At 38.4% G+C, this 58,591-nt stretch overlaps 4 protein-coding genes across 12 annotated transcripts; 2 read left to right on the top strand and 2 right to left on the bottom strand.

Annotated features, from left to right (window-relative positions):
* The first annotated feature begins 7,887 nt into the window (after positions 1 to 7,887).
* PRMT3 (protein arginine methyltransferase 3) lies at positions 7,888 to 13,892 on the top strand. Its single transcript, XM_008233415.3, has 7 exons — positions 7,888 to 8,361; positions 9,307 to 9,864; positions 9,972 to 10,069; positions 11,413 to 11,491; positions 11,573 to 11,833; positions 11,963 to 12,130; positions 12,998 to 13,892. The coding sequence occupies exons 1-7, from the start codon at positions 8,083 to 8,085 to the stop codon at positions 13,454 to 13,456; spliced, it is 1,902 nt and encodes a 633-aa protein (XP_008231637.2). The 5' UTR covers positions 7,888 to 8,082; the 3' UTR covers positions 13,457 to 13,892.
* Positions 13,893 to 30,209: 16,317 nt separating this feature from the next.
* Positions 30,210 to 38,835, top strand: LOC103330804 (uncharacterized). Its single transcript, XM_008233416.3, has 5 exons — positions 30,210 to 30,332; positions 30,468 to 30,550; positions 33,773 to 34,368; positions 37,065 to 37,240; positions 37,806 to 38,835. Exons 3-5 carry the CDS (start codon positions 34,054 to 34,056, stop codon positions 38,257 to 38,259), a joined length of 945 nt encoding a protein of 314 aa, XP_008231638.2. The 5' UTR covers positions 30,210 to 30,332; positions 30,468 to 30,550; positions 33,773 to 34,053; the 3' UTR covers positions 38,260 to 38,835.
* Positions 38,836 to 39,448: 613 nt separating this feature from the next.
* RBR1 (retinoblastoma-related 1) lies at positions 39,449 to 47,424 on the bottom strand. Of its 9 annotated transcripts, none has more exons than XM_016794793.2 (19): positions 47,210 to 47,424; positions 46,606 to 46,739; positions 46,311 to 46,415; positions 46,021 to 46,163; positions 45,824 to 45,920; positions 45,666 to 45,712; positions 44,076 to 44,274; positions 43,735 to 43,801; positions 43,375 to 43,554; positions 43,081 to 43,274; positions 42,078 to 42,948; positions 41,732 to 41,894; positions 41,416 to 41,488; positions 41,028 to 41,204; positions 40,827 to 40,946; positions 40,603 to 40,750; positions 40,372 to 40,484; positions 39,924 to 40,039; positions 39,449 to 39,805 (listed from the first exon to the last, which is right to left on the bottom strand). In XM_016794793.2, exons 2-19 carry the CDS (start codon positions 46,726 to 46,728, stop codon positions 39,661 to 39,663), a joined length of 3,081 nt encoding a protein of 1,026 aa, XP_016650279.2. In that variant the 5' UTR covers positions 46,729 to 46,739; positions 47,210 to 47,424; the 3' UTR covers positions 39,449 to 39,660. The 9 variants fall into 9 exon arrangements, with proteins under 9 accessions (XP_016650279.2, XP_016650281.2, XP_016650280.2 ...); XM_016794795.2 differs by having other exon boundaries at positions 46,606 to 46,735; positions 47,210 to 47,346; XM_016794794.2 differs by having other exon boundaries at positions 47,158 to 47,342.
* Positions 47,425 to 49,598: 2,174 nt separating this feature from the next.
* Positions 49,599 to 53,672, bottom strand: LOC103330807 (RING/U-box superfamily protein). The gene is made up of 7 exons (XM_008233418.2): positions 53,179 to 53,672; positions 52,586 to 52,888; positions 52,234 to 52,442; positions 52,089 to 52,137; positions 51,918 to 52,007; positions 51,766 to 51,828; positions 49,599 to 51,616 (listed from the first exon to the last, which is right to left on the bottom strand). Exons 1-7 carry the CDS (start codon positions 53,344 to 53,346, stop codon positions 49,883 to 49,885), a joined length of 2,616 nt encoding a protein of 871 aa, XP_008231640.2. The 5' UTR covers positions 53,347 to 53,672; the 3' UTR covers positions 49,599 to 49,882.
* Positions 53,673 to 58,591: the final 4,919 nt, after the last annotated feature.

Below are 58,591 nucleotides of genomic sequence, written 5' to 3' on the forward strand. Positions count from 1 at the left end.
TGAAGCCTTTAGAGTAGACAGGTCATGGTAAATTACAAATTTCACAAAACAAGGCAAGATATTCATTTGATGAAGGCCAAGGTATCGAATGGTGTAAGAATAACAGGGCTGAACAGGGAGTACCAGCTCGATGTTGAACGAAAGATGTTAATGTAGTCCTGATGGAGCGAATTGGAAGTCGAATAGTGCCAAACTGATGAGAAACTCCAAATTTATTTTATCATGTGACTGAACTCAAAGTGGTCTTATGAGCTGCCTAAGTACCCTTCAAGGAAAATAAGAGATCAAGTCATGACGTAGTTCAATTTTTTTTTTTTTTTTTGTTTTTGTTTTTTGTTTGCAATTTTAGCTCATGCAAACGAGGGAGCGTTTGGTGCCTTGTGCATTTTTGGCTCTTGCAGGCGAAGGAGCATTTTGGTGCCTTGTGCAATTTAGGCTCGTGCATGCGAATGAGCGTTTGGTGCCTTGTGCAGTTTAGGCTCGTGCAGGCGAACGAATGAGCATTTGGTGCATTGTGCAGTTTCAGCTCGTGCAAGTGAATGAGCATTTGGTGCCTTGTGCAGTTTAGGCTAGTGCAGGCGAATGAGCATTTGGTGCCTTGTGCAGTTTTGGCTCGTGCAGGCGAACGAAGAAGCATTTAGTGCCTTGTGCAGTTTCGACTAGTGTAAGCAAAGGAGCATTTGGTGCCTGTGCAATTTAGGCTGGTGCAAGCGAACGAAGAAGCATTTGGTGCCTTTTTCAGTTTCGGCTCGTGTAGGCAAATGAGCATTTGGTGCCTCGTTTAGGCTCGTGCAAGCGAACGAAGGAACGTTTGGTTGAATTTGTGTCAAGCGAGGTGAGAAGTGTCCTCCTTATTTTTTTTTTCACCACTGGAGGTGCTCGACGCAATACTCTTGAAGAATCCTTTAGGGAAGAAGTCATGTAGCATGATGGGGCTAGGTACTTTTGTTTCAAGAGTTCATCTTTTTGAACCACTTTTTCATATTTGACAATTTATTTCCTTTATGCTTTTTAGGTGGTTGAGGAGATAATCACGAACCAATCAATCAATTTATTTCCCCGCCAAGGGTGCCCAGGACATAACCACAAAACAATCAATTCCATCATTTCCGATGTGCGTAACCAAGTAACCAAGTGCACGGGGAGGTACATCTGATGATTCAATTCACAAACCCATATAATATAAAATAATATACCCTCCTTAATTCAATTTCCCAAACTCTCAATAATCAAAATAATACAAATTATATAAATATGTAAGACAATCCATAAAACAGTTTCATAATCAAACCCTATATCACCCAATCCATATATTTTAATAATAATCATAATAACAATAAAAATCCCTAGAAAACCCATATCACATTCCAATAAAATCATAGTCAAAACATATATAAAACATCAATAAACCAAATAATCCAAGTTATAAATCAAATCTCATTTATGCATGCAATTCCATAATGGAAAAGTAACGCTCAATTAAAACAAGGTCCACTCACTTCCTAATAATCACAGTCAAGTCCCAAGACTCGCTTTCACAACAAAACAATTAAGTGTCCCATAATCATATATTACATAACTTCAATTATTGCATAAACTTCAAATATCAAAATAATATCCAATAATTCCTTAAAGTAATATAAAATAGCCTCAAATAACAATCAAGACTCATTTAAAAGGTCATTCTAGTACATCTCGAAAGGCGAAACTACTTTGGAAGACTCACGAACAACTGAGGGGTCAAACTTCCCACATTGGTCAACGGGGCATGCGGGGCCAAGAGCTCCGATTTCCTATCCAAAAGTTCTTACGGGTTCAACAAAGTCTACTAAGCACATTCTCCAAGCTTGGTCTCGATCGAGCGGTCGGATCGCTTTCGATCACATGATCGAACAATCACTAGTTTACCTAACACTAGAATCATTGTTTCGGAGTATCCGAGACTCAGATTCTCAATCCATGAGATCCTACACGATCTTAGAGATACAGAGAACAACATACTTGGAATTGGAGCTGATCCAATGGTTCGAACATATCGAACCTGGATATCACCTAATAGGCGTAATTCCGTTCGACTATCGTACTATAACCAAATTCGAATCCGAGTATACCACTGCACTCGGGACACCATGTGCCGCCACACATGCCGGCAGAACATGGGTGCCTTGAGAAAATTCCGGCGATGGAAAATTCTTGAAACACCCTGCAATACCTATGCCAATACGTTTAGACTAACAAGAGGAACACTTTTTGTTCTTAGACCATGGCCAAAATGTGACCAGAGTTAGATGAAATCACAACCATACTTCCGGCCTAATATGGGTATATTGAACAATATGTAAAACCTCAAAATCAATCTACAATACCTACATAAAATGGATAGATCACAAAGAGTAGATGAAGTTTCATACCTCACTTGACGAAAATGGCGGCCGGAGTCACTGGAAACGGCGTCAGAAACTTTCGAAAATCACCCAAACTTCCAGTCATTCTAGTTTGATTTCCTTGGGTTTTTGAGCTGAGAAAATGGGTGGGTTATATAGAGGATGTCGATAGTAACTTTTCCAACCAATTTCTCCTGAAACAAGCGTCGAGCGACGAAATCGCCACCAGAAGTTGAGTATCGCACGGAGGAGAGAGAGAGAGAGAGAGAGAGAGAGAGAGAGAGAGAGAGAGAGAGCTGATCTGTTTTTAAAATCTAACTTCAAAAAATTTACAATTGTGCCACTGTACTTCTGTTGACCACAACTTCTTCGTTAAAACTCTTATTTGGGCACATTATGTGTCTACAAACTCGGGAGAACGAGCTCTACGCAACGGTGCCACTCATTTCCCCAAAATCATTTTGGATTAAAAAGTAACCAAAGTACCCCTACTCCCAAAAGCAAAATTGTAATTTCACAAAAGAGTTAAATTTGATTAAATCGATTAAATTGGGTCAAGGATGTTACAGGCAAAACCTTGCACTAGAAATGCTTAACACTCGGAGAGCATAGGGAAGTTGGGGAATCTTAATAAGTTAATGCAACTAGTTATGTTTTCTTTATTTTTAATGTGCATGTAATATGATAAAGACATAGACATTATTTGTATGTCTCAATGTTCTTGTAATAAAGTTTGTAATGCTTCTTTTAATTGAAGCATTGTTTCTCTTTTTTAATCTTTGTATGATGATTTACATTTCATTAGTTTAACATGGTACTAGGGAATGTTTAGCTACTTTGATTCTGATTTGATTGACAACTTTATAAAAGGAAGGAAATGGATAATGTTGGCTGCATTTCATACTTATGTTTGTTTCTAGTAGCATGGAGTGTAGGTCCAATTCGAAATGAGGAAGGCCCAACAAAAATATTTTTTGATAGCTAGTGAGGATGTAGCATTGGTGGAGTCATTGAAGGAATTATATCATGACAGAACGTGGCGAGCTGACACTGATTTCAAGAATAGTTCCTTGGGCAAGTTAGAATATATGTCAAAAGCCAAAATTCCTAGTTGTGGATTAAAGGCATCTCCTTATATTGAATCACGAGCCAAGACATTAAAGTTGAAATATTTTGCCCTAATTGGGATGTTATCTCTAAGCGAATTTGGATGGAATGAAGAGAAAATGATGTTGGTGTGTGAGAAAAGTGTATATGAAGAGTAGGTGTATGCTTCTTATATATTTTTATTTGTTCAAATTTGTTATCATGTACAATTGTATTACATGCCATTGGAATGCTTACTTATATGTTTTTATTGTATGTGTAGTATAAAAAAGAGGCAAGTGGTTTGTATGATATTTTTGGGTAGATTATTACTCTTGTTGAGATTTTATGACCCTTTTGTTGACAACATGATGTTGTATTGATCAAAAGGTTCCCACATGATGTATTTTGATATATTTCTAATGTGATGTAAAAGATTTGCATATTATGCTTGTAGAATTTGCTACTGAGAAGATGATAATTATTTGTAAGCAGTTCAAATTTATTAGTTCTTATTGGAATTTTTTGTATATAGATTATTAGGCGATCTTTTTCCTATCCACTGGAGGACTTGTACGCCTAAGGCAAAACTTCACATATGGGATATGGATAAGGATAATCGACTATACGAGGAAAAAAGAAAATATGAAAAGACTTTTGATATGAGCCATTGCTACTTCAAATTAATGAGAAAAATATTAATTGGGTTTCGACTTAAAATGAAAAAACAATCATAATACCAAAGGCTTAACTATATAATTCAAATTTGCCATCTATTTTAACCTAACAACAATGATGAAATTTTAGTAATTAGCACAACTCTTATCCTAATTCCATATGGTTTAGTAAACAACTTCAATAGGAATCCGAAATCTAATTCTCCTCAATTCAATTCCTCCTGAATTCAATTCCTTTTAACCCGATTACGGATTAGTAAACATGTCATTAACAATATTGAAACTCAATCACATTAACTCCATTATAAACCTACACACTAGCATCTAACTTATACCACATGCATCACCTTTGTTTATAAATTATATGTACCCAATAAAATAGAAGAGAAGAAGAAAAGAAAGCATCTTTACATATCAACCACAAAAGTATAGTTCAACTAATAACAAGTGAAAACATGAAGAAAAAGTGACGGCTATTAGGTAATAGATAGTTATATATAGCTTGAGGCAGTATATATCCAAAGATTTGATTTCTTTTTCTTGAGAGATAGAGGGATACCTTCTTGAAAATGCAGTGGAGGATGGAGGAATGATCTACGTTTAGAGAAGAGGACGATATGGCTTTATTGAGGTTCTCATGACTAAGGAAAATTTGTTTATAAAATGGAAAATTTGACTTGTTCTTTGTTAAACTATAATACAATGTAAGAATGTCCTTAGAAAAACTTCCAATATGTGCAGGTAGCACAAGTACGTACTCCCCGTTGGTGTCGAAGTTAAATATTCCATTAACATAAAAAATCTAGTTAGTGATAGTTTTCTTCTCAATATTGGAAGATTTTATAACTTGAATCTCTCTTCTCCATTGATTAAAAATATAAACTTTTTATTTAAGTTCCCTTATATTGAGGGATCCCTCAAATAAAATTATTTGAGGGACACCCTTTGAAGCCCATTACAAATTTTATTTCAACGACATGAACAATCTGTTCTTCTAGTCTTCATTCATAGATTGTCCTTGCAAAAATTAAACAAATCGAACATCATTAAGACATCTAATTGTGACCAACCAAATAAACGAACATAGTGTTTTAAGCAAGCACTCCAATGAAAATCATTAATTGTTTGGACATATGAATTCAAATTTAAGTGATTTTTTGCATAAATGATCTTTGAACGAATATCTACAAGATAGATGGTTTGGATTATTGAAATACAATGTGAGTGGGCCCTACAAAGTTGTATCTCAAATAAGGCATGTCGTTGGGGTATATACTTAGTTGGTTGAGCTCTCACCTCCACCCATATGGGCAGAGGTTTGAAACCCCCAAGCACCCAATAAATATTTATCTAAACTCCACCCCCAATCACTTGAAAAAAAAAAGGCCTTGAAGTACATAAACAACCTCCAAGTTCTCTCTAACCGAGCATGATTTCAATTATATTAGTACCCAAAAAAAAAAAGTGATAAAAGTCTTTGAGTTGATTTATTAGCACAAAGAATGCAAAAATAAATTTTAAATTTTTTTTAAAAAAAAAACTTTAGACCAGACTTTAGGAAAAACCCCATGTAGAGAACTACTAATATATATTTGTCTTGTAACAAAATTCATTTCATATTCTAATGTATTTATTTATCTTATTTTTTGTTTTTATATATTTTTTAGGAGGTGATAGAGGGCTAGGCGAATGTTTTGAATTTAAATTTAAAAAAGAAAAGAATATAAGAATAGAATGAGAACTTTGAAATATGGTACATGCTCTCTTAAAAAAATTTCAAGAGATGCATATTGTAAACACGAAAGTTCATGCGACAAATGACACGAGAATACGTGTATAAAATAAATATTTGTATTGATTGAATTTTAAGGGTATAATTTATGTGGATTTTTTTATTATTTTATTTTACAGAGAAAATTATTTGATTTGATTTCCAAGAGTGTATGATTCAAGGGTGGCAAGCCAATTGATCTTTAATCAGAATTTGAGATTTGGTCGAGGGCGATGCGGCTTGATCTCAAGTATGTCAGGGCCACGATTAGTGTCACATGGTGGATAGCCTTCGACTTTGGCGGTGAATGAACCATCACATGTTTGTTGTGCTCGTTTATTCTCCTTGAGCTTGATAAATTCACTGGTCATAAGGTTGGATTTGTTGGTCATTAGGTCATGCCTAAGGATCATCAGGTCAAGTTTGAGTTGGGTATAGTGATTGCTAGGTTAGATTAAGGGTCACTAGGTTGGCCCAAAATGTCACTCTTTTTGGCCCTGTGTTATGGCGGAGTTTGAGACCTGGGAGCACGAATGCATGTCTTAGTGTTAGGGCGAGAAAGTCTAGTAGTTATTGATGGGTGAAGGAGTAATAGCATCCATAGTGAGGGGTGTATATGGGAGTATATGTTAAATATACACCTCGAGTCACCGAAATCATCTCCAATGGGGAGATGTAAATGGATGTAAATATACATCACCACCATAAGGATGCAAAATAAAAATATATTTACATCTCTTGCAAGCGGGACCCACCCGAGAAAATATAAGAAAAATGAAGAAAAGTCAACATAAAAGGCTAGGACCCACGGCTACACCCCCAAATTTACACCCCCCACAGGAGCAAAAACATATTTACACACCAGAAGGTGAAAAGGGATGTAAAGTGGTTTTACACTCTCAATTTACACCCCTGTGGATGCTCTAACAAGTGGGTTCTGTTACTCAAGTGGCGAATTCGAGATCATAATTTCAATTTTGACTTAGTTAAATTATAATAGAAATTTGAAGTAACACCTATTTATGAGAAGTTCAGAAGTAGAATTTTTCTCAGAGTCAAATTGTGAATATACTAATAAATCCTGAAAAATAAATGCCAATAACTTTATTTGAAGAGATTTAAATATAATTGAAACTTTTAAAAAAATTATTATTTTATTTATAAAGTGAACATTGATATTTAATATATATATATATATATATATATAAAGCAAAAGGCAGAGAATGGTGAAATATTCAAAATACCAGAAAATATCCTTAGTTAATTCAAACATTAAGTATTGAAATTATTAATTAAATGAGGATAATATGGTAAATTCATAATTTTTATATTAAAAAAATTAAAATTAAAAACAAAATAAGATAATGTGTCCTACTTGTATGGAACATAACTACTCATGTTATCTTTTCTTAATTCTAAAAATAAAATAAAAAAGAAAATGCATATGCCAAGGGGCTAGTAAATATAAAGCAAAAGGTAGAGAATTTTGAAACATTCAACACACCAGAAAATGCGCTTAGTTAATTCAAACTTAAGAATTGAAATTATTAATTAAATGAGGATAATATGATAAATTTACATTTTTTATATTAAATTTTTTTTAAAAACAAAATCAGATAATAAGTCCTATTTTTATAGAACATAACTACCCATATTATTTTTTCTTAATTCTATAAAAAAAATGAAAAATAAAAACTAATTGGCACATGAGTATACATTATTAGAGATAAAAATAGACTTGAATTTAAGATATAAATATAAAAATATTATGTATTATTTTTCTTTAAAACAAATATAATTTAATAAATGAGCTTAAAACGGGCCAACATGTTAGGCTTTGGGCAGGCATGGCTCACATTGATTCTCGTGCAATCTTAGCCTATTGGACTGAATTATCTCATTTCCCCCGGTCCAAATATGCGGGTCGCACCTGAGCCTTACTTTCTTAGCCCGGTCCGTTTCACTCCCCAAGTGTGTTGCAGTGTGGTAACGCAAGATTGGTAAATCATAAAGGACAGATGAAATTTGATTGTTAGGGTTATTATTTTATTTAAAAACATTCAAAACATTCAAAACATTTTATACTTCTTAGGGTTTAAAGGGTTTAAGGCTGCTTCAAAGTGACGAAACGCATTTCAGTCCCTCCTTTCTCTCAAGTTACTCCATGGCAAAGAACGGTACCGAATACGAACCCACATTCACAGATGACGATGATGAAGAATCCGAAGCGCTCCAAGACTGGAACGATTGGGATGCAAAAGAAGAAGAAGAAGAAGAGGGCCTAGACTTCCTGTGTTTCTTCTGTGACTCCAGGTACAGTTCGTGCGACGACCTCTTCGACCACTGCAGTTCGACCCACCATTTCGATTTTCGCGCCATTCGGAAAGCGCTGGGTCTGAATTTCTACGGCTCCTTCAAGCTCATTAACTTCGTTCGCTCTCAGGTCAGTGACTGAGCTGAGATATAAAGAAAGGAAATGAAAAAGAGATAAAATTTCAGTAGAAAAATGGAGTGTTTTTTGTACTGTAATTTCATATGGAAGTGGTGATGGGATTAGAGTTGTTTGAGTAACTCTTTTCTCTTACGTTTTCTTTTTTCGTCAGAAAGTTTTTTAGAATTCAATTTCATCTTATAGTTTCTTCGGCTGAAAATGCTAAGAAATGTCCAAAATGGAAAATTTGGTTCTTTATCTGCAATAAAATAATTTAAATGATTTCAGTTGTTAGGATATGAATTAAAAACGGTTGAGAAAGAACAATCTTTGAATCCTTATTCTCTACAGTGATGGCTTAAGAGGATCGGCAACACGAAATACTTAAATCAAATAGTAGTAGTTTCTGAGTTTGTATTGATTGTTGTGTTTAATATATTATCTTAAAAGAATTTTTATTCTTTTGTTAAGTTTATTATTTTTCTTTCATTTGTTGCTATGTGGTGTCTACTTTTTGTTTTCCGGTTGCATGATGGCCTAGTGTTCTGTCTTAGGAATTTGAATGTTAATTTGCAGAGCAAAATGATTTCCTTCATGTTATAGTTTTGGAGTTATTATTTTCTTATTTTCTGTTGATAATTTCGGAAACACAAACGACAAGAGATAGAGAGCTTTTGTTGAACTGAAGTAAATTCTCATTGACTGAAACACAGCTTAAATAGCACGTACTAAATAACTGACTCAGATAAAGAAGAAACAACTAAACATCCCACTACTACCAATACTAACAGACGTCTCCCACTACTACCAATACTAACAGACTTATCCCACAACTAGAACACCCTTATTGAATAGGTAGAACCCAACTGATTCCTAAAACATAGGAACCAACGTTTATTGAATTATAAATAACATAAATAATTTCTAACATTTTCCGCTTGTTTAATTTCTTTCCAGGTTGAGGAAAATAGATGTTGGAGTTGTGGGCTAACTTGTCAGTCCAACCAAGATCTACAGAATCATTTGCATGAAACAGTCAATTTCAAAGACATTACACCTCTGTGGGATAGTGATGAATATCTTAAACCTTTCTTGCAAGATGATTCGGTATTGTATAGTTTTGGTGAAGATGAAGAAGGTGAAGATGACTACACTGCAGTAGTTGACAAGGAGGAACTTATGAGTGATTTGAGGCATTTTGAAGAGATATGCATTGATCATGATATTCACGTGGAAAAGATTGCGATTGATTTTGATACCTCTTATGAAAGTGGGAAAAGCAATGTTGCTTCATCATCCAATGGCTACTCAAACAATGAGGGTTCTCCCGGGAAGGTGACTATCAATGGTATGGATTCAGGAGAACATGTTTTGTCAGCTGGCAGAAAGACAAAAGAAAATAAATTAAGAGCATATATTCCAAATCATGGTTCAAAGGATGTCAAGAATATCAATGATGATTACTTTGGCGCTTACAGTTCATTTGGCATTCACAGAGAGATGATCAGTGATAAGGTATTCAATTAATCTTGAGGTTATTGGCAGAAGAAAGTTTGAACTGAAAACGTCTAACTATTTTGGTATTTTGGTGTTATTTAGACTCGTGTATTGTCATTGTGCAGGTAAGAATGGATGCTTATAGACAAGCTATTTTAAAGAATCCCTCTCTCCTAAAGAGTGCTGTCGTGATGGATGTAGGTTGTGGCACAGGTATACTAAGGTGAGACCACATGCTAGTTGCTTTCTTATGAAAGTAACAATTACTTGGTTCTTTGTGATTCTTTACTTATTATGGATCTGATCCCAGTGCCAATTGACAATATTGTGAAAACCACTCTGCTCTTCACTTCCTGTATCCATGTTGTAACATTTCTAGTAGTTTTACTTTTTGAAATTGTTGTTATTGTTGAGCTTGGAATGTTCACTTTGTGAGTGTGTTCTTGTGTGCACGGATCATGTGAAAACCTTTTGATAATTTCATCATGATATTAATTGGAGTACCGTGGGAATGTTAGCAAGAAAGAGGAATGACTTTGGTTGGAAGGTACTTATTAATTCATGGAAAATGAGGACCCTGTCCCTTGTAAGGGGAAAACATGTCTTTGTATTTGTTAAATACTTCTGTAATTTGGTAGAACATTATAATTTTATATTGGATTCATTTAAAAGCAAAAAGAAAATTTACATGAGATTCGTCCTTAAAGCTTGTTTTGTCACTAAGGGAGGTTATGGATTTATATTAATGCTCTGTTCTTTGTTTGTTCTATTGAGGTGATAATGTTTCTTGATTTACTGTATTGCTCATGAATCTTGTTAATGGCATGATTTTTTGTTGCATTTGAACACTAGTAATGACTGGAAACTTCGCTAACTTCTTTGATTTGGTCAGTTGAACATGTACTCTAGGAAAAACTTTAACATGGAATAATAATTGCTAGGATCATCTCCTTAGGCAATATTTAAAAAGTGAAGGAAAGAAGAAAAGGGGCAGAAACCTTGGAAAAGGAAAAAGTTTTATGGCCCTGTCAATAACAAATGTAAGTTTGACTTTGTAGGATACTTTTTTTTTATCGTATGTGTTTATCTAACGAAAATGGGTTGCAGAGCCCTGTATTGACTTGGCTCTTGCAGCTGATGTAGAGATTGTTTTAAATGTTCCCAGGATCCAATCTAAAGTATCTCTGGAGACAGATTATATTAGAAGGTTTTTGCATTTTAATGTATATGAATACTATGGTTTCAGTTTAAACACTTCAGATTATTGAGTAGTTGAAAGATGCTAGTGACTGTATGGCTTGTTAACTAGCTACTGTTACTATGTATTATCTATCAATTCAACATTGATGTGGTTGAGCCATTTACTTGTTGTCTTGCATACTTGCATATAATTGCCAACTTGCCCTAAAGAAAAATATGACTGTCAGTCAATAGCCAGCCTACAGATTTAATTTCAGCCTTCAAATATTAATCTGTAAACGCTGTAATTATGGTGTTTATTATCAATGTTGCATTACTGGACAACATATAATGCTTCTCTAATTTTTTTTCTTCTTCTCCTGATAGTCTCTTTGCAGCCCAAGCAGGGGCTTCAAAAGTAATTGCTGTTGAAGCAAGCGAGAAGATGGCTGCTGTGGCAACTCAGGTAAATTTGCCCTCTTAAATCTGCTTCTTCATGCCCTATCAGAGTTTGTTGCAAGTACATCATTGGTATATTTAATTGCAGATAGCGAAAGATAATGGTCTTTTGTGGAGTAAGAGCCCTGGTGATAGTACTAACCATGGCACTGGGGTAATAGAAGTGGTTCAAGGTATGGTTGAGGAGCTTGATAAATCCAGACTAATTCAACCTCATAGCGTTGATGTGTTAGTGAGTGAATGGATGGGGTATTGCCTACTTTATGAGACAATGCTTAGTTCAGTGCTTTTTGCACGGGATCAGTGGTTGAAACCTGGTGGTGCCATTCTCCCTGACACAGCAACTATTGTGAGTTCTCTCTAGCCTCCTGTCTCTGAAGTCCTTCTCATGCTTCTTCAAATGTGGTTCTTAGGGTTGCTTTTTCCTTTTGTTTTCCTTTACATTGCTTTTAATATTTTCCTTTTTTTTTTGGGTTAGTTTGTTGCAGGATTTGGAAAAGGAGCTACTAGTCTTCCATTTTGGGAAAATGTGTATGGTTTCAACATGTCCTGTGTTGGCAAGGAGCTTTTTGAAGGTGCTTCCAAAATTCCTTTTGTAGATTCCGTGGATGATCATGGTTTAGTGACCAGTGCTGCTGTTCTCCAGGTTGGTGTTATGCTGTTATTAAATTTTGAGATATGCACATAATATATTGGGTCTTCAATTGGTGTTGGTTTTATACATGACTTTGTGATGGGGATCAGTCCCTCTTTGTGTGCTCCACCCACTCCATGATACTGAATTTTTCTTCATGCTCATCTTTTTTGTCTTGTTCGTTATATTCATGCCTTTTGTATGATGAAGCATATTTTGATAAGGAAAGGAAGGTTTCGATGCCTATAATAAGATACCAAAACTAGAAAGAGAATCTGACTACTTATTCAAAGACAACCATAAATAATTGATAAATCGCATTGGAACTCCATGTTCTAAGTTAAGGTTAAGTTTGGATTAATTTCTGGATCTGAATTATTTATTATTTTTTTTGCAATTTCAAATTATTCTCAATTGGTTGGCATTCTTAGTTTTCGTTTTAAATTTGTGCACTGTTGTCTGCGACAAATTGCTGGCTTTTATCTCGTCACACATTGTTAGTATGACTATAAATGAAGAAAGAAAATGCAGAATATGGCAGTGGCTAGCACCCAAGCCTTCATGATAAGCATAGATCAAAACTTAAGTATACAAGATTTAGGATAAACATAGGTAAGAGGGAAAAATCCACCTAAAGATTTAGTTTTTATTTATGCTGAATATTTAATCTAGAGAAATCTTTGCTCTTGTGATTTTTTTTTAGCATCCAAATGAATGTACAAGGCTGAGATATTATTATTATTTTTTAAAATTGAGCTTCAATTTTTGGGAATATATGAAGTTAAAGATTTTACGTCAAATAGAATGTGGTGTGGACTGTATAAGAATACCAGTGACTCAATCAGATGGACAATGATTTTCCTCGCTTTTGTTTCACAGAGCTTTGACTTGGTGACAATGAAGCCGGATGAAGTCGATTTTACTGCAAATGTTGAGTTGGAACCAAACTTGGGTGGTGCAGCTGGCAGCTTAACTGATTTGAAATCTGAAGCAACCTGGTGTTTTGGAGTTGTGTTGTGGTTTGAGACTGGTTTTACCAGGAGGTTCTGCAAAGAAATGCCAGCTGTTTTGTCCACATCCCCATATACTCCCAAAACGCACTGGTTGCAAACAATCTTGACATTCAAGGAACCAATCGCTGTGACATCAGGAAAATCTAACATTGACAAATCAGCAGCGGTTGGCACTGAAGCTTGTCCTGCTGTGAGGATTCCTCTGCGCATAAGCATTGCTCGGGCTTCTCAACATCGTAACATTGACATTTCCTTAGAAACTGCTGGAGTTGATCCTCATGGTCGGAAACGAAACTGGCCTGTGCAAATTTTTAATCTAGGTTAGCGTAATGATCAAAATTTGGAATCTTAATTGCCCGTGCTGGAGTTGATCCTGATTGTGGGAAACACGGTTGGCCTGTGCAACATAGTAGTCGACATTAGTCTAATGATCCAGACCTATGATCAGCTCACTTGAAATCTTCCGTTTTGGCTGCTTTGGTGGATTAGGTTTCCATCATTGGATTGTTTAACTTTGATTTTTCTTCAGAATATTTTTGTAGTTTGTATTATGGTTTGCATATCTTGTTCAATAGTGTAAAACAGACAATCAGTTATGCCTTAACATTTGAGCTCTTCTGAAGGGATACGGTTTCAATTAGCTTCAGCGTATCCCGCCTGCAGCCTTGCTGTTGGTTTTGTGTTGTAGTGAACTTCGTTAGCAGTTAAATAGAATATTTAGGATAATTCCTTGATTTATAATCTATAATCTATTTTCAATGTAATAAGTATGATACAATTTAGGCCAGCACTTTTATGGAAAGAGTTACCTCGAGTCAAAAGCCTTGAAAGTTCTCTGCGGTCGGAGTTCCCAATGATTAAGAGCTTCTTTAATGAGTTGTAAATGAGTTTTTTTAGCAAATATTTAGAGGGGAGTTAAGAAATGGCAAGAAGTCATTTTTTGTTTCGGTAATTTACCACTTTTATCAGTAAGTAGTTTATCGCTTTTATCCTCCATGTAATTTGAATTCCAAGCAATTTAAGGGCATTCCCCAATTTCTGTTTACACGGAGAAGCATTTCAGTCTAATCTTACAATCCCTCCCAACCACTCCACAACCACATTTTCCCATCCCTCTTTCCCCTTCCGACCCAACATGCTCCCTACCCTATAGCCACCCCCCAACCACCTTCTCCCCTCCAACCACCCCCTCCCAACCCAACATTTTGCTCCCTCGCTCCACAACCACCTTTTCCTCTATCTCTTTCTATTATCAAACTCCTACCCTAATTCCATGCATTGCCCAAACCTCTTATCATGAACCCAAATTCCCAAAAACAAAAAGCAAGAGATTAAGACTAAAAAGTCATACAACTTTTTATTCAAGATTGGAGGTTAGGAACTTTGAGACTTGAAAGTAGAAATTTTGATCAAATGAAAACTACATAAACCTTAATGGTAAAGTGCAGGGACAAAAATGACTTTTAACCTTAAGAAAACTTGACTTCAATATAAAACTCCTAAAATAAAAAGGCTTTTATGTGCTCTAGTATATATTAGAAAGAAACATGTCTTGAAAATAAAATTTTCGAGTGGGTGGGTTGTTGGAAGAAGAGTGGGTTATGGGAAGAGGTGAGCATTTGAGTATAATTAAAAACTTAATAAAACAAATAAAATAAATAAACTTATTATTGTGTAAACATTACACTTGGGTTGTATTCAATTAAGATTTTAAAAGAGTTTAAAAGAAGTTTGGGTTTAAAAGAAGTTTGGGTGTATTCAATTCAAATTTCAATTGATATTAAAAAAATAAATCGAAATCTAGGCGTATTCAACTATGACTTTTTTCTCAATTGCAGGAAAAGAAGTCTTAATCAAAGCAGTCGCACAAGCTCTCCCAACTTATACAATGAGTATTTTTAAACTACCCATATCTCTAACCAAGAAGCTGCAAAGTATGATTAGCAAGTTCTTGTGGGGAAGAATGGGAGATAACCGTGGTGTTCATTGGCTCAAGTGGGATGTAACACTCGACTTGGTCGATCGAAAGGGGTAAGGTATTTTGGTCATTTTCTTGTCTGGAAGGGGCTTGGCGTAGGTGGTTTTGATTTCGTGATTTCACTATCTTCAATCAAGCTCTTCTTGCTCGAATGGGGTGGAGAATTTTAACACAGCCTCATGCTCGGGTTAGTCAAGTTTTGAAGGCCAAATATTTCCCTAATAGAAGTTTCTTACATTCTGATTCCGGATCAGCACCTTCTTATATTTGGCAAAGTATCTTATGGGGCAGTGACTTGCTTCAAAAAGGCATAAGATGGAGAGTAGGAGACGGTCGTGATATTTTTGTTTATTTTGATAAATGGTTGCCTACTCCCACCACTTTTCAAACTATTTCCCCACCATCGCTTCCTCTGAACACACGGGTCTGTGAATTAATAAGTGGTGGTTCTTGGGATATTCAACGTATAAGGGCACATTTTTTGGACAAAGATGCTGAAGCTATTATATCCATCCTTATCTCTCTCTCGTCCCACACTGATAAACTTCTATGGCACTATACTTCTAATGGTCAATATTCAGTTCGTAGTGGCTATTGGATTGGGTTACACCGTTCAAGAGAGGTTGGTGTGAATACTAGTGGCTCTAATGTTGGCCAAGGTAGTGGAGCAGGAAGTTTGAGTTTAATGTGGAAACAAGTTTGGAGGCTAAGGGTTCCTAATAAAGTTAAGCTTTTTCTATGAAGGGCATTACAAAACGCCTTACCTTGTCGTTGGGCTCTTACCTATAGACATATTGGAGATGATAGTTGTTGATGCAGAAAAATGGTTCGGCACTTTCCCACGCAACTTAGTGATGTTGGGCCTTCGGTATGCTCTGGGCCTCGGTAGGGCGTTCGATCTGCAAGATAACAAACGCTCGGTAAGACCTAGGGCATCGGTGTGATACCGGCCGAAGGCTCTCCGATGCTTAAGTAAGTACAGATTTAGTAAGATTGAACTACAGATCAATAGGCAGTATGCCGTAAGTTCTGATTGATCACCTCCAATTTGGGATAGTTTTCCTCTTTTATAGGCCTTGGGAGGTGTGTAAGTTGTTTAGAATTTCGATGTGGGAGTGTGGACTCCAATTGTGGAACTGCCACGTGTTCCTGGGGGTGAAGTTGCCCTAATCGTGCGATCGGTAGGAACGGTACCGAAGTTAGGTGCCGAAGGCTTCCATAGCTCAGTTTGGTTCACGTGTCCGATGCTTATTGGCTGTTCATTTCGGTATAAACAGGAGTCCCCCTAGTTCTCTTGTGAGAGTTCTCGGAAGGGGACTCGAAATTGTCTTCGGCGGAAATATTGTCCTACCATTCGGTAATCCAGCTAGTGGAGGGGCTCAACTTTGGCCCTTCCGTTCATGTTCATTCGAGGTAACGTCGAGGAAGTCGAAGGTCGCGTCGAGTTGTAGTGTGAAGAGACGCGTCGGCGCTTCATCTTCCATGCCTCGCGTGCCGTCCCTATAGGATGGCGACATGTGGCGAGAGTAATCATGAGGCGCGGCGTATTAATCGCTGTTTAGTTTTTCGAGGTGTACTTGCGAACCTCGCCCTATAAATAGGGGTGACTCGGAGAGAATTCACTTTGCATTTGTGAAAGCGAGAGCTTTGTTGAGGCGATTTTCGGAGAGAGCTTCCGGCATTGAAGCGATTTTCGACGGGCTAATGGTAAACCTAGCGATTTCGGTGTTGCGAACGGCCAGAAAGGTGATTTCCGTCAAGGCGATCGGTAGCATAGCTCGTGGTCTTCTTCCAGAGCTTGATTTAAGGTACCGTTCGGCACCCTCAATTTACTCTCTTCCTTAACTAGCATTACGTCCTTCCTTGGCTTGAACTAGACTGACTATAGGGTTCGTTCGATAGTCTAGTCGCCATAGGTAGCGATGTAGGGATCGATGAGGCTAGTATCCGGCATTAGCCTTAGTTTCCTTTTTCCTTGTTTTTGTAGATGTCTAATAGCGAGTCATTTTCCGGCGTGAGCCCAATGCGTTCGATGGGAGTCATCGGACGGTCTTTGACTCCGATAATGAGGTGGTAGGCCCCATGCGGGATGGAGCGACACCGATGTTGAGATACTCGGTGAAGGCCCCACTCCGTTCCTTCACATGGCATCGGGAAGGGCTAATGGCTGCACGTACCGTTGTCTATTGTCTATAGCAACGATACGCCACGTTGGTCTAGCTATGCCTAGGGAGGCGAGTGCTCGCGATCGAGATCTCCACTTCGGTCCGTGGAGAGTCGCCGTCGAACCATCCTTTCGGTCGAGGGTATCTGTAGTATATCTAAGCAACCATAGGGTACCTATGGGGGTGCCAAATGAGCACTTGTTCGATGTCGACTATCTTGGGCGAACAAGATTACCGGCGGGAGATTGCCAAGTATCGGGCGAATACCGTATCCGGTCGTGCGAATGAGGATCCGGGTCGGTCCTCGGCAAGCGAGAATGGCGGCGAGGTGGTCTTTTTCACCGACGCGTCCTTGTTCAAAGCGTTCGATTGCCGTTGCGGCGGTACATATTATTTTAGCCCAGATCGGCTCGCTCCCGCCAATTTAACAAACTTCGGGTGGCCACTGTGGATGGGTGCAGTGTCTCGGGACTCGAGTGTGGTCACTTTGTGAGCCGGTGCCGACTTCTCGAAGTCATGGAGGAATCGACGGTGCTCCTTTGGAGGCGAGAGTCGCCGGGACAACTGTCCACTTCTCGATCCCTACGACTTTCCGGATAGCCGGTAGGATGACATGTCATTCGGTACATTCGCCCTAATACCTCCGTTGAGACCGACCGTTTCCTTTTGTTGCTTTTCTTGTAGGCAAGCAGCCGATCGCTACACAAGCAGAGATTTGGCAAGTGGAGAGGGTGAGGAGCTGCCAAGAAGAGGTGTACCCACAGTTCCTTTTCACCGCCAACCTCATCCAAGCACAACTAGTCGATCCTGCCGAGAGTGAGTGTACTTGGTTCTTCGTGAGTTGTTTATTGCCACAATGAGAATTCTTACCGATCTTGATTTTGTAGTGACGGAAGAGAGGAGGGTTGCCGATGTGAAGAGGATGAATGAGTCCTCTAAGCGGCGCCTTATGCTAGCCTCAAGGAAAGAAAAAGAAGAGCGGCGAAGCGTCTGGCATCCTCGGGAGGAGTCGGCCCGAAGGCCGGACCCTTGGCGGCCGTCGTCGTCGGCTCAGCGGCTCGGCGCGAGCGGCGGCGGCGGTCTCCTAGCGAGGTGTGCTGCTGAGGACCTCCTCCAAAGCGACCGGCAAGTGCCCATTCACCTTGATCGGATGCGATCCCGCCCGAAGTGCGGGCGGTGAGCTGCTCGGGCCATGTTCGCTAAAGATGACGAGGTGCCTACGGAACCCGTCACTTTGGCTTATTCATCGAAGACGGTCCAATTTGCGAACCACATGATCCTCGGTTCGTAAATGGAGCTGTCCGAGATTGAGGACCTGAAGCTCCTTCGGGAGGAGGCTAGCCGTGCGTTCCGTCTTCAAGCTTCAATAAGCACTAACCATTCTCAGTTTATTTTACCGTTTGCTTCCGGCATTGTCTAACATTTTCTTTGTTTCCCGGCTTCAATGGACATGTGGTGTGCGTCAAGCGAGCCATCAATGCCGCCAAAAGGCGAAGAAGACTTATGGAGCGGCGGGGCGGGTTGCGAGGCAAGGCTATCAAGCTCATGCGAATTTGGCGAAGGACATGCGGTGCCGAGCAGCGAGTCAAGGTTTATGAAGCCAAGTTATTTGAGATGTCGGCAGCCCTAGAGTCGGCGCACTAAAGGTAAAGGAGGCTCGGAGGCGGTCGGTGGCTTTTGAGGAGTCGGGCGGGCCAAGGCTTGAGAGATCGAGCTGCGATCCGGGAGGCAATCCGGGGTACCGTCACTCGTCCGAGTTCTCTACCTTCTTGGACAAGGAGGTGGGCTCGGAAATGGCGACTGGTATACCGTTTCAAGCGGTACAACCACAGGCGGTGAACTTGAATTTTATTGTCGATCCTCCTCCCATTCCCGAAGGAATCACGGAAGGATGATAGAAAGTCTGAAGGGAGGGCGGCGGAAGAGCCGTTGCCCCGGTGTCGAGGAGAGGCCGCTTGAGCCTTGTTTAAGTTTTATTTCATGTAACTGCCATAAGGCAATATTTTTTGAACACCTTGATACCGAGGGCATCTTTTAATTCAAGCAGTTTTAATTTTCTAATTTGATTGTCAAAGTAGTTTTACTTTCGGCATGTTTCTGCTTTAACTTGTCTTAGGAACTTTTTAAATGTCGAGGGCTAAATAAAAGTTTATCGGCCATAGGCCAATAACAAGCTAACTTCCAAGCGCAACTTTAATCGATAGAAAGTTAAAAACTAATTAACGTAATTTTCGAGAGCTAAAATGATTGATTTAACTGCCGAAGGTTACTAAAAGCTCAAATTCGAGTGAACCTTGAATCAGTGAGCAACTTGGGGCTTAACATTTTACCGCCAAGGGCGAGTAACAGAATAACTCTGAAGTGAACCTTTAAAGTGCCGATGGCTAAATAAGGTGATCTTCCAATCGTTAACAGGCTTAGTAAAAGACAAGTTAACCTTTGATCGGTAGGAAAGAATACCGTGGTACCTTAATTGCCGAAGGCTAATAAAAGGATTTAAAAATGTAGTATACTGCGACCGATGGTCTCTACCGCATCTTTTAAATTAACACACCGAAGGTTGTGAATATATGTGCCGAAGGCCTTTTCATTAATGATTGCCGAAGGCAAAGATACATTTGGAGTTCGTTTTACAATTGAAAACTTGTCGTAGGCTAGGAAACTCGATCTAGAAGGCTGTGAGTAAGAATAAGCCGAAGGCTTTCTGAACTACATTTTCATCCTGCCGTAGGCTAGGTGACTTCATTTAAAATAATATTTCAAATGCTCTACGTTTCAAGGATGACCGAGGGTCTTTCCGTTGGAGCCTCTGAGCGATACGTCCTCGATCGCTAGATGCCGATGATCTCGTAGGGTCCTTCCCAGGAAGGTCTCGGGTTCCTTCCATGGGATTCTAAGTTGCTAGAGACTTTTCGCATGACCCAATCTCGACTCGGAAAGAGCGGATCGACCACAGGTCGTAATCTTGAGAGGCGCTTTGTTTGTAAGCTTCATTCCGAAGGTTGGCTTGCGCTCGGCATTCTTCGATCAGTCGAGGCTTAAGGCGAGTGCCTCCTCATTCGCCTTTGGGTAAAGTTTCCATTCGGTAGGAAGGTTCTCCGATTTCCACCGGGACTGCCGCTTCCGAGGGCCAAAGGCCATGGAGAACGATGTTTCTCTGGTTGTCCATTCGTTAGGATGTCCGAATGGCCCATAATGCTTTAGTAGCTTCTCGGCGGCCCTTTGGCCTTGTCAAGTGCCGTTTCAATAACTTCTTGACTATTTTGTTCATTGCCTCAACTTGACCGTTCGATTGGGGTGGTGGCGAAGCGGCGAGCGATTGATCTTGAGGCGATGGCGAAGCGCCTAAAGGCTTCGAATCGAATTGCGGCCGTTATTGGTGAGCGATGGCGTAGGGATTCGAATCGGCGGCAAATGTTCATCGGATGAAATCTTCCATTAAGCTGCCATTATCGTTGATAAGGCTTCGGCTTCTACCCACTTGGTGAAGTAGTCTCGGCAACAACAACATATTTGACTGGCCCTTGCCTTACGGCATCGGGCGATCAAGTCTAGTCCCCAGGGCGAAGGCCATGGGCTTACGATCGGTGAGAGAGGCTCGGCGAGGATGTGAGGACACTACCGAACCGTTGGCATTTGTCGCACTTCTTGACTAACTCGTTTGCATCTTGTGTGCTAGGCAGCGGGACTTTGTGTGCTGAATGGTCACCGCGACCCCGTGGACTTCGGAAGGGCGTAGTCCCTTGCTCTTTGGTGAGGCATTTGATCGGCGTGGTATAGCCTCGCTTATCATCGTCGATGATTGTGTATCTTACCGATCGGTACCGTAGTTTTCGAGCTTGAGACTTATCGGTGGCGGGGTTCCGTTCGATAGGAAAGCATAAATTGGAGACATCCATGTGTCCTCGTACCGTCTGGTACATACTTCAGTGATTATCGTCCTTAGCCGGTAATATCTCCACCACCTTCCTTCCGATCCCATCGTTTATTGCCGAAGCTAAATCACGATAGTGCATCGGCATGATGTTTCGACACAGGGATTGCCGAATCTCGTAGGCCTAGAACTTTTGTAGGAGTTGGTGGGCTGCCGATAGGTAGGTGGACATGGAGGCATCCTTCGCTGCGAAGTCTGCCATTATTTGATTCACTATGAGCTTGGAGTCACGTGAATGCTGATCATTTTGCGCTCATGGTCTTGGCTGGCCAAAGGCGGCCAAGAGAGCCTCATACTCGCCTCGTTGTTAGAGGTTACGAAATTGAATCGAAGGGCATATTCGACTTTGCTTCTGCGGAGTAATTAACACCAAGCGGCTCCACGGCCTTGCGATTTGCGAGCCATCAACATGCGGGATCCATGAAGGGACGAAGGATCAAAGCGCTCGGCATCCATTTTCTGGTTCCGCAATAACGCGTTCGGAAAGGATATTTACGATGGTGCGAAAGGTGTGAGCTCGAAGATAAAGTCGGCGACGGCTGACCCTTCTCTGCAGGCCTTGGCTTAATTGTATTTCAAATTCTCATTTCGATCGCCCATTTGACCAATCGACGGGCGTTTACGGTTTTGAAGTACTTGAAGGGGTGATTGATCGAACCGTGATCTCGTCGCTTGGAAGTATGGCGAAGCCTTGGTGAGACAACAAGGGCTAGTGCTAGCTGTTCCAAGGGTGGGTCACAAGCTCCGCGCTCAAGCGCCTTGCGACATAAAAGATTGGTAGCTCTGCCTTCTCGGCTTCGTATCAAGATTGAGCTAACGGCAGTCTTTGGATATCAAAGGTAGAGGAGGAGAACTTCTCCGGGAAGCGGTTTTGACAATAGTGGTGCTTGCTCATTTAGTTCTTCAAGTCTTGAAATGCTTGGTCGCATTCGGGAGTCCACGCGATATAATGTTTGCCCCGTTTCAAGGCTTTGAAGAACGGTACATATTATCGATGGCCTTGGAGATGAAGCGTGTTAATGCAGCGACACGTCCGGTAAGGCTTTGAATGTCTTTTTGCATCTTCGGCTTCTTCATGTCGATTATGGCTTTGATTTTCTCGGGATTGGCTTCGATTCCTCTTTGGTTGATCATGAATCCGAGAAATTTCCCTGAAGATACATTGAAGGTGCGCCGTTGGGTTCAACCTCATTCGGTAGTCTTCGATATCCGAGCATGAGGCTAAGTTTTCCAGATGCCCCCCCTGCCGTTCGGCTTTTCACCAACATGTCGTCGACATATACCTCCATAATGGCTCCAATGTGTTTAGCAAAAATTCGATTGATGAGTGTTGATACGTTCCGCACTCTTGGTGAAATGCATGACATTGTAATACAACCAGCGCGTCGGTGATGAATGTCGTTTGCTCGCTATTGGTAAGGTCCATGAAAATCTGGTTGTACCACTGAATAAGCGTCCATGAAGCCGAGTAGCTCGTGTCCAATGGTTGCGTCAGCGGTGGTGGATCTGGGCAATAGGAAGTTGTCCTTCGGACATGCCTTATTCAGTCGGTATAGTCTTGACACATTCGCCATCCCCCTTGGTCTTAGAACCATGGCCGAGTTGGCAAGCGAGGCGGTACGTAGCCTCCCCGATAAAGCGATGGCTTTAAGCTTGTCAACTTTGTACGCATAGCCTCATACCGTTCGGCATCATCTGACGGCGCCTGTCTGGCCGGTTTATAGGCGGGAGATCTTGAGCTTGTGGTGATGGCGTCGTGATATCTTTGGGCATATCATCGTAAGACCAGCGAAGACCTCCGCGATGCTGCAAGAAGTCAATGAATTGCGTTCGTAGGTCGAGGATCTAGGGTGGTGCCGATCTTTACACATCGATCGGGATATTCCTCATTCGGGATTCTTGTTTGAGTTCTTGGCGGCTGCGCTACCGGCGTTGGCGTTTCCTCTCTTGGGTCATCTATAGGCCCGTTATTCGATAGTCCTCGCACATACATGGCTTCCATTGGAGGCTTGCAAGCTACCGATTTGAGCGGTCGCGCACGTCCGTCGCGCTAAGCGAGTCTCCTCGGATAACGCCGATACCATTGCGGGTAGGGAATTTCATCGGCAACATGTGGGAGGACAAGTGGCTTTGACTCGGTGAGTGTCGTCCGTCCTACGATGGCGTTGTATGCCGTTGGGCTGTCGGCGATGAGGAATTGGTCGTAGGTCATCGTTATTCTAGGGCAACACCGAAGCGATGGGCGTCTGCCGATTGGTGGACCATATCCTAGAAAAGCGAGTAAAGGCGTTATCGCGATTGACCATGCTGTCGGCAATTCCCAATCCTCCGAAGGCATCGGCAAAAATCACATTTCTTGAACTTCGGTGTCGATCGACCTAACCTATATCGTAATCGGCGATTTGGCCCGAATGATCATCTTCGCTTCTTCTCTTCTTCAAAAAATGTGATGGGCTCCCAACCCACCTTCGAGACCTTGCGGTGCGATCGGCTTCTATGCGAAGACTTGAGGGTAGTGGCGGCACGCATATATTGCTTCATCGATCGGTTAGAGGTCCCGGTGGGTCCTTCGCGATGGTGCGATCATGTTGATCTGCCGATTCACGTTTGGAGCTAGTGCTGCGGTAGTACAGTAATGTATTTATCCGACTTTCTTTCTGAATCGGGCATTCAGCGATCTTCCTCGGACTAATGTAGGTCTTGGTGTTGTGGTATTCTGTAATATTAGCGGCGAATTTGCCGGTATCCCGATTGTCTTGCGATTGGGCTTCTTTGTTTCGGATTTGGTCGTGCTCGTTCATCGGGGCGGCTTCATATGTAGTATTCAGAGTGAAGACTTCTTGAGCGCGATCGTGATTCGGTAGTGGCGCTCGGTGGTCGTTGTGATCGTATTTCCATGCCCCTTCTTTGAGCTCCCTTGCTAATTATCGCGATCGTCCTTTCGCTTGTGACCTGCTGCAGAGTGAAGTGATTGAGAACAACCTTCTTAGTTCGTCAAGCGTGTCTACCGTTCTGGTTCAAGACGGTAGAACTAGTTCAAAGTGGCCCGATGGGAGGATGGGAACAACAAGCATTGCCCCTCATCGCTGAGGCCCTTGCATCCGATTGCCGATTGAAAAAGAGTAAAGGTGCGTCAAGGGTCTTCCACGCTGTAAAATGGTATCATGGCTGTACCTCCTGTCTTATGCGGACTTCTTGATGCGCTCGGTAAAGGTCTCGGTTGAAGTTTCCCCGTCAGGTTCACGGGTGGGTTGGTCGTCTTCCATCTTCAATTCTTTGGAAGAAGCAGACGGATAGTGGGGTCTCGGCTTGGGACCTCCTCAGGGCGTAGTCTTGGAAGTTCTCCTCGGACTTAGTGGTCTTGCCTTGAATACTCCGTGGGAGTTTCGAGCGATAGTTTGATTCGGTGCCTTTGGAGGGCATACTCATCGTCCGATTCTACCTCCGACTCCAACCCTTGGACCTTTCTAAGGGGTGATTTGTTTCAAAGACCCTCATCCATGAGTCCCGCGAGCATTGATCCGATTGGGGACCTCTACCGTTCGGCATCCTTGTCGTTAATCGATGGCGGCGGTTGGTGTAGACCTTCTTGATGCGTGAGGCTGGTCTGTGGAGCCGGGACTACTGTTTGGAAGGCGCGTTGCCTTTGCCCCTTCTTCTCTTTCTTACATTGGTCTGCGGACTGGGAAGGTTTCGTAGCTTGAATATCCCGCATTTCCTGCTGATTAAGCGATTCTTGGTTTAAATCTACTTTGGACGAGAAGAGGTTGTTATGTTCTTGGAGCTTGGCCATTTCCTTCGAGGGAAGTCATTTGAGCGAAGCTTAGCCGGCCGTCTGAATCACGGAGGATTACTTGAAGGGAGTGCTAGGGTGCAGCGCGGGCTTGCTCCACTTGGCATGCCGTACGATAGTCCATCCTCCGATAAGAACGTTGGTATTGAAGTGGTTCCCATGTGTTTTTTAGGAATTGTAGGTCGATTCTTATCGTTTCCCACAGATGGCGCCAAACTGCTGACGCAAAAAAATGGTTCGGCACTTTCCGAGCAACTTAGTGATGTTAGGCCTTCGGTATGCTCTAGGCCTCGATAGGGCGTTCGATCTGCAAGATAACAAACGCTCGGTAAGACCTAGGGCACCGGTGTGATACCGGCCGAAGGCTCTCCGATGCTTAAGTAAGTACGGATTTAGTAAGATTGAACTACAGATCAATAGGCAGTATGCCGTAAGTTCTAATTGATCACCTCCAATTTGGGATAGTTGTCATCTTTTATAGGCCTTGGGAGGTGTGCAAGTTGTTTAGAATTTCGATGTGGAACTGTGGACTCCAATTGTGGGACTGCCACGTGTCCACAGGGATGAAGTTGCCCTCAATCGTGCGATCGGTAGGAGCAGTCTGAAGCTAGGTGCCTAAGGCTTCCATAGCTCCAGTTTGGTCCATGTGTCCGATGCTTATTGGCTGTTCATTTTGGTATTAACAATAGTTGCTGCCCTCGATGCCATGGTCTCAAGAAACCATTATTCATGCTTTATGGGGCTGTCGTGAGGTGAAAAGGATTTGGAAACTTTCTTTTCTTAGTGAAGTGCTTAACTTTTGGCATGTACTTACTTTTGCAGATCTTTGGTGCCATGTAATTTCAGTGGGCTTAAACTTTGACCTGGAGGTTTTTGCTTACCTTTCTTGGCTTATTTGGCTTGATCAAAATACATGAATGCATGGCCAAAAGGGACCTCACCCTGATGACTTGTATGCAACAAGCCATCGCCTCTCAATTGAATTTATTGCCGCCAACACTACACTTGTGCATACTCATTCTCCCTCCTCTACTCATTGGTGTCCTCCCCCTCCTAGTAAGTTGAGACTGTATGTGGATGGCGCTTGTAGTACTTCCATTTGGAAGCGTGGATTAGGCGCAGTTGTCAAAAATGTGCATGGCGATCTTATGGGTGCAATTTCAGTCCCTATCACTGGATGTTTCTCTGCCAAGACTACTGAACTCTTAGCAATTCGGGAAGGCCTTGTTTGCATGGGAGGCTGGTTACGATTCATTAGTAGTTGAGTCGGATCGAAGAATGCCATTAACGACATCATCTACACTGAGGCTTTTGGGGTTGCAGGAGGGATTATCAATGACATCCACATGTTATCTAGAAACTTTGATTCACTTTCTTTTGTATTTGCTTCCATATTGTGTAATACTGTGGCTGATAGACTTGCTAAGTTTGCTTTAGGTAGTGTGTCCATAGACGTTTGGCTTGAAGAGGGTCCTCCATGGATCAATGTGTTTCTTCAAGCTGACGCTAATAATCTAGAGTTGTCATGATCTTTTGTTTGTAGCCATTATGGAGCGTGTGACACTCTTTTTCCTTCGTCCCAGGTTTTGTCCCAATGGGTTTTTCCTAGGGCAAGGTTTTAATGAGGCTGATGAGTCGATTTTATATTATATATTTAACCCTATTCTTAGTATATTTTGGTTAATATTTTGGAAGAATTTTGATACTTTGAATTATATTTCCAATATAGGACTTTCGACTCTCTCTGGAGCAAAACATAATCAAATGGACGAATTTTGGAGTAATTCCAGTTGGAGGACGTACGTGAGTCACTTAGCTTGATCGTATCAAAATATCAGACTTTTACACTAGCGATGATTTCCTGGTGAATAAATTGTGCAAATAGTGACGTTTTGGGCTTATAAAAGATGAATGGGTTCGTGGCCTTCTGGAGAACTTTAAAGAGCTATCTTGGGCCAGATTTGGAGAGATTTGAGACCAAAACGTGGCTGGGCAGATTTGGGCAGATTCTCCTAATCCAATTTGGACTTTATTTCCTAGTCTTATTTTATTTTAACTTAGTTTCCTTGTGGGGATTGGATAGCTAGGTTTTAGGAGGTGTTTAAGCTTCTTTTCACAGCAATTTAGAGAGCTCCTTTTAGAACTTCTTTTTGGCTTTTGAAGCAATTGCTAGGGTTTTGGATTTTCGCTACTTTCAGGTGTTTTCATTCTTAATCATTCGAATGATGTTTTCTTGGATTTCATTTATGATTATGTGTAACTAATTCCCTTTGCTAGAGTAAGCCTTATGAATATGTAGTTTTATTAATTTGCTTATGAATGGATGCATGTTTGCTTTGAATTATTAATCACTGTGTTTAAAACTATCTATCTATTTTAATGATTGATCACCATTAGGATATGTAGACAAGTAATTTGATGCAATTTCTGTTGGAACATCACCCTGAAATTGAGGAGGGCTTCTTGTGATTAGTAATTGTAAGTTCACTTAAGGCGAACATCACGCTCTTAAGGGTTGCCAAAGGGTTTTCACAAAGCTAATGTTTATATTTGATCAACATCACAGTTGCATATTAGTATCGTTTCGCTTGAACATCACAAGGAAAATATGCATTAGGAAAACCTAACCTTCAAAGCATATCTGTGGAAATTCATAAGTAATTGATAGAATTGCATAGGATTGCGACGGTGTTGGCTAAGCCCTAGTTTTCTAAATTGTTAGTCTTTAAATCGTTTTCTTCTTTGCTGTTAGTTTCTTTTAAATCTTTTTCAAATTCATAAACTTCAAATCTTTGATAAAATCTATTTTAGTTATTAATTAAGAGTTAGTTTAATTACAGATTAGTCAAACAATCTTTGGGGACAACGACCTCATGAGCATTTAGTAGCAAGTATTTTCAGTGATTTTAACCCTACCTTGTATTCTTGCAAGTAAGTCTACATTCTCAAGCATTCACAACCTTTTCCAGTGCATGTTATAAACCAAGGAAAATGCAAAGTAAAATGAATTAAAGTTACAACAAATCCAATTCAAAGTGTTACAAACTAAAAGGAAAATGTAATGCACCAATGTTACAAACTAAAGTTCTCAAGTGTTGGTGGTGAGTGGATTTGAAGAACCTCATTGTGTTGTTTGAGCACCAATGTTATCTACAAATAAAACAACATAGTTTAGTACATTTTATTATAAGAAGAAGCATAAATAACATTAGCATAAATAAACTAATTACTTACAAGTTGTCATATGTTCCATGTAAAATTCATTTATCATCCGTGTGGCTATACTTTGCGGTGTTGGTAATGAACATTTCCTATTTGTATGACAAAAATCAAACAAAATTTATGTGTATTCAAAAAGTAATTTATTTTGAAGGAATTAGTGAGTTATCCGATTTCGTTAGAAATTAAAGTGGTAAGTATAAATACAAAAGGCCCTAACAAATCTTATGTCAACCCTAGAAACTTTGAACATGCTCTACGCTTTCTAGTCCTTGAATGTGTGTGCTTGTCAAGTAGAGGTAAAAAATCTACACTTTCCAGTCCTTGAATGTGTGTGTCAAGTGGAGGTAAAATATCTCCTCTCTTTTTCTACGTTTTCATACATGTATGATCTTTCAATATTTGTTGTTGCTGTACATCACCATATATTAATGAACAGTAGCATATATATATATATATATATCAATGTACATCATGATATGAACAGTTGCTGCTTGAATAGTAGTTGTTGTTGCCATTATAATATATAGAGATGAACATCAACTTATTTGTTGTTGTAAATATTTGCTGCTGTACATCAAACAAGTTTTATTTTTCTACGCTTTTTCAACTTTTCCTTCTTCTTCTTTTGTTGTTGTTATTATTTGTTTATTCTATTTTAGTTGTTGTTATTATTTTTTTGTTTATGTACCTCAATATCATATATATGATAGCCTTGTTCATCGATCTATTGAAGAAGACAACAAGCATTCAACATCGTCATCGTTACGAAAAAATGAGGGAACTAATTATGACCAAGTTTTTCAAACCCAAGAATAACAACGCGAGAATACTAACCAATGGAGGGTTGAGATATCTTCAAATATGTGGAGAGATGCTATGAATGACGGGAGTCAAAAATAAGCAATGAAGCATATACTTTTTTATGCATTTAGAATTATAGTTTACTTATCATTTTTTTTTGGTCAAGAAATTACTTTTATGTTTTTACTTTTGTGTATTTTTCATAAACATGCTGACATATATCCTTATTTGGTTGCACATTTGAACAAAATAGATGCCCTTTTTTATTTTCTTTGGATGTATATGGTTTGGATGTTTTTACAAAATGTTTTTGTAAAGGTACTTTCTCTTTTGAAAATCTAGAAAAACAATAAACAGCCAAAAAAAAATAAAAATTAGAACCCTAATCAACTCTTTTAAAATCTATGATAAAACTCTAACAAACACCATTAAAATCAATCTACGAATTCAATCAAACTCTATGTGGAGTTTATAGAAATCAATTGAAATATATGAACTCTATAAACTTTATAACTCTATTTAACTCTTTTAAAATCTTAATTGAATACACTCCCTTTAGTTTTGGGACACACAACACAAATGAATGGGCCTCTTAAAGAAAAAGAATGAGATTCTAACAATAGCTTTTCTACAATTCTAATAGTATTTTTAATTTTTTTTTTCTCAATATATGTATTGACCAATCTAATTTCTTGGCAAATGATTGTGAACCAACTGGGAAACAACTTTGGAATTGGTTAGATTTTCTCATCCAAACACACGATAAAGCTATTTTGTCTTTGGAACTAGTTTTTTCTTCTAAGATTTGGCAGAGTATTCCAAGATTTATTTTATAATTTTGGACTGGAAAAGCTAGTTATTTATTTATTTTTTCTGCTGAAGTAAAATATTGTATATTTAAATGCAACTTTGGAGGATGAAATGAAACTGCCACATAGAAACTGGTTTATCTAAAAGAGGTCCCACCTTAAATACCCAAAGATTTTCAATTGAGTCATTGTCAAGCAATCCACATGGCCTCAGAAAAGTAAGTAAATCCAACGGTGGAGAGCCCCACTAAACTCAGATTTTTCCTCTGCTGTGCACTCACACAAAATATCTAGGGGCGCGCCATGCTCCTAACGGACCTCAGTGCAGATAACACGTGGCACCTTCTGATGCAATGCGTTTGTCAGTCGTTTCTTACTTACGTGGGGCCCAATCCTCCCCTCAATACTTTCCGTCTTCACAACTGCGCCGAAGTATTATATAAAAGACCACCTTATTTTTCACAACTCCACCTTCTCGCTCTCTCTCTAATCTAACCAGGTCCTATTTCTCTCTCGATTTTTTATTTTTTATTTTTATTTTTTGGGTGAATTTGTTTCTGGGTTTGATTGAATATATTTTTTGGGTTATTTTAATTGTTGTTTTAATTGTATATTGGGGGTGTGATATGTGCAGGTGGGAATTGTAGGGGAAGATCTGATGTACTTACTGGGGGATCTCAACTATACAAAAGATCATGATGGCCCTTGAACAAACAGGTTCGATATATTTTTTTTCAAGGGGAAAATTGATTAAATTTGTACTCTTTGCAAAATTTGATCTCACAGTTACTGGTTCAATTCACAGTAAGATTGTTATGTTCGGTTTCTTTTGGATGGAGAATTATGTTATAAGTTTATATTTTATGTTGGGTTTTAATCTTTTTGTATTTTTTGAGTGTTTGGGAGCAGTATGTTTGGTGTTATATAATGTAATTTAGCTTGATTAGATGCAATTGGGGTGCAAGAGGGTAAAGCAGAAGTCTTTTGATGATGGGGTATGCCATCTGTTGGGACCGTGTAGATGATTGTAGCCTCTACATCCATTGGGAGATGAATGTGGTAGCATATTGTGTAGGGGATGTGGGTTTTTGATTGCAGTGTAGAATTGAGATGCCAAGGCTGTGCTGTGCTTGAAAAAATTTTAGGATCAAAGAAAACGGAAACTTTTCATCTTATCATTCATATATGAAAAAGAAATCTTTAGGTGTAGGTTTCTTCAATTTCAGTTGTAATTGTACAATTCAGTTGTCTATCTTAAATTCCAATGTGGGGGAGAATTTTTTGAGTTAAAGCCTTTAATACATTAAAGTGTAACTGTACTATCTTACAGAGGAACCTGCCATTTAGTTGTTTGATATTTTCAGTGTATTAAGATTGTTTATTAAAGAATGAGGAGCAGCATAACTGGTGACTCTACAAAATAACATGAAACTTCATTGACCCCTCGAAGCTCCTGTACATTTTGAAAGTGAACTACTTTCTTTTGAAAGTATTTTGAAAAGTTTGAAGATAAGGTGGAAATTGCTAAATTCTGATTACAATCAGTTAATGCTCATTAGAAGAAGTAGCTGATGTCCTCCAATAGCAGAAAGTTAACCATGGTCCTATATGCTGCAATGTGTTGTCCAACTAGCCAATGGGAAAACAGGCCTTTACTGTTTCTGTTTAGGACTAGAAATCCCACCAACTGCAGCTAAGGTCCTGTTGTGGAGTGCTTTTTGACAAACAAAAACAGCCTCTGACTGCATTTGGTAGAACAATTTAAAAGTGATTGTGGGTTATAAAAGCACTTTTTGGAGGAGCACTTGGAGTTTTAGCAAAAAATTCGATGTTCTTCTAACAAAAGCGCTTCTAACAATAACGCTTATGAGCAGATTACTTTCTATAGAAGCAGTCCCAAACGGGCCCTCATAACATCTTATTATTAGCATGTGTCCTGTTGTGCATTAGTTGTTTACTAGATTCTGTAATCAATTTGCACCCATTTTTAGTTACACCATCTTAAAGTTATATGATATTAGTGGGGGAAGGTGGAGATCAACATGGAGAAATATTGCATACATAGGGAGATTTTCTCTTGCCAAACTTTTTGGCATGTTTGTCAATCTTTACCATTAATCAGGTAGAGTCTTGTTTAAATGTGCTGTCCAAATTGGCATTCTGGTAACATGGTATGCCATGTATTTTGCTAGAAAATATTACTATATATGTTATTAATTTGCTCCTGGCCATTTATTTTCATCTATACATTTTACTGGACATTTGTATCTAGCTTAGGAAGTACTCACTACTTTTCTTCTATCTTTCTCTTAACCAATGTGTAGTAGCCACCCAGGCCTTGCCTTTCAAGATTTTAATATTACTATGTGTAATAACCATTTCACTTTCCCCTATGTTTGGGCTAGTTGGTTTTGACATAGTCCTTTTTCAGCCCTGTTAAGTGAAAGTTCAGTAACTCAGAAAAAAGAATTGCAGCCAAAATACCCAGGAAGTGGTTGAGAGAGTCCTTATAGCAAATGTTGCTTATTCCCTTTATTGAACAGAGGTGTGATAATCCTGTGGGTGGGTTCATGAGGACGGGAAAGGGTAGCCTCCAGCATTTAGCTGCTTAATATTAATTTAACATCACAAAAGGAAATGGATGCAAATTGATTTTTAATCTTTTTTTTTTTTTTTTTTTTTCTCTTTTTGAAAAATCCAGGAACTGCAATTTAGAGACTTAGAGAAACCATGGAATTTAGTGCCCTGAGAAGTCCCACTCCCAATATGATCGCTCCAATGGATTGCTTCCCTCAGGTGTGGGTACTACCCTCCACCATGCAGTTGATGTACAATTTATAAAATTAAAATTAAAAAAAAAAAGAAAAAAGATAAACAGAAATGAAAGAAAATTAATGTCTATGCCCTTTCTTTATTGTAATTAAGAAACCTAGGGTTCAGGGTTTAGGGATTTAGAAAGCTTTGTATATGAGTCCTGCCCAATATGATCACTCCGATAGATTGCTTTATGCTTTGCCTTCATGTGTTTTTTTTCCCTTCATTTTTCCACTTTGATTTTGTTCAAGTTCTCCACAACAAACAAACTTTGCCATTGCAGAACACTCCAGTTTCTATGAAAACCAAACTCCTTTGATGGGCAAATTTTTTCTGTAGAAGTATACCTGGCCAGAAAATTTAATACTGAAACTAGGTGTAACATAGGAAATACCAAGGAGCAAGAAAAGGAAAGGGTAGACTTCAGGGGAGATTGAGTTGTTTTTTCCAAACACATCCCCCCTCCCTTTCCCTTATCTCTTTTCCAGACATTGAAAGTTGGAAGTTAGAAAACCTAATTTTCTCCTTTTTTCCTGCAACTTGTGCAGTTTGAATTCTTCTCATTTTGTCAGGCTATGAGTAAAAGTTGTTCTTGGCATTTGCCAAAGGTAGCTCAAAATTTTACAGTTTCCGTCTAAAATGAAAAGGCAAAGGAGTTTGAGGCAATGAGGTATAACATGTTCTATGTTCTAATTGAAGATTTAGCATTTGATAGAGTGGATCAAAACTCATAAGAATAGGTTTCTCAAAGCCTGATTCCAACATATTGGACATTCTGTTCTTGGGTTTGTTGATAGTGATTGGTCACCAAATTAACCTATTGCATCAAACACATGATTTGCAATTTCTCTTTTTTTTTTTTTTGGGGATTTAAAAAAAAGTAAAAAATACTAGAGTCACTTTGTGTTGGACTTATACATCATTTCTAACACTTATGTGCACAAAAATGTATAACATATCTAATTTACATTATATATGCTTTAATTCTGTGAGTAATGCACGTTCTTCTGGAAACTCTTAAAAACTCTTGTTTATTCTTTGGTGTTTGATCTATCATGGTTTATGCCAGTGTGGAATGTTACTTGGTATTTGTGTTTCCTCTAAGTTTATTTCTTTCTGTTGCAGAAAATATGCAAAGGAACTGCGAGGCTTCCTTAAAATGCCTCCACAACAAGGGATTCCCTTACAATCTCCAATGTAATGGGAATCCCATCGAAGGATTTGCAGAGCAAAAGATGATATTAGTACTCACCCCGGTGGGGATGTTGCTGAGCCAGACCGTCCTGTGGGCGGTGAATTTCTTGAACCTCCAACTGAATGTCACAACAAACCTACCTACCATCATGATTTTGGATACTGGTCAACCTTCCATTTTGACTCTCAAAAGGTGCAACAGTGCCAGATAAATGCTTTTGAGAGCCAGTTTCATCCCTTTCCTGTGGAAAATCGATTTAACTATGTCCCACTCAATATGTTTGCTCAAAGTTATCCCAAATGAGTTCCAGTTCCAAGATTTTCAGTATTTTGTGGTAATAGACTTTGAGGCTACCTGCGATAAGGATAGAAATCCCCATCCTCAAGAGATAATCGAGTTTCCATCTGTGATAGTGAGTAGTGTGACAGGCCAACTGGAAGCATGTTTTCAGACTTATGTGCGGCCAACCTGCAACCAGCTCCTGAGTGATTTCTGCAAGGATCTGACAGGAATCCAGCAAATTCAGGTTCTTCCTACACTCGACTTGCTTTTATTTATCCTTTGGAAGGAAACACTTTGTAGACTGCTTAGTATACTCAATGTTGCTACATTTGTGACTGTCAAAAATGGAAATGTTGGTTGAGTATTTTTATGGCCTTTTGTCAGTTCAATAAGTACTGTAAAACTGTAGTTCCATCTATGCTTGGTAGAAATGTTATTGTCCTTAATTTCAACCTCAGTTGGGGTACTTAATTACATGAGCTATGATCCTTCTCCAGTTTTTTTGTTTAATGTTGTGGGTTGTACAATGTAGAAGGTTGGTGGCTCTTTATAATATTATATGCTATGGGCACAGCATGATTTTGCTCAATATTGGTTGAGATGGATTTTCCTGTTTTCATGCCAATTTCTTTTGTTCTGTTTTGTTTGTTTCTTTTTTTGGTATTTAGTTACACATACAAGTTCAAGCCTGGAAGAAGTTGGGTCATAACAAATTGCTGATTACTTTGAACCTTATAGTCATTGTGAAGATAAATCCTATAGGAAATCAGATTTGGTTATGAGTAGTTTCAATTAGGTTCATCTACTGCATAAGTGTTGGATTATCTAATTTGTGATAGAGGATAGATTGTAGTTCTCACCGTAGCTGCATGGCCAGATTTGATGCAATGATGTTTGGAAATGTGCATCCTTCAGCTGCATAAGACTTGAGCACATGTGTCTGTAGGTACTGCGTGGTCGGGGACTGAAACAGAGTAATTGGCATGGAGGGTACATGGAGATTTACAAAAAATGTGATGAGCGTTATGTTCTACAGCTTAATTGGGTTTAAATATAACTAGAAGGGCTAAGGGTTGTCTTGTTGTTATTGGTGGTCTTTCTAGAGGTGCTGGGAAAGTTGAATTTTGCTGATAAAATTCACGTTAGAAAAACAAAAGTAAAAAATTTGTGTCTTTTTTAGTAGCTCGTGTGGAGTAAATGGTTCAAAATCAAAATGAGTGAATTTTTTATATATTTTATATATACAGCCAAAACACACCTTAAATCTATTATTGGGTTAAAATTTGATTTTCTATCCAAAAAGCTGTGATAAACAGCCTGTAAGAAGGATTGTATCTTTCTGCTCCCTGATTGCTGTCTCTAGCTGGAGATTCTTCTCTTCAGTATGACAAGACAGGAAGGGGAAGCTGCTTTTTCTCATAGGATTTGGGACTACTCTTCTGAAGTCACTTGTAATCCTATTCAGCATGACAATAAAAACCTATGTATTAATTTTTATTGAGGTAGGGGTCCATTGGTTGGTGCAAAGTACAATAGCATATTGTAACACAGGACTCTAGCTTCATCTAGTCACTTAAAAAAAAAGATACTATAGAAAGGATACAGATCACTCCTCTTTAGACCTACTTCACTCTGACTAGCACCGGTCTTGTTTGTTGGTTCTTTATGCATATTGTAGCTTAATTAATATTTTGAATCGCTCTTCTTGGACCATGTTTTGGTGTGTCTAGCATTGGGCTATGGGTTTTGAGTTTTTAATTTTTGTGCAAGTGTACATCATTTTTACTCTCCCAACCAACAGTGTGCGAGCCTTGACATAATGGTACAATTGCTCCATTGGGTTCTGTAAGGGAAATACTCCACAAGTGGGGTATGGAGGGTTCGCATAGAGTCTCATTAACTGGGCCACATTTTTTTTCTTAACCAACGAAATTGGAAAATGTCTTGTGCACTTGCCTTTCTCTTTCTTCTTTTGTTAATTTGTAGTTTTGTATGATTTCCCGAGTTTTCAGCTTTTGATTACTCCATTGACTTGAGCTTTTTGTTTTCGCTTCTCATCTTAAATTTTGCGGAGGAGCTGTTCTTTCAGTTTATAGAAGAATATTTCTTTCACTGTGACATGTTTAATTAAATTTTTGTGAAAAAGGCATGCTTTATCTCTTTCTTGGGTGCACCGTGCACTTATGGTTTTACTGGTGCTTATACCAGAAAGTGAATTTGATGATGTCCTGGATGAGATTGGAAAATGTTCAGGTGGTAGGAAAAAAGTATATTCCTTCTTAGACCATTCTGAAAAACTTGACATGATATGTTAGTTGATGTGGTATTAAGACCGGTGGTTAATTATAGATTCTGTGGTATTAAGACCTGTGGAACTAAGCACTTTTTCTCATTTTCAGTGTTAAAAGGATGCGGGGGTTTCCATTTTAAAGATAATAATAAATAAATGGTTTCACGTTAATTTTGAGGATTTCTTATGTTTCTCCCTCCCGAAGGCAAAATGCAGGAATACCCCTCTAGCATAGAGATTTTGTGGGTTTGGTTCTGAAAGTTAAGTTTGTATAAAGTTATAGTTAGTTATTGTTCAGGACAAGTGTGGTTTATATTTGCATTTGTACAAGTGTTGTACTGGCACAGTATCTGTGTAAAGTAGTGCCAGTACAACACACTTGTACAACACATATTACTGATTGAATCAAGTGTTGTACTGGCATGTTAATCACTATAGTCTTTGAATGCTGGATGTAATGCTATGAAAATTTGCAACTTTATTTGGTGATAGACCAGAACAAGATTAGATTGTGTTGTTCATGTACACTTTATATGTGTCTACGAATGGTTTCTGATGTTCTTTCTTTCTCAGTAATATGAATCTTGCTCTTTCTTTATTTATTGTGAGCCTTTAAATTCATTTGTTGCTGAATTGGGTATTATTGGCAGGTGGATAGAGGAGTTACCTTAAGTGAGGCCCTTCTTAGGCATGACAAATGGCTTGAGAAGAAGGGAATAAAGAACTCCAACTTTGCTGTTGTGACATGGTCAAACTGGGACTGTCGGGTCATGTTGGAATCTGAGTGTCGATTCAAGAAAATTCGAAAGCCTCCTTATTTTAACAGGTGAGAAATGCACAGATAAAATAAGCTATTGTTCGTTGGAGTTAATTGTGTAGTAAATAGAATACTACATTTAAGATATGATTTCCCCACTCCTCTTTATGCACTTACACTTCCTTTTGCTTTTTAATACTTTTTATCAATTTTGTTCCTTCTCTTTCCTATTCTACTCTTACCCTACATTAATTTCTTTTTACTTCACTTTTATATTAGTTCTTTTTCTTTATACTTAATTTTCCAACTTGCACTCCATTTTCAGTATTTTTTTTTCCTTTAATCGAGTAAGAAATTAAGTTTTTTTTTCCTTTTAATACTGAAAATGGAGTGTAAGTTAGAAAATTAAGCATAAAGAAAAAGAAATAATATAAAAGTGGAGTAAAAAAGAAATTAATGTAGGGTAAGGATAGAATAGGAAAGAGAAAGAACAAAATTAATTAAAAGGTATTAAAAAGCAAAAGGGAGTGTAAGTGGAGAAAATGGGAGTGGAGAAATCAGCTCTCCTTTAACATATATGGAAAACACATCATATATATGTTCTCATATTGTCCTCTTGATCTTCTCTTGATAGATGGATCAACTTAAAGGTTCCTTTCCGTGAGGTTTTCGGTGGTGTTAGGTGCAACCTGAAGGAGGCAGTTCAAATGGCAGGCTTGGCATGGCAGGGCCGTGCTCACTGTGGCCTGGATGATGCAAAAAACACTGCTCGCCTACTCTCTCTTCTTATGCGTAGGGGCTTCAGATTCGCCATTACAAACTCTTTGGTGTGGCAGACTGCTGATCGCCCATTGACATTGAAGCAATCCTCAGAGCACCTGTCACTGCCACATCACCCCCTGAAACTGAAGGATATGAGTATTCCTCTGTTCCAGTATCATCACCCAATCTGTTTCTGTGGGGTGAAGAGCAGCAGAGGTATGGTTCGGAAGCCAGGTCCAAAGCAAGGGAGCTTCTTCTTTGGCTGTGGGAACTGGACCGCCACTAGAGGTGCCCGCTGCCATTACTTTGAATGGTCTTCTCCATGATTGAAAGTAAGAAAGGATTCCTGATCTTTCAAGATCTTATCCTAAGCTTTTTCTAAAAATATCTTCTGTAAAAAAGAGAAAAAGGAAAAAAAGAGAGAGGATGGAAGTAGGGATTGTCTCCTAGCGGAAGCAAACATTTTAGCTGCTTGGTGAGGTTTCTGTTTCAACCCAGAATAGATATAAATAGTTGGCTCAATTGCTAAATTATGTCTGCCAAACATTTAAGTACTCTGAAGGGAGAGCTTCAACCTGTAAAGCTGACTTGATGTTGACAGGAGAACAATTTGGGAGTGAGAGGAATTGGGTAGTCATTTAGGAGGATGATGCTTCTGCATGCTTAGAGGTCAAGGCATGCTAAATTATCTTAAATAAACTATGAAATAGGGAGACTTGGTTTTCTTAATGAAATTTCTAATGGGAATCAGTAGAGTTGATGTGCCCAGTTTGCTTGCTATTCTTAATTCCGAATGGTTTTGGATTGCCCATGGATTGATTGGCATAGTTGTATGTAAAATCCAAAGAAACTTGGGCATTCCCTTGTAACTTACGTTTGGTTTCTCTCGTTTCTTTTCGACATTATTGCGTGCATTGAATTATTAATTTTATTTTTTTATTTTTTATGAAAGAAACAAAACAAAATTACAAAGATCCCTACTGTTCCCAATAAGTCAAATATCATTTTAACCTGCCACAATGGAAGAAAAATTAGAAAATCAGACACAAGGTTATGAATAACTTGTTTTAGTTTAAATTGGTTGGTCAAAGTAAATCATGTTTTAAAGCTGCAATGGCCGATAGGAAAAGCTCCACCAATTGTAGCATGACCTTGCAAATCTCCTATAACAAAATCTATCTGTCCAGTTCTTTTACCAAACCCATCAAAATGTAACTTATAAAATTGTGATCAAGGAGGCAGCGGTGGATCAGCTGAGGAAACACCATCGATCGAAACCCACTAGAATGAATTCAGATCCTTGGTGTCTAAATACATCCAAAATTACGACATTTACTTCAGATCTTATTATTTATTACTAATTTTTAAACTTACAGAACTCATTCAACAGCGAAACCAAACTCCAATAATTTTTTTTTCTTCATCATTTCATGTCGACGTGGCAATTTGACATCCTTTGGAGATGCTTTTGGAGAATCGGGATACGATTACTTGAACCATAGAAAGGCAAGGAAAAAGGGAAAAACAAAATTTTCATTAAATTAGCTAAGGATTCTCCTACTACCTAACATGGGAAAGGGGGCCTGTGGTGGCCATTCTACATAACTTGGCCGCTCATCATTCAGCACCCCGTGTCATAAACAGAAGAAAATGTATACAACTATGAAGAATATAAAAAACAACTGGATTTACATACACAGAAAAGCTATAACTATACAGCCGTCGGATTATAAGTCAGGTTGCTCAGTTTTCACTGGTGCTTCTAATGACCCATTTTGATTTTGAAGGTAGAGGCTGTTGGCCACCATAGAATCACTGACCAACCCCACATCGACATTGTCGAAGTTGAGAATGCCTCTCAGCTTGCGCGTACTGAAAAAAATCAAAACAAAGCAATACAAAATGCATCAGAGGAAAACATTCATTTGGTAAACCTTGGTTAAATATTTAATAATATCATCCATAAACTAATAATAATAGTATAATATACCCATTCAAGCGGTTGTTAATGGCAGTGAGATCTTTTGAAGGGCTTTGATACGCATGGGTGCTCTCCCCAACACAAGCATAATAGCTTTTTGAGCTATGCGAGATCAAAGCATCCATCTGTGGACAGTTCAAGATATCAAATTTGCCTGAGTTAAACGATTGCCTATAACATGTCACTGAGCTTCACTAAACCCCCATAGCAAGTAACAAATTGCAATGTTTGACCCATCAAAGACTGTTGAGATTCAAGATTGAAGTAATAGAAAACTAGTTAATGTTAAATAAATTGGTGACCAAAACATAGTACCATAACTTTGCGTTAAAAATGACTTCTTGATTCTAAGAGGCAATTCATATATGTGAATCAACATGTTAGTGGTAAAAGTAAACAAAACAATTAAATAAAGGAAAAGCCATGATTCTAGAGAACTAAACAACTAAAGAAGTACCTTAGATGATCGCAATGGAGAGACATAAACATTGTGTGCTGCAGATACTTTCTTTGGAGACATATCAGGGAGAGTTGGAAAAGTGGACACTTTAGGTGATCCTGGACATTGAGCTAATTGGCCAGTAAAAAATACAAAGATGAGCTTATTAGGGAAGGGTGGAGATGAATATTCCAAAAGAAACAGAAAATAAATTGTGGCAGTTACACATGAGTTTTAACAATCACATACCATCATTGTTATTATTTGCTTCAGGAACTACGTTAGCTCTTGTGGTTGTTGGACCAGCAGATCCTAGCTCAACAAGCAGAGATTTCACAGAAGGAATGAATATTTCATTGTAAAATGTAATGACATCGACGTGTTCCTGTGCTGGCCTCTGTTTCCAAAACATGAGAAGGGTTGGGATCTATCCAGAAAACTAACAGTCATACAGTAAAGTTTAGGCAATATACCCCATTGCGGCGTGCTGGAGGCCAATCAACATACACACTTCGAAAAACTAGGGATTTACATTGTGGTTGCTTTCTATAGTTGTGTATGATTTCCCTAAATGTCAGACTAAGTTGAGAAATCTGCAACCAGAAAACAGTGGATGTGTAAGAAAAGAAGAAAATTATTTAAATCCCATAAAACTGTCAGAAGTAATATCACACCTTTGCAACTCCATAAAAACAACAAAGAATAATCTGGTCGATATGGCGGTTAAAAAAGAGAGATGTCCGCTGAACGAGGATTTGTTGAAAGAGACGATAAACATTCTCTCTGATCTGCTGAGACAGTTGCATCCTTTCAACCATACCATTGATTCTGACAGCCGCCAGCTTGACTATCTAAATACAAGAAATGTACAACGTATAAAGCAGAGGATAAATTGTAACGAAGCAGAATTATGAGGTCAAGTGGCTACACATGCCAAACAAAAAGATCTTCATTGGTATATGAACAATATCTAGAACATACATCCTCTTCAATCGGGCAGATCCTCTGATTATTTACAAGAAAAATAAAACGAAAACTATTTGTTAGAAAAGAACCTCGCACCTTGCTAAAGAAAATACTAATTCCAGTTTCTGCACATGTTTCCCCTCCACCTCCTGGATTTGGCCGAGTTGGACTGCACACAGGAATTTCAGAAGTATAATACCAATAAGAGAACAAATGAAGCAGTATCACTACCAACAGGTCTAACACCAATATTGTCCCCAACTTAACCAAACGCACATGCAGGTGTGGAACTATTCACTTATTTATTTTATTTTATTTGGTCAAGTTTCCGATGTGGGACTTTACATTCTTCAACAGTAAGTTGCTACAAAGAAATTAGATTTACTAGCTCCTGGGACAGCGAGACTGATACCTGGCAAATGCAGACTGTAAAGGAGGCGGTGGCAGCTTTGACTTAAGGTTGCTTGAGGCCAGAAGACGATCTTTCACAGGCGATGTAAAGGAATTCCGCTCCAGTAATACACTTCTATAATCCGTGCAGAGTCTCTTTGGAGACCTGATATCTCCATTCTGACCTGAAAATTAAGAATAAAAAGATGAACTCACCACTTCAGCACATTACTAAATCGTCTGCCACTAAGTTGTGTAAATCCATTTCCAATGTCCATGGACTTACGTGGGCCACATTAAATAGAGGGGCCCCATTAGAACTTCAGATTTAAGAAGAGGTGTATAAATACTATATATAAAGTAAATACCTGGTGAATTCTCATGCTTCTGTAAAGAAGGTACTGGAGGCAGCCCTCCACATGAGAAGTTAATTTGCATGGCAATTTCATCCAGAGATGGCATAGGTTCTGCTAATAACATAAGACGATTTATTTCTGCTGAGAGAGCTGGTCTTGCAACAGTCAAAGAATTATACATCGAGGAACCCTTTTCCCATACCATGCTCTCCAAAAGCCGTTCTTCCAATGAATTCAAATGTCGCCTTAATTCTCTTGGGAGAGATTCCTCATGTCTAATGAAGCTCTCTATCACCTTGCTAAGATCAAAAGCTGTAATACCTGTCCTCTCTAATACTGCTGGAAACAACATTGTGACAGTCTTATGTGTTGCCAGGACTAACTCTGCAGAGCAGGCTAGCATGCATCTATGGAACCGCTCATTTGTTAATAAAGAGGTCAAATTCGTTGCATGCAGTATTTGAGCCTCTGCCCTACACATTGCCTCCAAAACTCTATAATAAAGTTTGAGTGCTTCCAATCTCCGTTGTTCTGCCCAGATGTTGTCCATGAGGTTAGCACCTTGCAGGCTACCAGTTACACATCGTTCTCCCAAAGAAATACTTGGAAATATAGCCTCCAATATTACTTGTGCCCTGCGTATCACATCATTGGTAACATCCCTATCACACGATGCCAGGAATCCCTCCAGCTCAGTTGAGGGTTTCGATGGGAGTGGAGAAATAAATGTCCGAAGCCACTTTGCCGTTGTCATTGCAGTGCTCACAGGGGTAGCTACCATCTTTGAATTAGCACCACCATTAACATGAGATGCAGGAGAGCGATGGGGAGAGAGTGGACTTGTAATTGTCTTTGTTGGGGAGGCTATGGAATCAACTTTCCTCTATGATAACAGAATATATGAAACTATCAACAAATGCGCTCTACACAAAATGGAAGCAATGGAAGAAACAAAGAAGAACATTCAAAATAAAAAACGCATGGACCTGAATAGTGCAATTTATTAAAAGCATACCTTCACACCAGATAAATTCATGGATCCTCCAGAAAAGCTCCTTGAACCAAGTAAGCTATCTTCTTCGTTGATGAAGACTCTCTCATCAAGTTCACCCTTACTCCGAATTGCATCATCATAATCTTTTTCTAGAATATCTAAACTGGATGACAATGATGGCTCCTCCATAAGACCTTCAAAGTAGGTCAAACCATCTGCATTAAACAGGAACAGATCTCAGAATCATTGATAAATGACAAAGGAACCTGTGATTTGTATCAATCACTGTACAAAGGAGAAAATTGTCAAACAAACCTGGATCCATATTCTCTAGATTTTCATGTTTACACTCAGATGCTGAACAGGGCTTCTTCTTCAGAATGTCTGCTATTAAAGCATTAGCCATTTCCATTGTATTTCTCAACTCATCTTCTGAGGTGTCATAAATGTTGCAAAGGGATGCAAGCAGGTCCACACCTTTATTGCCTTTCTTCGCTGAATTGGACATTAACCAAATCAGCTCCGACGAAGAATGCCAAAACGGAAACCCACCCCAAAAGATAAAGGGAAAAAGCATGGGGGAGATGAACAAAAGCCAAAGAAAATTTGAAAAATTGAACATCCCTCCTTAAAAATGAAATGAAAAACATACAATACACCAAATGAAAGTATTACCAAAGTGTGTTGAATCATGGATGCTGAATTTTCTGAAGCAAACAGGAACATGAATAATTAAAATTGCCTGTAAAAGGGAAAACCAAGTGGTAAGAGAAAATACATGTTCATGTAGGAAGCCAAAAAGCATATATGTATGTACATAAATATATACATATATGTATGTATAAATATATACATATATGTATATACATAATATAACGTAATGTTTTCACACTTCTTAAGCAACCTATCTCTTGTTTACTGTAAAATTGAAATTAATATTATGTTTGACCTTTCAAGTAACTGACTGCCATCCTAATATCACTAACTAATATAAGTAATACAGTAATGCAACTGACCAAAATGGCAACCAATCCATTTGCGCAAGTCAACAGGTCCTTAAATCGGCTGAATACGTGTACACGAAGGGCCAAAAACAGCAACCATCCAAAACGATGATACTCCGACACATAGCCAGTGCCACTGGCAACAGCTGACTGCTTATCGGCATTTGCATCACTTGTCAAGAAGAATTCGCGGTATGCACGTTTGTAGTACCTTGAAGCATTAAAAATTTATGATATGACTATCAGCTTAAAACCTCTCACATAACGAAAGCAATTCATACTGAACAAAGTGCAATGAAACACATTTATTACATGTACAACGAAACATCAAACATGACCTCCGCCTAAAATGATGCAGCACTATGCATAGTTCGCAAAATATATGAATGAAATTATGCTGCATATGTCCCTTGGATCATCTCAAATTAGTGATCTGGTCTGAATTAAATGGAAATCAAACTAATGGTAAGTTTTCATCCATATAATGTTAATTTTGTGCTAAATGTCAGTGTGGAGCATGCAAAAACATGGATTGCCAGACTGCATAGGAAACACACCCCTGTAGGTTCTTAGTGGTTTCAGCATATCAATTAAAAGTTCATGAAACAGAAATTAGATAGACAGAAGATCAAAGGAGTCCTCCATAGGGGTGTTGCATGATGTACGACAGGTTTCAACCATGTAGTCAACTATCCTAAAGATCAAACCACACCACTTTAGCGTACTTTTCTTTTATTCATTTCCTATTGTTTTAAGTCTTTTTTCACTAGGTCAGGAAAAGCTTAGAAGCATGAAAATGAATCCAAAGGGCAGGAAAATAGATTGAAAGGTAGACAGTAAGTTTAATGCAACCCAGATTTCTAAATATATGTAATCATCATGTTACAGGGCAGAAAAATCATAAATGCTCAGGAAAACCCTAAACCTTAAGTTTTTAAAGTATAAGAAGTCCATACTGCTCACCAGTCACAACTCAATGTATTTACTAGAAATCAAGAATAAAGCTTAATAAACCACTAAAGCAGCGTTCCTAGCATCAAGTTAAATCTTCACTATTCAAATTAATTTCATGTACCTATAGCATTCAGTGACAAGTGACAACAGTTAATAGTAGCATGAATTAATTCATAAAGCTCATCACTAAACTGGAAGCGTAATATTTCACAACATAACATAAAAACCAGGTTGTTTTTAACACCATATACTTAGGATTTTCTTTATATATATATATATATATATATATATATATATAAACAAATTAGTTCTGGGGCTATTAGTCAACCTTAAAGAATTAAGTGAAGATATCAAAGAAGTTGCATTACATATTTCTTTTATCATCCTTTTGTAATTAACATTATTTCTAATCAATTTCACAGTCCTGCCACCCATTTCCACTACAGCCTCATAAACGTTTTGCCATGTCAAGCCACTACCATTAATTTCCATATCTGACATCACCACACATGCAATACCACTTTATTAGTTTCCCTAAGTATAGAGATCTTACACAAGATAATGCAAAATTTTAAGAGAGGAAAAATTCTTAAACTATCAGACATAATAATACATCAGGCACAATGGTGCAGAAGAAAGGACACTCACTTGCTTAACAGGCTCAAGTACACAAAATTTGCCTGCAACTCTTTTGCCTAATAAATTAAGAAGTCAAACTCATGAGCAAAGGATCAAGAAACAGAAAGTCCAAAGAAATAACAACACAGTCTTTACAAGCATAAGCTAACTCTTTGACAAGTCAATACCTCAAGTTTGTTTTCCCAATCTATGCCATAAAGATTACTCAAAATTGGGCCAGCCTTAACAACAAACTGAGGAAGCTCCTTGAAAAAATCTACAATGCTGTAAAACACCCAAAAAAAAAAAAAAGATAAGATGACAAGAATTGACGAGAAGCTAATTGTAAGCTAAAGGCGAAAAAACAGATTGGCAAACAACATACTTCAGCTTCACAGCTCTCAAAATTTGGAAGAGAGAAAAACCATTATCATCAGAGCTCAGCTGAGAATTGTCTGAATTCTTCTCACTCAATGTTTTCACGGAGTACAAAACAAAGGCAAACCAGAACCTTTCTGCTTCTTCAGGCTGTACAGAAAAATGCATTTAAGTTACAACGAGTTCAGATTTAAGCAAGTCTTCCAGCAAAACTATCCAAAAAGATATCACCTCAGACCTTATTTCAACATAACACAGATAATGGCTATACAATGGGAAAATGATTAAAACACATACTGTTCCATTTCCAATAGCCGAAGCATTTGATATTAATAGATGTTTCGTTTCTTTGAACAGCTTCATAGCTTGCGTGTAAGGATTCTCATCCAATGACAATCCATTCTGAAATTAGAAACCATATATATATTCACAGGAACTAAAATCAAGAAATGACAATGGAAACAAAGAAAGAAATTCTAAAAGTAAACGAAAGTATAGTTTATAAACTAAACGTTACAAACAAATGACATTTATAATAAGAAACAACAAAAGGATAAATTAGATTACAGTAAAAATGATAAAAAGTGGCAACCTTGCACAAATCAGTAAATCGAGCTCCGACGGGGTCTGAATCTCTGCTTTCGGAATTTGAGCTGTTGGAAGCTGAAACTTCATTGTTCGTATCTTCCATCTTCACCAAAGCAGGTGGACTCATCTAAACCCTAGCTGAACCAAGCCAAAAATCAAAATTACCACCAAAAAAAAAAAAAAAAAGGAAGTTCATTTCAAGCGACAATTTCTAATAAAAACAAAAGAAAATTGAAAGGTTTTTACGTGAATTACAGGATGCAAGTAAATGAATTGCAAAACCCCACTATTAAAAACACCCAAAATCCCCACATCCATGCCCAGTAAATAACGCAAATTTCCAAAACCCAAACCCAAATTCTCACTGTGCCCAACCCGTTTGGCAAGTGATTTTGTTGATCTCTCTCTTCGGAAAAATTCAAGCCAAGTTTATACTCCAAAAAGCAAAAAAAAGTAACATTTCAAAGAATAAACAGCCAACAAGCACAAAAAGCATGACAAAAAGAAAACGAGACCCAAAAATTGCATCTTTTAAAAGAAAAAAGAAAAAGCATACGGAGTTGCTTTCGAGGTGAAACCCGTGGAGATCTATCTATCTGATCTCTTACCCTGAGCTCTGAGACAGCAGTAGATCTGTCAATGTAACACACAAAACGACGGCGTTCCAAAGCAGAGCCCTCTCTCTCTCTCTCTCTCTCTCTCTTCTCTCTGTGATTTCGAACCCTATCTATCTTCTCTTCCTTTCTCTCTCTAATTGGTTTTGGTTTTAGGCCTTTTTTGGGGGAAACCCGGCATGCGGTCGCGCGGGAAAAACAACATGCCATGCCATCATGAATCACATACATACATACATCCCAGCCAATGGCATTCGGCCACGTAATCCGAGTTAGGTGGTTTTTACCGCCAAAATTTCTCACCGTTACGACAGACGAGATTCGCTGCGCGGAATGTAATTGAACCTTTCCTCTGCCGTTACGGCACGGTGACGAAAGCGTTTACTGTTAGGTACATTGAGGTATAGTCCTCTCGGTTAAAACGAAACGGCCCACGGCCCACATGTGGGGAGGGGCGGCGCCCACTGGGGTTTTGTCGTCTTCCGGCATCTGAATGTCGTTTTCTTCCCTTCAGGGCCCACTCAACAGCAGCATTGCTTTAACTTTTTTGGGACATATTGATTCAGCCCATACCGAGGGTGTATTTATGAGAGTTTCTACAATGAGGAGTTAAAGTGAGGAGGTTATTTGAAGAGACCGATCCGACCGTCAAAACATTTAAAATATTTAAGTCCCATGATATCTTTACATTTGTTTATGGTGAGATTTGACCTCCTCAAATAACCTCCTCACTTTAAGCCCTCATTATAGCCTTTCCAGTATATTCACAGGACAAAAGTTTTAGTAATTGGACAAGAACGCCTCTTTTTATTTATGAGCGCCGGGAGGGACAGGATCTGACCCAATTTCATTTTAGAATCCGAGCCGAACTCTGTGTGTGTCCGACACTTAGAGGGTGTCGGTACAATTGACCTAATTGCCCTTCTAATTAAAATTCCAATTTTATTACAAGTTCAACTTTTGCCGAAAATTCGACAGAATCTCTCATGCAATTTGATCATTTCCCAAAATTTCAACATGTCAACAAAGCATACACAAAAATATCTCAATTGCCAGCATGCTTCCAAATCATGAGTAGGATAGGTGTCGCGGTTTTTTTCCTTAAGAAACTTCTTTTAGCTTTAAAGAAAAAGAATGAAGATGGTGATTATTTTCAATATAGAGGTGTCCTAAGTAACCATACTCAGCTGAAAATGATAGAGAAACTAAAATATTTTCTTAGTTATACTCTAAATATAAATCTCTATATTCTACCATATTTATGCTAGCTAAGTAAATAATAGGAAAATGAGAGCAAATTTTGGTAATGACTTTTATGCCTAGTTGTTGATTATTTTTTAGCTGAGAGAAATGCTTGAATATATATAGTGGGAGTGTAGTACTTTTCTTATACTCATAACTTAATCATATGATTTATAATATCTTCTGTTAGATACTTCAATATTTCTCTAACTAAAGCTTGAAGAACATATGAGTTTTTAGATTTTTTCTTGAGTATAATTTTTTTATTGGGCTCACTAGCCGCTTTTTCTTTTTCCTCTAATTTCATGCTTAGATCTTGACATCTTAAATTAATAATTCTAAAATTTCTTACTATTGCCTCCTACTCATGCTTTAACTCTTCATATTTTGTCAGCAAAAAAACAAATATATATATATATATATATTGTTTTGCTCTTCCATAATTATAATTATAGGCTAAAAATTCTTGCTCAAGGGCTTTGATTAGTTTCTCATGCCCTTTATCATGCTATCATTATTATTTATAATATTCTAGATATTGCAATCTTCAGTTAGTGACCCTCGTAGAAGAGGAAATAACACAACACATTCATCCTATGTCTATCACATCCAATTCGGATCACGTAATTTGGTAGCCATAGGACATTCTGAAAATCGCTTTATTAGGCAACAAATCTTAGAAGTATCGCAGTTTCAACCACACTTATCGCAAAGAACAGAAAACAAATGGTTGGAGAGGCTTTTCTCTCTCTGCTTTCATCCAGGCATTGCGCCGCGAGATTCTTCATGGGAGGGAGTTCATCGACTTGTTCAGAAGAAAAGGCACTTTCCTTATTGTTCAATTTTTTTTGAAGGCTATGGGTTCAAAGAAGGAAATCTAGTTTTACTTTGAGTGGCAGAGGGGTAAAACTCCACAAGCTGAGAGTTGGCTGTCTTTGTGTCTGGGGAATTTTGTTTTACAATGGAAGGGGAAGAATCACATAAAAAAAAATTCTTAAAAGAGCGTTTATTTATTTATTTTGCCTTTCCATATTACAAAAGCACTTCCATAAAATCACCCTTTTGCACTTTCAGTTCATTATAGTTTTTGGACCTTTGCATATAAATAACACAAATCATGCCAATTTCAAGGACAGAAACGTTGACCAAAACTGTATCAATTCTCAAACCTTTGCATTCTCATTCCGAAGAGTATATATGAACACTTGCAAAATGATGACAAATATGAAGATGTGATCATGTGAACGCACATAAGCCCAATCAGGCAAGATCCTTCAAAAGAACAAGAAAAACCTCAAAATTGCTACGACACGCAAACCCAGTCGGTTCAACACAAGGACCACCTCCGAACTCTTTTCCATGTACTACTGGTTCAATTTGTAAACGCAGGACACAACAAAAAATCTGATAACTTAGGTCTTTCCTCTAACTAAAGAGTTTCTGAGTTCCCTTTCGCCAGACACCTTGGACAGGCAATCCTCCAGCTGAGTTACCGCTCCCATCTAATCGCTCATTACCAGCATCTGGCTGAGGATCAGAATTTCTGAGATCTAAACGTGCTGCAGCAGAGCCATCACCCAGTCGGACCCTATGAAACTTTGAGGATTTCTTACGCTGCTTACTCCCTCCACCGCCATCCCCTAAATTTAGATTAGATCCACTACCATTTGTCTGGGAATCCTTTTCGCCCCTTAGTTGCACTAGAGGTTGACTGCGGGAGTTTAATTCCTCTTGGTGCTCATTAACTAACAGCTTTGATTTTTCTTTGGCAGCACGGTACCCATCCTTTGGCAACACCTCCACTGCTTCAGAAGGCCTGTAGTTTGATTGAAGTTCCCGTACAGAGCTAAGAAAGCTATCTGCTAGTGTGTTCTTAGAATTGCTGTTTTCAGCCTCTGAAATCTTCCCTTTACCTTTCTTAGAACTATTACCCTCTTTCAAACGGACACTGCCCCAAGACCATCCATCACCTTGTGCAATATTGTTTCGAATACTAGCATTGTAGGCATCGATCAGCTCTTTCTGCTTCTGACCATCAGGGCAGAGTCTAGCCAAGTCAAGGACAAGATGCGACAAGCCAAACTGCCTCACAAAATCTAAATATATTTCTGTGGCGACTAAACCTTGACGATACTGTCCAGATATGTCTTTAAAGGTAGTGTATTTTTCTTCATCAAATTCAAGAGCGGCACGAATCCTTTCCACCAAAGACTTATTAGCAGTTTGAACATCCCCCACTTTCAATACAGCCTGGCTAGTTGTGGGCAACTTACGCACTGGTGCTGCAGAAACTGGAGGAAAATCTGAAACCGAAGGTTGAACAGATCCATTTTCAACCAAATTCGGAGCTGATGTAGAGTGGCTGATCCTACCAGACTTGGTTTTGCTTGAATCCCACAAAGAACCAGATGATGATAACCCATGTACTGTTGCCTGTCGCGTCTCAACTTGAGCCTGAGCAGAACTTGCATAACTAGATGGTCTGGATCCATTGTTCTGACCAGAACCGCGCAAAACTGGTGTATGTCTAGTCTCAACTTGAGCCTGAGCAGAACTTGCATAACTAGATGGTCTGGGTCCATTGTTCTGACCAGAACCACCAGATATTATGGGTGAAACATTTGTTGTAGGCCAAGCATGAGCTGAACTAGTAGGTTGTACTACAGACCCACGCCTTGCTGCTGGCCAAGCCTGACCAGAACTATTAACAGCCACCTTGCGGTTGCTCTTGCGCCGAAGATGTGCTGCCATGGTGTTATTAGGCAAACCATCCGAGTCAGATCTGGGGTTTGATTGACCGCTGCTAGGTGCCACTGAGAGGGGAGGAAAGGAAGATTCCTCCAAAGGTGCATTACTAGAACTATGCCCCAAGGCTTGACGATACCTTGAAGATGTTTCGATATCCGTTGTACTTAATGATTCAAATGGGTCAATGATTGGATCAATATCGCTTATATCTCCAAGATGTGGAGCAACTTGCCCACTGGAGGATGAAGAATCATGGAATGTATTTTCAGCATGAGCTGTCTCCAAACTTGCTTGAATAGCCATAGAAAGTTGGTTTTCAGAAGAATCACGACGAAATGTCCGACCTCTTCCACCTCTTCCACGTCGATGATCTTGCTCACTCGTTCGTTGATACCGGAAGCTGGTTGGTATCTGTTACAAAATAAAAATAATAAATATATGAGATAAAAGAAAATTCACAAAACGAAACAAATATATAAATAAAAAAGATGCGAGAAGTACTCAGCCTAGCTGTAAAATGGAAAATGCAAGACAAGAAGGAAAAAAAATAGAATATTTACCTGCAAAGCAGCATTACGCTTAGAACGAGACAAACGCCCTCCATGTTCAATCGTATTATGCCTCTGAAAAATAAAAAATAAAGCAAAGTCAAAATACTTAAATGCTACAAGATGCAGGAACACAGAAAATATCTCACGTTCTAAAAATTCACCTTCATTTCTGCTTCAGATTGAAAGACAACAAACTTTTTGGAGAGGCAGGACTCATCTTCACATAGGAAATGACCATGGCGGAAGTGCATCTATGACATGAAAAAAAAATAATTCAAAACTCATACAAGGCACCGCAAACAAAATAAATAACAAAATCACCAATAACTTGCCTCCAGGTCATCGTAATTCTTATAATATTCATACTGTCCAGGATGCTGCCTGCATTGATCAGCATAGGATCTCATATGAGCTTAAACTTATTCTACATTACAATCAAAACATAGCATTCATTTCAGTAAAAGACGGCTTACTTACCTTTGGCATATATGACAAGTATAGTGTTCAGTAGACATGTGGGAGTACAGTTCATTATCCCCGTAGAATGGGGTTCGGCAAAACTCACACATAGGATGTCCCATGAAGCCACCTCTTTCACTCTCAGTTCCATCCACTTCAGAGTCACCCGAGTTTATATGCTGATTCAATTGTGCTCTAGTATACAATTTTTGTTCACAAATAAACACCTGTGTATAAGAAGCCAATGGATTACACACAAAAAAAGGATAATGAAGAAGACCGAAAGGATACAATAGAACAAAAGCTCTGCTTAAAGTGTAAATATACGATAAATCTCAAATCTCATAGCAATCATGTCTATGGATTCTACCTTCCTCCCTTCCAAACATAAAGAGCACATGAACAACCTATGTTTGTGAAATAAATGGCCCTTCAGCTGTTCAACGTTCCGAATCTTCCCCCGACGCTTTGGGCCGTCATTTGATTGCTCCTCCGTCTTGTCACATTCGCTGCATGAAAGCTTGCACATTGCCTTGATCATCTTGTAGTGGTCCACGTCATCAAAAAACGCTTGTGTGTCCTCATGGTACCAATATGATCCCACACGACCCTCCCTTACTTCAGATGGCAAGACTGAGAAGTCACTAATCATCCTTGTATAATCTCCTAGAGCCTGCAAAGATAGAAAAAGCACACCATATCACCAATCTATCATAAAGAAACCAGAAGCAGAGAAGAAGACAGTGTAAAACATCAATGGAACGGCGGGAAGGGGTAACATTTAAAAGAACATCCTCAAAGCCAGAACAAAGAACATTCAGATTCTCCAAAACACAAAAATTCAAATACTTTCGAGCTGCTACGCGTGCTAAAATCGCAAATTTCAATTATTATTTGAAATTTCAACACAGAATCGTAAATTGAAAAAAGAATCAAAACTCGAGATAAAGTAAAAGCCCTTACCTTGGTGACGAAAACGACGTCGGACTCGGTCTTGCAGATGCAGCATCGGCGATCCTGGCAGATGAAGCGGAGACGAACGACGCAGGTGGAGCACACCTCGCGATGTCCACAAGCCCCATAAGCGACCCATTCGAGAGCATCGGCACACACAGCGCAGCTATCATCCATGGCTATCGTTCGCTCTCTGTGTGTCTCTGGGATTGGAGAACGAAAACCCTAATTCGGTGGTTGAAGACGGAGGAGAGGGGATCTTAGGGTTTTGAACGGAGAAAATAAAACAGATTGAATTCTATAATTTGAGTATCAAATTGAGAAGGGATGCAAAGATTGAGTCGGTGGAGAAATTGCAAAGGTTTTGTATTGCTGAAGAGCCTTGAAGGCGGATGCTATACAACTCCGCAAAGAAGTTGGAAAGTGGAGAATCCTGAATGAAATAGTGAGGGGGCAATTCCGTAATAAAGTAGGACTTCGTCGTCTAGGTAGGAGATAGGATTGAGAATTTGGAAAGGTTTTTTCGTTTTGTTTCCCCTTTTTATTAAAATTTGCGCAAACGAAAAAACCCGTTTTTAATTATATTTTGTTATAATTTTACATAAATAAGGTAAAGGTACCGGTGAAAACACAGAAATAAGAAAAAGATTGTATGATTAAAGAAAATTATTAACTGCTGTAAGGAAGGTTCAAATATCTTGGCAAATTAAATATTGTTTTTAAACTTTTCATGCTAATGCTCTCAAATTCGTATCCATACCATACTCATTAGACAGTAATTGTTTTGTCCTGGGATTTTTTTTTTTACACACATGGGTATTATGACTAACTCGTGACCACTCAAGACATTAAATGAGGATAATATGGTAAATTCATATTTTTTCATATTTAAAAAAATTAAAATTAAAAAAAATCAGATAATGAATCCTATTTTTATGAAACACAACTACCCATTATCTTTTTTAATTCTAAAATAAATAAATAAATTTTTTTAAAAAGGCTCTCACAAGGCGTGCGGAGAGGATAGTATATATAAATAGTATCACCGAACGGCTATATCGATTTTTTAATTTTTTTTTAAAATAGTTTAGCTTTTCAGAGTATATCCGCTCGGCTATACTTATTTTGACACGTCGGCACCGATGGCGTCCTCCTTTGTTTTTTTTTTTTTAATAAATAGTATAGCCAATCTAGGATTTTTTGTTTTGCCTTTTTAATAAATAGTATAGCCGCCCGGCTATACTTTTTTTGGTCACGTGGTGCCTAGACACTAGCCGGATTTTTTTAATATATATAAATAGTATAGCCGCGCGGTTATACCCTGTCTTTTATATTTTTTTTAAAACAGTAGTATGGCCGATTGGCTATACTCGGTTTTTTATTGTTTCTAAAAATAATATAGCTGACCGGCGATACTCGATTTTATTAATGTTTTATAAAAATTGTATAGCCGAACGGCTTTACGTGAGGATTATTATAATAAATTGAGAATCTTATGAACAAATAAAATTTGAAAACAGGGGGAGAAAAAGAAGAATATAACATCAGTTAACCAAAAAACACACAACCAAATTCTATATAAAGAGAATTTCGCAATAAAAGAAAGTATTAAAAGAAAGTATAAGCTGGGATATAGAGTTATTTACACTCTCACTCAAATTTTTGACTTTTCACAAAACCCCCTAAGGTTTCGGAAACATGAACACCCTCCGAGGTTTCAAATTGTTTTTATAAAATCTCTTTTCGTTGATTGTTCGTCCAAAACTTGATGGTTTCATTTAAAAAAAAGTGTGCAAATGACAAAATCAACCTCAATAAATGTATGTGCAATTTAATCTCAAACTCTAATTTTGTCATTTGGAGAAAAATTTTATATATAAAATCATCAATATTTTGATGAAAAATCAACGAAAAGGGGTTTTGTGAAAATAATTTAAAACCTCAGGGAGGGGGTGTTTGTGTAATTTCCAAAACCGCAGGGAGTTTTGTCAAAAATCCGAAAACCAAAGAGAAGTGTTAGTATAAATAACTCCTAGATATATATATAGAGCAAAATACTTTTATTGTTAATTTTCTAATAACTCAAATTTGCCCTCACTTAAAAAAAAAAAAAAATCAAAACACAACTACTTTACTTTAAAATGACAAATACATAGAACAATATATATTAAAATAAGAAAGAAAATAGGTTGCGCGTCCAAAAAAAAAAAAACCTTATCTGATTTCTGTTATTATTTTGCTTTATTTCATAGGGTTGTTATTCTGATCACAACTTATGTCCTTTTTAAGTCACAACAAATCCTAACTTGGTAGCCTTTTTGCAGGCTCCCATCTTCTTCAGTGTTCTTACACATCTCCACTCAACTCACACACTTCAATCCTTTGCTACCTTGCACCATCCCCTCTAGGGTCAACATTGACCACTGGTCTTACTAGTCAACAATTTCTATTGTTTATCTCAAGGGCAAGATAGACATAAAAAAAAAAATGTCATGAACGTCAATTGACCTAAGTGGATGATACAAAAATATCCGGTTAAATATGACAATATTTGAATTGTTTAGGCTTGATTCTAAAAGCCTCTTTTGTAAATAACTCTTGATATTTCATGCTTCTTCCAAGGTTTGTGGTTACGATTAAAATGAATAAAGCAAGGTAACGTCACCTTCGTTCTTTCTCTTTTTCTTTTTTTGGGTAAAGTTGTTCTTTCTTACTTTTTCTTTTTCTTTCTTTTTCTTTTGCTTTACTTGAGGGGCAAGGGGAAGTAAATATAGTGTGTGTACTATATTTGACCAAGCAACTAGAAGCAAATATAAGTAAGGCAAAGAATCCAACATTCGAATATTACAAGATGTGCAGACTCCCTCTCACCTATAAAAGGAGACCACCCTCCACTTAGGAAGGGATCCTTAGGTTGGGCTTGATCTTTAGTAATGGGCTTCTCCCTTCTTCCCTTCATCTTTGGGCCTAACCCCTTATACAAATGTAAAAATATATCATTATAATAATGAGAAAATATTTCTCCGTAGACGTAGCTTATTTATTAAGAGTGAACCACGTATATCTTGTCTTCTTTATATTTATCGTTTGCCCAAATCTTCACATACATGCTGAAGGTCCTCACTTTCACCCATCATACTTCATCTCTAAGTTGGACTCACTCTTGGCCGTCCATTGATAAGTCCATAAATTTACATTTAGGTACTCTATATACTTAGTTTTTGTAGGAGAATTTGATTTTAAAGGGACTTATTACTTTATTTTCTTAATTTTCAACTTTCCAGAGCAAGTAATTTGTTTTCAACGGAAATATGACTTTTTGGTGGAGTTTTAGTACAAGACCAGTTGGAGATGAAAGCTAAGATCTTGGAGATGATTGTGGAATTTTTCTAGAATTTTCGGAGCAGCCAAAGAGAGCAGTCTTTGAAGTTAAGTCAGCATAAGGTGCAATCCCGTCAAAACTGTGTTGCTGTGGAAGAATGATTATTTGAAGACTTCCCTGATTTTTCCTTAAGGAGTGTGATATAGGGCTGGAAAGATAAGATAAGGGCCTACAATTTACATATTTTTCCCCAATTTTCTTGAGGAGGAACAACCCCAAACGTGCATACAAAGTAACTAACGTGTTATCCCAATCCAAGTAGGAAGATGAGTCAATTACTTACCCATTTTGGATTTATGTTTTAATTAGGTTTTTCTTTATTTTTGGGCTGTTGTAAAATCTAGCTAGGGTAGGAACAGACGTGTGGTGTTTTTTATTTAGGCATGAGAAACAACTCCATTGGGAGTTACACACGCAAAGACTAGGAGAAATTAGAGACGCCAAAAGAGTACCGCAATTGGCTAAGTTTTATTGTTTCTACCTTATGTTTTTGTTTATGTCGAATTCTATGATTATGTGTAACTAATTTTCTTTTGTTAGGGCATGATGTAGGCCCAGTATAATCTTTCTTATTTTACCTATATATTGATTGCCGTTTGATGTTGGATTCTTAATCACCGTGCTTAATAACTTGGATGATTATCTTGATGCTTGATCACCACCTAGACTTTTAATTGAGTTAATCGGATGCAAATTAGATTAAATACCATACTTAATTTGAGGCTTGCTTCTTGTGATTAGAATTTGTAATTCGTCTAGGGTACATGCTTGTTGGAGGTTTTCACAGATCTTAATGAGTTTCTATGTGTTGATATTTGACCTAAATACCTTAGGCAAATTGCATGTAGGAATATACGAGTTAGCCTAAATACCATAGGTAATTCATGAAAAAAGAAAACTAAGCGGTGACATCAGGTGGTTAGTGAATAGGTAGGTGAATAAGAGGCTAGATCGGATTACTAGTGGTGAATTCATTGTCCTAGTGCTGTTATCAATTTGAATTTCTCATCCTTGTGTTTCGTGACTTTCTCCTTGTTTTTTCTTTTAATTTCGTTGTTCATTGAATCATTCTTTCAAAAATCCCTATTGTGTTTACGTGAGTATGCTATGTGTTTAATTTATTGTTTATATAATTAGAGTAGTTAAAGTATTTTGTGAAGTAAATTAGGTTAGACTAGTTGGAAGTTGAACTCAATCATCATGGGAATGACCTCGTATTTGCCACACTAAATTACGATTGACCTTGTACACGTGCGAGTATAATTTGTGTTTAGACTAATTTTTATAATCCCCATTTTTCAGGTTGTCTAAAATTCACAACATCCATTTTTAAATATCAATAGGTCTGCGTTGTCTGTGGGAAACACGAAGAATTCTGTCATTCTCCTCTTCTTTAGTGCCCTTCGGCACCCTTACAATCAGTATCACTTAACTTGCCGTTCTGCAATATCATGCTGGAGCAATTGTGAATGCTAAGCAACAATTGCAAAAGATGACATTTCAAGGGAAGCCCACGTAGCCCACTTCCATGAGATAAATGGCATGTTCATAACCTTTTACATTATTTAATATTGGAGGAGAGAACCATCCATGGCATCAAGGAAAAGCCAACCAAAATGTGGCTATCACTTTGCATGGCTTGCATGACCAAGAGTGAAACCATCATCTCAACAAAATTCAAAGTGCCAAACGGTAATACCACCATTTCAAGTCCAAGAGGAAGCCCATGTAATTGGCCGTATGTCAAATCATGAGCCCTTACCATTCGGCACCCATTTGAAGAGCAAAAAATATAAGGACTCAACCTTTATTTGCAAGCCTTTGTCATTCAACGTATGCGATGCCTTCGGCACCCTGTTATCATTTGGCGTGTGTACACTTGCAAGTAAACTAACCAATTACGATTATATATATATATATATATTTTACACCTCATTTACTTTTTTAGTTGTTGATTTCCTTGGATTAAATTGGTTGTTTTAACTTGTTTTGTGAGATTTGTGAAGGAATTGTCAAATAGGAGAAATTGAGGTCAAAAGA

Source organism: Prunus mume, linkage group LG5 (genome assembly GCF_029339155.1).
Source record: "Prunus mume cultivar Tortuosa linkage group LG5, ASM2933915v1, whole genome shotgun sequence".
NCBI classification, from domain to species: Eukaryota; Viridiplantae; Streptophyta; class Magnoliopsida; order Rosales; family Rosaceae; genus Prunus; species Prunus mume.

Excerpts from the sequence above, each read along its gene's own strand:
- LOC103330804 (XM_008233416.3), top strand. The coding sequence starts at position 34,054 with ATGCTTTTGAGAGCCAGTTTCATCCCTTTCCTGTGGAAAATCGATTTA. Across the intron at positions 34,369-37,064 it reads CAGGAATCCAGCAAATTCAG|GTGGATAGAGGAGTTACCTT; the intron begins GTTCTTCCTACA and ends TATTATTGGCAG. Across the intron at positions 37,241-37,805 it reads AAGCCTCCTTATTTTAACAG|ATGGATCAACTTAAAGGTTC; the intron begins GTGAGAAATGCA and ends TTCTCTTGATAG.
- RBR1 (XM_016794793.2), bottom strand. The coding sequence starts at position 46,728 with ATGAGTCCACCTGCTTTGGTGAAGATGGAAGATACGAACAATGAAGTT. Across the intron at positions 44,275-45,665 it reads TACTTGAGCCTGTTAAGCAA|GTACTACAAACGTGCATACC; the intron begins GTGAGTGTCCTT and ends TAATGCTTCAAG. Across the intron at positions 41,205-41,415 it reads TTAGTATTTTCTTTAGCAAG|ATAGTCAAGCTGGCGGCTGT; the intron begins GTGCGAGGTTCT and ends TCTTGTATTTAG.
- LOC103330807 (XM_008233418.2), bottom strand. The coding sequence starts at position 53,346 with ATGGATGATAGCTGCGCTGTGTGTGCCGATGCTCTCGAATGGGTCGCT. Across the intron at positions 52,008-52,088 it reads AGAATTACGATGACCTGGAG|ATGCACTTCCGCCATGGTCA; the intron begins GCAAGTTATTGG and ends TTCATGTCATAG. Across the intron at positions 51,617-51,765 it reads AGCGTAATGCTGCTTTGCAG|ATACCAACCAGCTTCCGGTA; the intron begins GTAAATATTCTA and ends ATTTTGTAACAG.
- PRMT3 (XM_008233415.3), top strand. The coding sequence starts at position 8,083 with ATGGCAAAGAACGGTACCGAATACGAACCCACATTCACAGATGACGAT. Across the intron at positions 8,362-9,306 it reads TTAACTTCGTTCGCTCTCAG|GTTGAGGAAAATAGATGTTG; the intron begins GTCAGTGACTGA and ends ATTTCTTTCCAG. Across the intron at positions 12,131-12,997 it reads CCAGTGCTGCTGTTCTCCAG|AGCTTTGACTTGGTGACAAT; the intron begins GTTGGTGTTATG and ends TTTGTTTCACAG.